Source organism: Schistocerca nitens, chromosome 3 (assembly GCF_023898315.1).
Source record: "Schistocerca nitens isolate TAMUIC-IGC-003100 chromosome 3, iqSchNite1.1, whole genome shotgun sequence".
In the NCBI taxonomy this organism is placed as follows: Eukaryota; Metazoa; Arthropoda; class Insecta; order Orthoptera; family Acrididae; genus Schistocerca; species Schistocerca nitens.
In genome coordinates, this window is record NC_064616.1 from 637,094,811 (window position 1) to 637,166,899 (window position 72,089).

Below are 72,089 nucleotides of genomic sequence, written 5' to 3' on the forward strand. Positions count from 1 at the left end.
AAGAATTACGCCCTCGCTGTCCCAGAACATGGACACCATCATTTTTTCAGCACTGGCGGTTACCCGAAATTTTTTTGGTGGCGTTGAATCTTTGTGCTTCCATTGAGCTGACTGGCGCTTTGTTTCTGGATTGAAAAATGGCATCCACGTCTCACCCATTGTCACAACCGACGAAAAGAAAGTCCCATTCATGCTGTCGTTGTGCATCAACATTGCTTGGCAACACAACACGCCACACGGGCAGCCACGTGGTCGTCCGTCAGCATTCGTGGCACCCACCTGGGTGACACATTTCGCATTTTCAGGTCGTCATGCAGGATTGTGTGCACAGAACCCACAGAAATGCCAACTCTGGAGGCGATCTGTTCAACAGTCATTCGGCGATCCCCCAAAACAATTCTCTCCACTTTCTCGATCATGTCGTCAGACCGGCTTGTGCGAGCCCGAGGTTGTTTCGGTTTGTTGTCACACGATGTTCTGCCTTCATTAAACTGTCGCACCCATGAACGCACTTTCGACACATCCATAACTCCATCACCACATGTCTCCTTCAACTGTCAATGAATTTCAATTGGTTTCACACCACGCAAATTCAGAAAACGAATGATTGCACGCTGTTCAAGTAAGGAAAACGTCGCCATTTTAAGTATTTAAAACAGTTCTCGTTGTCGCCGCTGGCGGTAAAATTCCATCTGCCATCTCTGGGACGTATTGACAATGAACGCGGCGTCATTTTAAAACAATGCGCATGTTTCTATCTCTTTCCAGTCCGGAGAAAAAAAATCGGATGCCTTAGAACTTGAATGCACCTCGTATACCAAGTGAACATTGACTTTCTTTCCAGCACTGAATGTTATTTCTCTAAGAGGCTCCATAACGTGCCTAACGTTGGAACTCCTGCACGCGTGTGCTGCTCAGACCCTGCTAAAGTAGTCGCCGCCTACCCATTCGGAGGGCGAATGTGCGAGATCGATTGATTAACTTCAGTAACCGTCGTCGCTATGGCATCGTGATCACTAATCCCTGCCTCTGTAGTCTATGCTGACACCGTCAAGAAGCCCACAGAAAGACACAGCAAGGTGAGAAACAATTTTTTTCCGATTTTATGGGGACGCATTTCAAAAGGAAATCGCCTGACAAAAAAACACAGTCCATTTCCCTAAGCTCACTATCGTTAAAGAATACGTGAGTTCTGAAGAATTCATTGTGGCCTTCAAAGAATTTCAAGGATAGTTTACTAAACGTTTTGAAGAGGCTGCCAATCTTGCATCTGTTTTCAAACTGTTTACGAGACCATTTGCATTGCAGCTGAAAACTCGCCTATGCATTTGCTAGTGGCACCGACTGATCTGCAGCGTCATTCCTGATTAAAAGACCAATTATTCCACCAAATTGAAGAAAGGACAGCACTCTGTCGCAAAATCCGTAATTTATTGCAGATATAGATTTCGGCTATAACATAACCATCAGGGTGTTAACAAAGTGTGATGTAGGTCCCAACGTGTCAGAGTGTAACATATAACAAAATGACACCAGCATTTACATGGCAGACACATGTAATGGCTAGTGTCATTTTGGCATATGTTGGGACCTATATGACTCTTTGGCAATGTACAGATGAAGACTATGTTATAGTCGAAATCCATACCTTATATAAATTACGGATTTTACGACTGACTACTGTCCTTTCTTCAATCTGATCATTCAAAGGTCGCTGTGCACGCAGGCAAATTCTTTTACGTTGAAACTGTCCAGGACATCTGCATTGTTTTCCTCGTGAAGACTAATGAGGTTGCAAAAATGATAAAATATTTCAGTCAACGTATGTGTGTATCAAAGGCTTTCTTTAGATTATGAAACTAATAAGACACAATCACGTGGTGCCCTGAGTGCGAAAATGTCGCTTAATTCATTACAAGCAGCGCATTATGGTCGCGATCAGAAACAGAGGTGTTCAATTTGTTCTATTTTGTGTAGCAAGTACTCCGTTGATCACGAAAGTAGCAAAGTTGCGTAGATATCGAAAAATGTAAGTTTGTAAACTTTTGCGAGAGGGTGAAATGAGGGATGGTTCGGCACTGATGAGTGATTTGCAGCTGCAACCATAGCGAAAACTTCACTCACATGTCAACTGACTATTTTCACCCATTCTTGCTGCAGATGACCTGATGATTTCAAAGCAAGACACAAATTATCGACGAGCCATATCAGCAGGAAAGAGACTAGCACTTATACTCCATTCTTAGCAACTAGTAACAGTAACGCTACCCTCAAGCGTCTATTTCGTATATTACCGGCATCTATTTAGAAGATAATTCTCGAAGAAGGGTGTTAGTGCCATATAAGAAGCATTCATGGATTTTATTAAGAGATAAGTGAGAGATATAATGTCAATAAAATGAAGTGATGTAATGTGAAAACATACAAGCCTTATAGGCTATTTGATGACTATTGCTTAATTTGTCGGATAGCCAATCTGTAATGCACAGTGAGTCTTTGGCGAGATGCGTAGGTACCTGAAGAGATCACTGGGTCAGTTCATATGGAGTATCTTTGTTTTGGTTTAATATGTTTTGAAATCGAGGGTGGGTGGGTTGTTTACAAATTTATCGACAGTTGTGCCAGAAGAAACTTTTTCGAAATGTCAGCTGTAAACAGAAAAGGCATTAGCATTATTTTCAATCAGTTTCGTTTGTTCGGGAAAGTTACGAACTCTGATGTAGGAACTAGTGCTAGATTTAAATCTGTCAAGGCAGCAGTTCTTCGTGAATTCAAGGAAAATTTGGATATTAAGGAGATACCGCTGAAAAAATTGCGCAAGAACGAGGTACTTCGTATAGTTTAGTTACTGTTTGTGTGTTTCACACGTATTCACGATAAACGTTCTGATGAGGACTGTGTCAATTGAACAAAAGTTACACGCCCGACTTTAAAGACGTATTTATGTCGCTACTTATGACTGTTTGCAGGTTTGTAACAACATACTTGGTTGTATTCAACATTTCTTTTGGGGCATACGTGTTGTCAAGAAGAAATAATTGTAATAATAACTTATATTTGAGAATACTTCTGCTGTCAGACACACGCTTCACATTCTTGGACACATTGTTTGGAAGTTTTATTCCTCCTTATTTCAGTCACTAACTAATCAACCTCATGTCAAAGTTAGATTTGTTACAGAATAGCGAAGATCATTATTCTTCTTAATACTGCGTTTTTGAATGCGGCATCTCTCTTACTCGCAACCTCAAACGAATTGTTGAAACTGTTGGTTCGTGTTCCAATGACCAATATAGGGTCCTCCATGATCTATAGATATCACAAACAATTCTAGTTTTATTTTATTTCGGTTTGAGTAACCCTTTTGTAGGGTTCGACAAATCAACATTGTTTCTGTTTCATATGTTGTCATATGTAGTTTCCTTCTCATCTTTCGCGCACTTTCTCCCGGTTCTTCCTTTTTGCTGTCCTGAAAGCAACTCTTTTTCTATTGGTTCTTTAAAAAACGTTCTGTTTGTTATTTTGTCCAAGTTAACTCTTTCACTTTCGATATCTCTTCCTACTTCTCTCGGCCATGTGATTTTGAATTTTTAATCTTCATTTTCTCATTACATCAGTTACCGTTCTGTATTAGACCTTAATCTGTATTGTGATTCACTGCTGTGTTTTTGTCGTGGTATTTTTCTTCGTTATTTAACGAATATTTTTTACCTATCTGTCCAGTTAGCACTAAATATTACTTTCATAAATTAATTAAAATAGGTTGACACGCTCATTTCTGATACCACAAACTAGAAAATTATTATTGTTATGCAAAAGTAATCTAACCTAAACGTTTTAACTGTTCAACTCTGTAGTTTTTCCCTTTTATGCCTAAGTTTTCATAAGTATGTAGACCTACAGTCAAACATTTATGAACAGTCTACCTTGTATATTCCTGTTGCTGCATGGAGTGTGATTCTTTTTTTTTTGGGGGGGGGGGGGGGGGACAGTACAAAACAGGATGACTCTTTTTCTTTCGCCTCCCACCCCTGTCCTGTTTGTGCCAAAACTGCAAATAATTGATAATTGTGACCTTGATTTCGATGGGATGTTAAAACCTAATGTTCCTTCCTTCCACATAATTTAAGTAGGACATAAAATTGGCAGGTGCTAGACAGTATTCCCCTTAAAATGTAAACTCTTCAATAGAATCTAATGATTACCTTCAGTAAGCTGTAGAAGATTCCAGCTATAGGTTTTTATTGAATACTCAGCGGTACGTAAATTATAAATACACTAAGTACCACTAGAATATCAATATGTAAAGACTGCATTTAACAAATGTCAAGTCGGTATGAAATGTGCCACATGCTTGGACATGCAAATGATTAGCATTTCATGACAACCACACAAAATAGGTAGAAGTAATGCCATTTACATTCTGTATATAAGGAAACATTACACATTGAGTTTCTAGGCCTAATTCAGAATCACATTCAAATGGTGTTTCTCAGGAAGATTGTGTAGTGCTTCTTGCAAGAAGGAGAAACATCTACTGGCACGTTATAATTACACAACTGTATAATCTTGGCATATCAAAAGTTCTTTTATTGTTCTGTGATGCAGTTAAGTTGGTTGGAGTCCTACAACTGTCGGACCAATATGGAATGGACAGGTTCAGGAGGGCCATACTCAATGCTAAGTAACATCTTAACAGGTACACATGCCTAGCTCCTGAAAGGACAGGAATATTCTTCACTTGCCATGCATAATCGTACACCCTCTACACATACTTTAAGCCTGGAAATGGGTTTGTTTGCAGCAAGACACTTATTTACGTGGTCACTGCTATGACATCTGGAGCACTGCAGACTGTCAGCACAACTTCCATTGTTGCAGCTAATCTTGATGTAGCAACACTGGAGACGGGAGTGGCACCATAGCTTTTCAGATGATTCCCATGATACATCATCATGATGGACATATCAATGTGCAGGAGCACCAAAGAAAACTGATGTTGCCAGACTACATTCATCATCAGTATGTCGATCTAATACCTGGTGTTATGGTATGGGGTGTCGTTGGGTACAAAACACAATGAACGCTGGTTCAGATATCCAGTAATTTGGGGGCAAGTGTTACGATACACACCAGCACTTATGGCTGTACTCTATCTTTCAGGCCTCTATGATATTACCTTTCAACAATATAACAGAAGATCATATGTTGCCCATCTACATTCATACACCTGGTCAGCCCATATCTCTGATCCCTCACCCATTGAAAACATATGTTCATTGTCTACTGAGACACTCCCAGGCCACCACTTGGCAGCCATTATGATTAATGAAGTCTGACATATAGTGCAAGCACCATGGAACGATGTACATGTATCTGTATTCGAATATCTGTCATCAAAGGTCAGCTCAACATGATGCCCAGCCGAACTAGAGCTGTTGTTGCTTCCAGAGGTTGCAGCTCAGTGTACTAAATGTCACACTTTATAGTATATAGGCTACCCCCAAACTCCCAGAAATTTAATTATGTTACCTTCCTACTACAGTATGTTGTATACACACAAGTAAAATTTAGTTATTTGCTATCCTTCCTTGTATTGCAATTCTAATGGCCAGTAGTTTTACTGTCTCAGTATATTGTGCTGTTAGTGCTTTTTGCAGTTTTCTAATCACTCTCTTGCAAATGACACCATCAGCTTCCTGTGTAAAGTGCGACACCAAGAAAATTATTGTCATGTAGTAAGTGCACAGGATCTCCGGACTTTTTCTGTGTGACAGAATGTATCAACTGCACAACTGATTCTTGCTCGTTTTAGTACCCTCTCCACCATGATTTCATGGACTAAGCAAATGAAGAGATGTAGCATGTTTAAGCATAAAAAGTAGGACAGGAGAGGGATTGCACGGAATGAATGCGGGTCAACAGAGGCGTCCCATCCCACCTGTCTGCTTTGACCCGTGACATCATTACTGCGCGAGGTTTAGTTTATGAGTTGGTTGTATTTGTAGATGTCATCTTGTGGTTGATTGTGTCATCTGGATTGTGTGTGTGTGTGTGTGTGTGTGTGTGTGTGTGTGTGTGTGTGTGTGTGTGTGTGTGTGTGAGATAGAGAGAGAGAGAGAGAGAGAGAGAGAGAGAGAGAGAGAGAGATATATATATTGGGGTGGCTAACCTAGTGCGTAGTGCCAGAATTTTTTGTGGTAAATAGTCGTTTTTTGGGTCTATTGTTCGCAAGTTGTGATGTTTTATGGGGATTTTGATGTGTTGTGGGTTTGGTTTTATTTATCTGAGCTGTAGATTTTTGTTTTTCGGTATCGTCAACTGTGGTTGACCTGTATAGGTTAAGGGAAGTGTCCGGTTCCAATTTTTGTTGTTTTAGGTATTGGTTTTGTGGTATCGATAGTTGCAATCCGATTCTAATATTTGTAGTTGTAGGTTTTTATTTTGTGGTATCCACAATTGCTGTTGAGCTATGTAGGTGAAGGGAAGTGACTGATTCCTGTGGATTTTGTAAGTATAGTGGAAAGTAGGAATTTTGAGTTGTTTTCCGTGGTTTTTTTTTGTTGTCATTTTGTGTGGTTTGGGATCATGGTGTGCGTATTTATGTTTATATTTAGCTCGTCCGCACCCTAAAACCCCTAATTTCCCTCACTTGTCCTGTTAGTTTGACTATATTTTTGGAGGTAGATGTTATTGGTGTATTTCTATGTATTTTCTTGTTTGTTGTCGTGTTTATGTGGTGACGTTATAGGTGCCTTATTGGAGACGCTGAGAATGGTTATTTTCACCATATTGATGATGTCATGGGTCAAAGCAGATGGGTGGAATTGGATGCTTCTGTAATCCCATGAATGGTCCCATGACTTGTCAAACAAATAACAACATGTGTTCATTGTCTTTGCTGTGATTTTTAGGTGCCACTGAAACTTAAAGGTTTGTTTACTTTGCTTACTTTCACTGTGTTATGTCCTGTGGTATCATATTTTTGGGGGAACTCTGTACTCTCATTGAGAAGATTCTTATCCCACAAAAGAATGGTCAGCTAGACGTGCAGTGTCAATTAGCACTCTTCAAGTAGGCCGTTGTTCTGGCATCATGGAATCCTAACTTTGTTATCCCTGTACATATACTCCATCATGAGATATGTCGTTGCCAGTGTTGGCTCACACAGAACAAGCTGCAGTATTCATTTCATGAACACCAAATGGAAAAACGATTTTCACCTGGATAACACTTTCTTCAGTATTGTACAGTATGCACTAGTCAACAGCTTTGGCTCAACTTTAAAATGAGCTGACAGCCCTTTGTAAAGTTTTACCACAGGTTTCATTTTCAGTATGCTTCCAGCACAACTGGGGGGGGGGGGGGGGGAATCAGTCAGAAGACTTAAGTTGGAAGATTTCCTTATTTCCTTGTGGCACACTCCTATTTTGTAAGGGCTTCCTCACAGTAGTTGAAAAATTCTTTCTGTAAGGTTTCATTTATTCTTATGCTCTGTCACAATGTTGTTTGTCTTTTAGTAATACTTTTTTATAAATTTTTCAATGAACATTCTGTAAACTATGAAGCAGATTGGCTTGCATGGACCCGCAGAACTTGCTAAATAAATAAAATAAAATTAATTTGAATGGCACAGAAATATATAATGATTGCCTCTTCTGAAAGTATGCAACATGTCTTCACTGTTTCTGTTATGGCTTCCAGTTGTCATTAGCTTCACTTGACCCCTTGATGTATAGAAATTATTCAAAGAAGATACAACTTTTCTAGTTGTTCAAATGAATTCACAATTGTGAATGAGGACTACCATCAGCTGTAGAATGGAATGACAACAATGAAAATCTGTGCTGGACTGGGACTTCAACCCAGATTTCCCACTTATCACGAGCGGTCGCCCTACCATTTGTCTATCCGTGCACGACTCACATCCAGACCCAAACCTCCGTATGTCGTCAGCCGTGGGCTACGCAGTAGTTGGTATCTGGGTTGATAGTGAAATATCGGACACAAACATACTTCATTGGAGACAATAGAAAAATGACAATTTTTCATTTAGAAATCTGTGTTCACAATTAAATAATTGCATATTTTGGTCCTACCCTAACACCATCGGACTCAAACCGGCACTAACTACAAAGAATAGGAGAAAAAGGTATTTGTTTGTCAGAAATTTTGTTGTGCCATATAATCATGGCATTTGTTCCATGCAGTAATTAGCTTTGTTGTCATGAATTCGACAATAGACCAGGTTTTGAATTATTCTTTAGAAAATAATACATTCACTCCATATAGTCCTAGAAACTGTGAATCAACTCAAAAACTTCTGCAGTAGTTTCTACTTCTGTTTGAGGCATAAAACTTAACCAAATATCACCATAAAAGATGTAGGTAGGATTCATGTCATTTTAATGTATGAGCTAAGATGCTGAACTCTCATTGATTGCATGTGCTTATGAAGTGTTTTAACTATGCTGTCCAGTCACATTAATGTGACTACCCTTTTAAAAGACTAAGTTACCACCTTTTACAGCACTAATAACTGAGATGTGCAGGAAGAGAGCCAATGAGGTTCTGCAGGGTACTAACAGGGATGTGGAGCCATGCCGACTCTTACACCATGGCCAGCTGCAGTAGCTCATTTGATGATCCGTGATGCGTACAGCCCGATCAAGGTGGCCTCACAATTTCTCGATTGGGCTTAAATCTAGGAAGTTTGATTACTGGGGGAGTATGGTAAACTCATCCTGGTGCTCTTCAAACCACATACGTAGACTGAGAGCTGTGATATGATACATTGTCCTGCTGGTAAACGCCATCGTGCTGAGGAAACACAAACTGCATGTAGGGGTGGAATGGTCCTCAAGGAAAGGGGCATAATTCTGTTGATCCATTGTGCCTTGCAGAATCATGGGATCACCCTGGGAATGATCCAAAAACATTCCCCAGACCATAATGCTCCCTTCTCCAGATTGGACCCTTCCGTTGATTGTTGCAGGGTGTTTGCTTTAAGATATTTCATGCAGTACACGCCTATGGCCATCTGTCCGATGGAGCGTAAAATATAGTTCATCTGAAAAGGCCACTTGTTGCACTCAGTGGACATCTAGTTGGATTATTGGCTTGCAAATTACAGAGTTTGTCACCGATGAACAGCAGTCAGCATGGGTGCATGAACCAGGCATCAGTCATTGAGGAGACACTTTTGGTATCTGCTAGATTCATCAGGGCAATCAGTTGCACATCTATTCACCTGTAGACATCTCCACAGTTGTCTTGGTGCCAGTTTTGAATAATGCCATTTTGCCACGCATGGTATACTTTAACCACGGAGTCACAGGAACAGTATAAGAACTTAGCTATTTTGGAAATGCTTCCATTCAACACCCAAAAGATAATGATAATGTCCTCTTGGACATAAGATAAATCTCTCCATTTCCACATTACGACAACAGGTGCACTGTTTTCTGCATCCCCAAACAATCATTATGTAAACTCCACTGCTAGTGCTGCCAGCAGCCGTCTGTGAGTGGTTGTTGCACATTGACTTCAAACATAGGCACTAGTCACATTAATAAGACTGGACCATGTATATCTTTATCTATAATCCACATATCACATGGTGTAGTGTATTTCCACGACTACTGTCACTCCTTACCCCTCTTGTTCCAATTGCAAATTGTGTACAAGAAGGGCTGTTGGTAAGCTCTCATATGAACTTAAATCTTTCCAATTTTACCCTCATGGTCTTTTTATTTGGTGTATATAAGAGGAAACAATATGTTGGCTGACTCCTCTATTAACATATGTGTGAATCGATTGTTGCGATACCAGCCCTCAGCTTTGATCCCTAATTTACTGTGTTGTATTTTGTGATGTCATTCAAGTGCAGCATCTTTGAAATGGATCTTCTTTGCAGAAGGCTTGTTGGAGGCACTGGTGGCACACTGTCATGCTGGATGTTTATGTTTATAATTTCTTTGTGGGTGATGTTTGTGTGGCATTGAGTATTTTACTGTGTAGTATTTGGTGTTTTTGATGGTGGTGGTTGTTGTTGTTGTTGGCTTGTCAGTGAGCTATTTTAATCTCATTAGTTATTGGCTACCAATTTGTCTTTGTTTTGGAGCTGTTAGATCATCATTTGAAATTTGTTCATTTGAGGAATTTAATTTTTCGTGTTTGTCGTTTGTTGATAGGTACGGATCTGACAATTAAATTTAACAGTTATTTGTTACTGGCTGCAATGGTTGAGGATATGGCTGCAACTGTAAAATTTCTACAGTTATCAGGCCTCTTCGTGGGGTGTATGAGATGTCATCAGTGTGGTGAATTTATGACGTTGACAAAAGTTGCTGCTTCTCGAACCAGGTACCAGTACATGTTGTGGTGCTGTTGTGATTACATTTGGAGGTCAATTATGAGGGGTTCTTGGGTTGAGCAATCTAGGCTGTCCATACAGTATATTGTTAGTATATTGTTTTGCTAATGTATCATTGGTGTTATTGTCTGTCTGTCTGGTTATGTGCGCATAAGACTGGTGTGAGTGGTAGGTATGTCTTAGGTTGGTATTCTGGGAGGATAGGGGTTGGCTATCAGTTGGTGGATGGGCAGTGTTTAGGGAAGGTGTTGTTAGTGTGGTGCGGTTTTTAAAAATAGTTATTTGTGTGTGTGTGTGTGAGAGAGAGAGAGAGAGAGAGAGAGAGAGAGAGAGAGATGGGGGGGGGGGGGTTATGAGCAGCCTAGACTAATTTGGCAGCTGACTGAGGCAAAAGTACATTCTCATATTGTTTTTGGTCTTTGTTGTAAGGCTGTAGTGGGTCTGTTTACGTGCGTAATTGTTTTTTTGAGATGTGAGTATCGTAATTTATGTTGGACTAGTTTATAATTTTGAGGTTTGGGTTGGTAGTTGAACTTCATAATTATGAGGGTTGGAACTTAAATAGTGGCAACTATTTATTCACAACCCATACAAAAGAGTTACATGTTTGCACCTGTCGCTGTCCTTCAAAGTAGTCACCAGCCTTGTTTAGAACCCGTTGCCAGCGATGTAGAAGGTGTAGTATACCATTAGCAGAGCCTGTTCTGTTGATGGTGCGAATGGAGCAGTCTACTGCCTGTCAAATCTCTGGAGCAGTTCTGAAGCGAATGCCACAATGTGGTTCCTTCATCTTCGGAATCAAATCAAAGTCACAAGGACTTAAGTCTAGGGAGTATGGTGGATGGTACAGTAGTTCCTAGTCCCATCGACCGAACAGAGCAGCCACAGCTTGCGCTGTATGTGCCCACACATTGTAGTGCAAAATGATGGGTGGGTTGTACAGAAAGTGTCGCCACTTCTTTCGCAAAGCTGGTCACAGGTGATGCTCCAAAAGTGAACAGTAATGCTTTGCATTGACGGTCTGCCGTGGAGGAACGTAATGCGTTAGGATAATACCATCACCGTTGTACACGAGAATGGCCATAACTTTAGACCGCTCCATTCACACTATCAACAGAACAGGCTCTGCTAACGGTATACTACACCTTCCATATCACTGGCAACGGGTTCTACACAATGCTGCTGACTTCTTTGAAGGACAGTAACGGGTGCAAACATGTAACTCTTTTGTATTGGTTGTGAATAAATAGTTGCCACTATTTAAGTTCCAACCCTCGTGTTAGCTTATATTGGTGAGTATCGTGAATTGTGGTCTGGTCTTATAGGTATGTGGGGGTTGGTAGTATAGTGAATTTTTGTTGAGCTGTATAGGTTAAGTGAATTTTCCATTACTGCTATTTTTGTAGGTTTTTTTTGGTCATGGTATTGTTTGCTTTATTTGAGCTATATAGATGATGTGAAATTTGCAGTATTGGGTTTCAGAATTGTGTAGGTTCATCGTATAATAGACTTCATTTGAGCTGCATAGGTCAAGCAAAGTTTTCAGTGCTCATTTTTGTGTTTTCAACTTTTGGTTGCTGTGGTTTTTGTCTGGTTGATTTTTGCATTAGTGTTTCTTTTGGTATGTCTTCAATATTGAGATTGTCATATACATTGATCAGCCAGAACATAATGGCCACCTACCTAATAGCCAGTATGACTGCCTCTGGCATGGATAACAGTGGCTACACATCATGGCATGGAAGCATTAAAGCCTTGGTAGGTCGCTGGAGGGAGTTAGCATCACATTTGCACACACAAGTCATCTAATTCCTGTGAATTCCGGGAAGAGGGCGAGGAGCTCTGGTGCCATGTTCAATCACATCCCAGATGTGGTTGATCAGATTCAGATCTGGAAAGTTCACGGGCCAGCACATCAACTCGAACTCACCATTGTGTTGTCAAACCACTCCATCACACTCCTGGTCTTGTGACGTGATGCATTATCTTCTCGAAAAATGCCATTGCTGTTGGGAAACATGATCATCATGAAGGGGTTGCGTGATTTACAATCAGAGCACGATACTCCTTGGCCATCATGGTGCCTTGCACAAGCCCCACTGGATCCATGGATGCCCAAGTGAATGTTCCCTAGAGTATAATGGTGCCACCGCCAGCTTGCCTCCGTCTCGCAACACAAGTGTCAAGGAGCTGTTCCCCTAGAAGTGGATGGATTCTTGCCCTCCCATTGGCATGATGAACGAGGTTTTGGGATTCATCAGACCATGCTACAACTGCTTTGCCAACATCCAGTGCCAGTGGTCAGGTGCCCATTTCAGTTGTATTTGCCAGTGTCATTGTGTAACGTTGGGACAGATATTGTTCATTGGCTGTGGAGGCCCATCGTTAGGAGTGTTTGGTGTACTGTGTTTTCGGACACACTTGTGCTTTGCCCAGCATTAAAGTCTGATGTTAATTCCACCGCAGTTCACTGCCTGTCCTGTTTTACCAGTCTGCCTAGCCTATGATGTCAGACATCCGTAATGAGGTGTGGCCACCTAACCACACAATGTCTGGACGTCGTTTCGCCATGTGTTGAAGACACTTACCACAGTACTCCTTCAACACCCGACATGTCATGCAGTTTCCAAAATACTCGTGCCAAGCCTCTGGGTCATCACAATCTGCCCTCAGTCAAACTCAGATAGGGCATGTGCCTTTCCCATTCTACACATGGACAACACTCTTACTAATATTACATTCACTGTGCATGTGTCCGACTAGCAGTCATTCCTCACCAGGTGACACAGCTATCACCTGGAAAGGTTTATATCGACATTGTGTCGGTGGTCATAGTGTTCTTGCTGATCAGTATATTTTGTTTGCTCCCACCCATAACCCTCAATTCTTCCACTTACCCGATTTGTTTCATGTTATTTCTGTAGTTAAATGCTTTTCATGTAGTTTCTGTCTGTTCGTGTGTGTAATGTGTGACGTTGTGGTCAGCGTATTGTGTAAGCTTTAAGTACGGTATCTGCCATCTTGCTGACATCATGAGTCATAGCCAACCACCCTTTAGTGAGCAACACTTCTCCTTTAATCATTATCATTGGTTTTGAATGAACATCACCATGATGCTTTGGTGCTCACTAAACAAACCTGTCGTGAAATGTGGTGCAGTTTTTTTTTTATCTTGTCTGTTTCCTCAGACACTCCTACTGGATGAGCTACCAGACTGAGAAACAATACTCCAATAAGAATTGAATGAAGATTTTGTGGGTGAATAACACTTTCTGGAGATTCTTCCAGTGACTGGCTAACATCTGCCTTTCTTATGATTATTTTTATGTAATCATTCCGCTTTACATCTGTCCATACGCTTACACCCAGATATTTAATCGATGCTTGGCAATCATATTATCAGGCAGTAAGTTTTTTGCTTGTTTAGTTCTCTGCAGTTATTCCTCCATTTTGCAACTATTTTCTTGCATTGTAACTTCTCTATGTACAACAGCCTCATGGGATTCCAGAATTATCCATTATGTCATTTATGTATATTGTGAACAGTAATTGCTCTATAATACTTCCTTTGAGTGTGCCCAAAACTGTTTCTACATTTGAAGGCTTGTCTCCATTAAGAATGGCGTTAGAAGACATTGTGGAAAGACACTGAGAAGCGAAAGAAACTGGTACACCTGTGTAATATCGTGTAGAGCCCTTGCAAGCATGCACAAGTGCCGCAACACAACAGGGAATGGGCTCGACTAATGTCTGAAGTAATGCTGGATGGAATTGACACCATGAATCCTTCGGGGCTGTCCACAAATCCGTAAGAGTGCAAGGAAGTGGAGCTCTGTTCTGAACAATACGTTGCAAGGCCTCCCATGATATGCTCAATAATGTTCATGTCTGGGGAGTTTGGTGGCCAGTGGAAGTGTTTCAACTCAGATGAGTGTTCCTGGAGCCACTCTGTTGCAATTCTGGATGTGTGGGGTGTCACATTGTCCTGCTGGAATTGTGCAACTCCATTGGAATGCACAATGGGTATGAATGGATGCAGGTGATCAGACAGGATGCTTATATACGTGTCACCTGTCAGTCATATCTAGACATATCATGGGTCCCATATCACTCCAGCAGCACAGAAACCACACCATTACAGAGCCTCCACCAGCTTGAACAGTCCCCTGCTGACATGCAGGGTCCATGGATTCTTGAGGTTGCCTCCATACCCGTACACTTCCATCTGCTCGATACAATTTAAAATCAGACTCGTCCGACCAGCAACATGTTTCCAGTCATCAACAGTCCAATATCTGTGTTAACAGGCCCAGGCGAGGTATAAAGCTTTGTGTTGTGCAGTCATCAAGGGTACACAAGTGGGCCTTCAGCTCCGAAACCCCATATCAATAATGTTTCATTGAATGGTTCACACATTGACGTTTGTTGATCTCCCAGTATTGAAATCTGCAGCAATTTGCGGAAGGGTTGCACTTCTGTCATGTGGAATGATTCTCTTCAGTCGTCGTTGGTCCTATTCTTGAAGGATCTTTTTCCAGTCACAGTGATGTGGAAGATTTGATGATTTACTGGATCCCTCATATTCATAGTACACTCGTGAAATGGCTGTATGAGAAAATCCCCACTTCATCGCTAACTCGGAGATGTTGTGTCCCATCACTCATGTGCCAGGACCGTTCCTTCCAATCCGATCCGGACATTACTCCCCTCTCCGGACATTATGCCCCTTGACATTTTTTTCTGGGGCCATATCAGCGACAGAGTCTTCGTCACACCAGTTGCTGACATCAACGAACTGAAGGCTGGGATACAAGCTGCCGTGGGTGCTGTGACAGAATACATTTTACGAATCATCTGGCGGGAACTGGAATACCTCCTCGACATGCTCTGAGCTACCAAGGGAGCACACGTTGAGGTTTACTAACATAAGAAGTCTTAAAAAGAAACTAGTAACACTAACCTGTGTAACGGCATCAAATGTAAATTATTATGTCAAATGGTTATTCTGTAATAAATTGTTATAATTAAGGCCAGACATTGTGCTCACTCTGTATAATGAAACTATATGGATACAAAAACCTCTTCAAGTCTGAAACATCTAGGATGTATATGTGCAGACTGAAATGATGAATATAAAGGTTTCTAGAACCACATAGATTAATTTAATTAAAAGTGCTATTCCAATACAGTTGGAGACCATCTGCAATGCTTTTTGAGCAGCCTCAGGCCTGAGTAGGAATTTGGGTTGAAGAAGGAGGCTTGCTAGTGTAGTTCCATGCAGTTGTGCAAAGCCACTGTGCCTAGGTGGTTTAGTGGTTAGTTCATCTGCCTAGTGAGCAGGAGACCCTGGTTTGAACCCCAGCCTTGTTACAGATTTTCATTCGTTGCTTCCGTCTACATATGAGGTGCTATCCAAAATTTTTGGGGCTGGCGCTGCAATCTGTTGAAAACCTTATCTTTGGATTAATGGTCACCATCACCCTCAAAGTAGTTCCCATCCTCACATACACACCAGTCCCAGCGCTTCTGCCATTGGCCAAACGTTTTCTGGAACTCCTGTTCTTTGAGGGTGTTTATCACTGCCAGCAATGCTTCTTGAATCCTCTCTCAAGTGTTGAACTGATGGCCTTTCAACCTGAGTTTCAATTTTGGACATAGCACAAAGTCACAAGGTGCCAAATCTGACAAGTACGGTGGGTGGGGTACAACCGCCATGTTGGTTTTTTGCCAAAAAGGTCCTGGTGAGCAAGGACGTGTGACAGGGCATGTTGTCGTGATGCAGCAGCCAGTTCCCTTGACGCCAAAGTTTGGGCCGTCGTTGCCACACGTTTTTGCACAATTCCTTTGGTATAAAAAAAAAGGAAAAAAAAGCAATGATCATGCTCTTCACTTTGCTCTTCACCTGTCTCGCTTTTTTGGGTCTTGGAGAGCCCTGGCTCTTCCACTGGGACAACTGTTGCTTTGTCTCTGGGTCATAACCATAAATCCAGCTCTCGTCGCCGGTGATAACCCATGACAAGTAGGTTGGATCATCAGATGCGGTCTGACGAAGGTCCGTGCACACTTCAACATGCTGTGCCTTCTGATTGGTAGTCAAGATCCTTGGCACATATTTTGCGGCGACATGATGCATGCCCAATTCATCAGTCAACATTTGTTGACATGTCCCATAACCAATACCCACTTCATCCCCAAGGTCTTGAATGGTTTGACGTAATCCACATGAACCAATTGTTGAAGTTTGGCAACAGTGTCTGCTGTTGTGCGGCTAATGGGCCTTCCTGTGTGAGCATCACCTTAGACGTCTGTTCGGCCGGCCTTGAACTGAGCATGCCACTCAAACACATGCGTACGGCTCATGCTATGTCCCCCAAACACTTGTTGAATCATTGCAAGGGTCTCCACAGCACATTTACCAAGATTTGCACAGAATATGATACACATGTGTGTTCTGTTCACGGATCCATCGTAAAATCGCCACACACCAAACACAGAGTATTACAGAAATCACTGTGGACACGCAACATGTCCTCCCAGCTGAATTCCACTCCGCACACTGACTCATCTGATATGAAGCTCTCGCCACCTAGTGGTGCAAAGATCTACTACTCCTACTTTCCAGATGGCAGCACCAGTCCCGAAAATTTTGGATTCCATCTCGAATATACTTCAGTGATATCTACTGCCTTATGGGTCTTATGGATGAACTGAGTCAGTTGGGTTTTGCAAGACTGTTGTTTTTAGAATCCATGTTGATTTCTACAGAGGAAGCATAGGCATTTCTTACTTGATTATCTATCACTTGAGATTGAGATTCAGAAAACTTTTATAAAAATCAGTAACATGTTGCAGGTGACTACATACAAAGCTAGAATGGAAACAGGTAAAGTAATAACTTCAAACCATCATTACTGGCCTCAACCATCTGAAAAACTCCCTCGAGGCCACCAAGATAAGTGGACTACGTGGAATGCCCACAACTGCTTAATTTGTATTGTTGAAAGATCCACGTGAAATCTGCAAGCTAATCTCCAAGAATTTCGATTTCCACCTATAATTTCCTACTGTAAATGTGGAGAAGCACACACCCTGAAGCACATGCTCTGGTGCAGGCTCTGTCCCATGGCTTGTGCTAGGAAGGTTTACTTCGGGGGAGCTGCAAATGCTTTTGAACGTGCCTGCATTCGGTCATCCATTTTGCAATCCCGCATGTCCTTATGTGTTTACTCTATGTAATATGCTTTATGTATTCTGCAATATTTTTGGTTCTTTGTAGTGATGCATCTGACATATATAAAAAAATACTTTAAAAGATTTGAATGGATTGTCAATGACATGTATTTTTGTTTTGTTAGCCATTTCAGAACCAATTATCATGAAATAAACAACAGAAGCCATGAATCTTTTCAATAAGTGTCATTTCTGTGTGAGAGATCTGATTCTTTTTTTTTTTTTTTTTGAAAAAAGGAAACTAATGGTTCATTGCTCATATCTGTCATTTTATAATGTGAGCTCTGCATGCATGGCACCCAGCACTTATAGGCTAATGTCGATCTGAACTGCCATGCATTATTGGATAGTGTTGACGTTTGAACTATCAGTGTTATAGTCTGCATTGTGCACAGTTATCCTCGTATTTGTGTTCCCTGAGACCTCTTAAGACTGCGTTCAGTGCTCTTTGTCTCTTCCCCCACCCCCCACCCCCTGCCCCCCTCGGCCTCTCCCCCCTCCCTCCCCCCGCACAGAGCTCAAGATCTAGAGTTTCATCATAGAGAGCATGCAAGCAAGGTATATCTTGGCATTCTGGTCTAAGTAACTACCTAACTAACTGTACAGCTGATAAGAGTATGTCGGCATATGTATTGACATAGTTAATGGTTTGTGTAAGGTAGACGTTAGTGCTGTTCTGTCAGTCTTTTGACTCAGAAAATTACAAGACATTTCACTGTCAATAGCTTGCACAGGATAGAGTAGCATGGAGAGCTGCATCAAACCAGTCTCAGGACTGAAGACCACAACAACAACAACATCTGCAGAAGAAATTAATTGGTTACAGTTGTATTTTAAAAGCTTCATTGAATATAAATACAACAACCTCTTATAAATGATTGTTATGCAACTGTGTACTCACTGAGAAACTGTGTCATTTTTGTAAATAAGTGGACATATTCCATATTGTCAGTGTGATCTGTATCACTATTTTTAGTATTTGTACTACTTGTCATAAATTGTTAATACTATGTATTTGATTGCAGGTTAGAATTAAAGTTAGCTATTGCAGTTTGAATCAATCAGACTTATTGATGTGTAAAGGAGAATATGATTTCATACCAAAACTGCCATTTGTTCCTGGTCATGAAATTTCAGGGGAGATAATTGAAGTTGGATCTGAAGCAACAAAAGAAGGTTTTACCAATGGTCAGAAAGTGATAGGCCTTAGCAAGGATGACTATGGAGGTTTAGCACAACAAATCACATTATCAGCAACAGTAAGTTTTTTATAGCATTTTATTAGTAGCGTGATATCTTGCATTCAACTCTTATAACCACTCATTATTACTCTTCAAGGATTCATTTTCGTGTACACTGACATTCTGTATCACAATAATCCATACTGGACAACTTTATTGATATTTTGGCAGAAACGAAGATTGTGGTACCATATGTCAGCTTTGACCTGTGACATCATCAACACAGCCGACACCCCATTTCAAATGTAAACAATATGGCAACCATGATGTTACTCACTACACCTGCAAACAGACATAAATAATATGCAGAGTACTTAATTACATCAGTACAAATAAACTATCAGCCCAACTGTGTGAATTAGGGGGTCTTTGGCGGAGTCAAACAAAATACTTAACAATTCAAATAATGGAGACATACCAAAAGCAATATTAACATAAAAATGAAGCAAATGAAATTCTCAGCAATAGATAAAACCAACACGAGGTGGGGGATTTATTACTGGAAATGTCACCTGATATATACATCTGAAACAAAGTCCACAATGCCACAAACCCACACACAACTCCAAAACCAGTACCTGAGATGTCATTTGACCTATATTGCTCAGACGTAATCAGCAGTACTATAAACCCACACATTACTCCAAAATCCAACCCTGCAGATGTCACTTGACCTATATAGTGCGAACAAACACCGAGATACCGTCAACCCACAGTAAACTCCAAAACATAGTACTGCTGTACATAACACTTACCACACATACTATAGTAACAATCAAATAAAACTACCAAAAATTACTAATCAAAGCTGCTGAGAGACCAAATCTAGGATAGGCAACCACATACATAACCATATGCAGCCACTCGCATGCACAACTGGGAAAAAAAGTATAACTTGTTTCTTCAAAATGTTAATGTGTATGCCACAAATTTGTAGTTTTGTGACAAAGCTTGTGCGGCCAAATCTTGTGACAGTACGACATATATATATAAAGGGTGGTTATAATTAAACTTTTGCTGTTTGGAAAGGCTCCCATGAAAAATGAGTGATTGTAGAACAACTAAATTTGTGGAAATATTTGTAAGGGCATGCAGAAGAGAAATAACAAATAAACCTTTGAAATAAACACATTTTAATTTACGTATGAGAGAGTAACTTTTTGTTACTTGTGTACCATGTTACAAATGTTGCTCAATGTAATGACCTTCTGCTTCTGTAGCAGTCTGGAACGACACTAGAGATTGCTCTACTGCTGCCTGAAACAATGGTGGACCATGAAAAGTTCAGCTGTTGCGACACAGCTCATGCACTGTTTGAAGGTCGCACATTGTGTCCCATATTCTCACCATGGCAACAGTGACTACTCCAACAATTTGCGGTACAGTTGTCAATCGGCCTCTCCCAGGAGCAATTCCCAAACTTCCAGCTAATTCAAACTTCTGAATCATGTTCTTCATCCCCGATATGGAAAGTGGACCTTTCTGTATTCCTTTAATGTATTGACACTTGCATAGAGCAGCAGCACTTATCGCTGTTGCTGTGTTAAAAACAGCTTTATGAGGAAAGCCCTGCTCATCTCCAGACCAATTTTGACTGTCTGCGAGTGTAATGCTTAAGTATGCTTGTACTTCAACCCTACATCACTGTACCAGTACCGGCGCCTAATGACAAGTCATGACACTAATATTACTAATAACACAAATCCTGCAATGAACAATCTGAACACCATTCCTGTAAGTTGGGTGCCCATACAGTAAATAGTTTTCCATCTGCACTGGCTCAAGCAGCAAAAGTTTAATCAAAGTTATATGTATCTAATGACACAATACGTGTATTATATTGCATTTACTCAGATCTGAAGATGGCCATTAACTGAAATCTATAACCTGACTGATAAATAGTTGTGGCCCTGATGTCCCAGGTTAAATTTTGGTCTGTCCCAGATGTCCTATAATGTGAGAATATAAGACATTGTTCATGGTGACAGTTCTTTTGGATGGTAAGATTAAGTATGTACAAGCAACCCTTAAGTGATGTGAGATGAATGAGCTATAATCCAACACCAGAATTTACCCTCCCTCTATTAAAACACAACATTACAGTCTACACATAATCATCAGAGTCACCTACTCTGTATATTAATACACAACACACAACATTCTAACATTACAGAAATGCTTTTTAAAACTGGATGTGGAACTACCATTAAGAGTGAACATGTCTCTGCTTGCAGTACTACATTTTTATTGAATTTGATGTTCATTTCTCAAAGTATTCAGAATAACTTTACCGAACTTATATTAATATCTTGCTGAGTTTCTCCTGAAGAGTAATTTAATGTTGCAGGATGTATGGTTACTTCCACAATCCATAAAGCTACGCAAGGGCTGTGTTCTTGCTGATGCATATGCTACAGCTTTACTTGGGCTTACACGACGAGGCCGGCTGAAAGAGAAACAGTCTGTTCTAGTCACTGCTGCTTCTGGTGGGCTGGGATTGGCTGCTGTGGATGTTGCAGCTAATGTTTATCGAGCTAAGGTAATTTATATTCAAATTGTGTATGTAACTTTTTTAATGAGATGGGAAGCTGAAACATTGCGAAAAATAAATAGGGATAATATGTGGTAAATGTCACAATAAATGTGTTTGTTAAGAGTAATACATGATAAATACAGTATATCTTGGTGATACTGTAATTAGAGTATCCAGATGTGATGTTAGTAAGCTGTTTGAGTAGGAGGAGACTAGATATAATGCTTATAGTCATAATGGAAAAAGTAAATGTTATTAAGTCCTAGTGGAAGAAGTAAATGTTGGAAGTTTTAATCAATATAAAAAGGCAGAATTATGACTGGAATACATGTCCAAGGCATAAACCAGCTGCAGTAACACAAAAGTGCCATCAGACACAACAACCATCAAAAGCCCACAGTTAGAAATTTGTGGATAAGTACGTGCATATAGTGAGAGACTTAACAGATCATCTTGTTGTGCTATATACTGAAAACAAATGAGAGAAATTTTGATTTGGTAGCACAACTGGAAATATGCCTCCATATGATGAAATTCAGTGTCCAGACTTTCACAGCTACAACTAATTCAGTAGTGTTTGTGAAATATTTTCATCTTAAGTCTCACATAATTAGTTACAGCAGTCAGTTCCTCTCATTTTTAAAAAAGCACAAACATTTCTCCATGTATATCCAAAGCATAATACAAATTGTGAATAATGTATCGTAGATGTGTGAAGTAAAATATTTTACTTATTTTGATAGTGTTACATGGATTATAAGCATACCAGTGATGAAATGTCACTGTGACACAATAGTTTGAACTGAAATTGAGACACCATCATCTGTTGGTCTGGTGTACTCGGGTGCTGTCACATTGTCTGCACCATATGTACCTGTTACTACTACTCCTGGTTCACAAAATGGATGACAATTGCCCCCCCCCCTCCCCCCCATTGACAGCAGGTGTCCACAGATGCTCTGACCAATCTCCACATCTGCCTGCAGCCAACTACCTCTCGTCATGCCCTGAAATGAAGAATGTCCTACCCACTATTTTTCCCACCCCTCCCACAATGGCATTCCACTGCCCACTGAATCTACACAACTTTCTTATCCATCCCTACAAAACCCCTGCTCTCAACCCCTTACCTCATGGCTCATATCCCTGTAATAGACCTAGATGCAAGACCTGTCCCACACATCCTCCCACAGGACAGGCAGGGTTGGGCAAACAGCTGACACGGGGCCAGTCGTGCAGCTGGGCTGCGACACAGCCGATTATAATGCACTGGCTGAGCTCAGGCAACCAGAGGTGGCCAAGCAGGTCATGCATTCGCAGAATACATGCAATTGTGCCATGTGACAGGTTGCTTGCACCACTTGCAGCCTGTGTGCACTAGCAGGACCGTGTGACCTATGAGGCAGCATTGGAACAACCTGCTGTAGAGGGTCCGTAACTGGGCTTGTAAATTAAGGTTCACTGCAAATGGCCATGAGTGTGTTGCAGATTTGCTTCTAATAGTGTTTTTTTTTTTTTTTAAAGGAAAAGCAATTTGACATTACTATGTATTTGGTCAGTTATGAGGACAGAGATGACTGGATTCACTATTCTCACCATCCACCCCGGCTGAAACCAATAATGACCCCAGTCAGAGTAGAAAAGAGTACCTCTGTGTACTTATGGTTTAATAAACAGTGCAGGTTTTAGAGATTTTTTTTTATTTTGTCCCTTCTCGTACTATTTTTTTCCCCAAAGAAGATTTTCATATTTCATGTACTTCACTCATTTTCTAAAAACAAGACATAAAACTTTTGCAGTTGGAAATGTGAGTGTCACAGTTCGCAATGTAAGGAAGGATTATGATGTGCCTAATACATACAGCAGTGGCTGCTAAATGGAAAATAAGTGTAGTTTTTTTCAAATGTTTCATTCTTTTTATTTTTGTATTCTTACATGTGCTTCCTTAAAATGAATTTCAAAATCATCTCAATAAACACTAGATGATACGAACAATGGTATGTTGTTTAGCAGTGTACTGGACTTTTCAATTACACTTTGAACATATTGAGAATCTGAAATTGCATTGTAACATGTGTGAAAATGTAACAAAGAAAGAGAGTGTAACACTTGTTAAATATTACAGGTAATTGCTGTGTGTGCAAGTGAGGAACAAGCGAGTTTACTTCGTGAAAGAGGAGCATGGGCTGCCCTCACCTATGACCCAAAAGAAGTGATTAAGAAAGTAGATGAAGTTACTGATGGTAGAGGTGTTGATTTGGTGTTTGACGCAGTTGGTGGAAAAGTTTTTGAACATGTTACTAAATGGTGAGTGTTTGTAAAACTTTAAATAGAGATGATTGGGAGATTTTATTTGCACTGAGTCATTTTGAGTATAGCAAACTTCAGTGGTAAGGAAAGTCGGGTAACTTACTGTGAATGAATACCAGTGAATTACTGGCTGTAATTCGAAAAATAGGCTTCACTGCTTCAATTTCCAAAATATTTGATGTATATGTTTAAATTGGAAACATAAATATTAGTGAGGTACACAACAATAGAATAGTCTAGTATCTCTAGCAATTTAGGTTTCCATTTGGGTCGAAATGTTCTTACATGTTTCCATGTTCTTGCAAATACTAATTCTTCCGACAAAATACAATACACAAACTCAGTGTGGCACATTTGTAACGTCAAAGATTATTTAAGAATATTGGAGAACTTGGACTAAGACAGGTGAGATGGGGACTGATGGTGACAATTTGAAGGGTATGTACTCAAACAAATCTCTGAGCAGTGAAACTGGTTTCTTTCTATAAGAACTGCCAGTTTTTTGATATATAGCAAGAAAAAGGAGACAAACATTTTCAGTTCAAGTAAATGCCCATGTTCACATGTTTGTTTGAGCTTCACCTCTAAATATTAATACTTCAAATTTCAGTTTAGATTTTGCGATCTGATGTACTGATTTTAATAAGAGCTTTTATCCTCCTCTGTATTTGTAAGAGCCTTGGATTTTGCAGGCATACTTGTGTTAACAATGAGAACAGTTATTGAAATAGATGTTTGTTGTTTAACATTAAATCGGCATTTAAGAATATCTCATGAATGTTATGCTAGGCACAGCTGATGGCTCTGAGCAGGCCAGCCATTTACCAGCACTTAGTTGTTATGAAACAACCTCTTTTCAAAACAGTGCTCTATTAAGTAATTATACACAATTTTCATTTGTGAATTGGTTTTCTGTTTTGTGCAGCAAGTTAGCAGTAAAAGTGCCCTTGTAGTGATATATGAAGGAACTGCTATATTCAGTGAGTAAAGTTGAAGTATTTTAGTCCCTTAGAATTGGTCACTCATTCTCCCACGCTTCCTTGTTACATCTGCAGACACTATTCATGTTTTACACACATGACATAAGTCACAGTGAGTTTAACACATGGTGTGGCAACTATACACTTTTGATCACTCGAGTTCCTTATGTTTCCTTAAATCAATTGAGGCAAATGGTGGTTGGTTCTTTCAGGAAGGCCATGGCCTGATTTCCCCCCTCCTTCTCTGATACATCTGTATTAAAGTTACATATTTAATGAATTCAGTGATAAGATGCAAAACATTAAAGTTTCGTACAGTTGATTATGTCGTGTATATTGATTGTTTCTTATCACTTACGGATCTTTTCCAGTAAAGAAAAACTCCAAAATAAAGCAGCCATCTTCTCACAGTACTGACTGTAAAATGACAAAGTTTGAGAAGATTGTTGGTAAACCTTTTACCATCAGCTGGAAACTACATCAAAAGGCTGTTTTCTTGTCTTATCCATATGAGGCAATCCTCATTACAAGATGACCAGGATTCTGTGATAAATTCAAAGAAATGATAGATCCTACAAATATTTCTGAAGAAATCCATGTCTCCAAATCATTTATCCTCGCTGGAAAGTTTCCAGGTAGCTCTACAGAATATATGGAGATAAGCTGCCTACATAGGACATAATCTACATGGCCAATAAATCTATTTTTTGAGTTGTTATTTCACCAGTGACTATTCTCAGCTATCATTTCTTTTGTAAATGAAATATATTGCTACTGCTAGCTGCTCTCTTCTTTGTTAACTGCAAAAGTGCCAAACAGCTCATACTTAACACATCAACTTTTCGTATTCTGGCAAAGTAAAAACTTTTTAACCCTCGAGCGGGCGCGCAATTTTTCATAACACGAGCGGCCGCGCAGCGCACTTTGTACACATGTATAGAATAGCTTCATTTATGTCACCAAGGTGAATCATGTATGACCAAAATCACAGTTTAATCTTAGTTTATTTAAACAACAAGAAAATAAACTTACATAATATGAGCTACACCATTGTTTTATTAAACAATAATGAAATAAATTTTCAGTACAACATCCTGTAGCCAAGGACAGGTGTTACAGAGACAGTAACGAGCAAATTGAAGCATTAAGCAGTGCAGTAGCATCAGATCCCGTCCAGCTGCTTAATCGATCACTAATTATCTCATAGACAACTGACTCATTGTGGCGTTAGGCTGCTAGCTCATAATCAGGGTAATTTTTTTTAATTAATTAATTAATTAATTTTTTTTTTTTTTTGCACAGATCATATTTTTTCTGCCTAGCTCGCTTTGTATTTTATGTTCCTGCTGCTCACTTGGACGTATGACAACACAAATTATCATTGTGTTACCTGAAGCATTAATGAAGGAATAGGTACGGGTCTGCAGTTGTGAAACAAAAATGGAACCATGCAAAATCATTTTATTTTTTATTGCCACACTTTGTACACAGGCATGTCCACCTGAGGGTTAATACGACCATTAGAGCTAAGCAGATTTTATATCCTTGAGTCCAAATATTATAGCATATTACGGCAGAAGTGGCTTTTGCTTTGTGTTTGAATGTGTGGGGATTTTCAGTTTCCTGGCTGTCTACTGGTGATGCGTTATAAAGTTTTGCACCAAAATGTAAAACTCCATTCTGAACCTTGACAGGGATGCATACTCTACATGGAAATCATTTTTACTTCTAGTATTGTGGTTGTGAATTTCACAGTTCATCCTAAAGTCCCATTTATTATTAACCAGGAATACTATTTGGGAGTAAATGTATTGCCATGTAAGTATGAGTCCCTAGGTCCCTGAACAGGTTTTTGCAGGATGCTCAGTTATCAGTTTGTTTTTGCAGGATGCTCAGTTATCAATTTTTCATAACTTTCTTACTGGGCATTTTTGCAGAATAAATACTATTTTAACCTTAGATGTCCAGAAGATTATGCCACAAGACAGTATCGAGTGAAAGTACTCGATTTATGCTAGCAACCTCATCTGCAAATAAACACAATGAGAGATATTTCCAAGTGCAAAGCAGGCACGACTGAGCTTTTTGGTTAAGTTATTCCTGTGCTGGTGACATCTTAGTTTATTATCCATCTGGATGCCTAGGAACATAATGCAAGGAGCATTATCCAATCTATGCGTGGCCTCTGCTTGTACCTGTAAATCATTTTTATTTGTCTTGTAAGATTAACCTTTAATGTCTTTGTTGTGAAACAATTATTGTGTGTGTGTGTGTGTGTGTGTGTGTGTGTGTGTGCGTGTGTGCGTGCGCGCGCATTCCCCCCCCCCCCCCCCCCCTCCTTCTTTATTCACTGTGTCAGGTCCAGTTATCAGTATACTTGTGTCATCAACAAACCTTACAGTTTTTGAAGATTCCTCCAATGCGCGGACAAATATGTACATAGGTCAAGGACTGGAATGCAATAAGCACCAAATCTTTAAGAGACCACATTTAACATTTATCCATTCTAAATTTAGTCTTATTCCTGTGGTATCATTTGTTAATGTGATCCCTCCATTTTATATAGGTAACACATTAAAGAAAAGCAACATAGCTCGTACTACGTCGCACAGATTTACTCCAAAGAGACGATCAATGTAGGAGCTATGTCGACCATTTCTCAGTTTGTAAATGTATCCCAACATTTGTTTTACATTTGTCATTCATTCTGTTATGCTTGTGCTACTATGTAAAAATACAGTTGGCAGCACTTGGCACTCATGTTGGCGGGAAAGAAATGTTACCTGGTTTGCAGCGTGCTGATTCATCTTGGCATCATGTGCAGTGCGTATGAGTCACGTGCGGAGCATAGTGCCTTGATTTTTGTCTGTGTTGTCAGTTTTATGCGTTGTGTTTGTCTTCAAGATGGCCCTGCATGATGCTGAGATAGAGTTTTTATTGAACAGTAGTGATTGTGAGCTTGATGAATGAATTTCTAGTTTCAAAAGCAGTTACAGTAAGCTATTTGTTTTGTCGCATCTTTTCTGTAAGTGTATATATTGTCTACTGTACACAAGAAAGCTAATTTTTATTATTTATGCCATACAAGAAGAAGGCATTTCTGATGGTGAAGAGTCAGTGAGCCGTCACAATGAAGCACCTGATGCCGATGCTGCATCAGAGATTCCTCTTTCTCGAACTATCAGTATGCCTCTTTCAGCTGGGCTGTGGGCAGATGATAACACTACTGCTGCACAGCTTCTAGGTTTTCAAGAATCAAGCAGAAATCAAATTCAAACTGACTGGAACTCTTCTGTGTTTGATTGTTTCACCTACTGCTTTTGATTAAGAACTTCTGGAGATGGTTAAAAGAGAGAACAACTGTTGACAAGCTAAATGCAACTGGGAACCTGAAGCCACACTCAGTTTGGTGTAAGTGGAGTACTGCAAAATCCAGTGAACAAAATATATTTTTTTGGTGTGGTTGTGCGTATGTGTCTTGTTAGAAAACCAAAATTGACCAACTCTTGGTCTACAGATTCCATACTGCGGACCTCCTGTGCAGGAAAGTATTTACCAAGAGAGAGTTTTTTTTTCGTTTTTGCCCTTTCTTTCCATTTCTGTGAATGTTACATTTCATAGATAATGTGACTTTTATTTCAAAAAATCAAGAAGGGCATGATCCTGTTCACAAGGCAAGACCCACCTTTGATACATTTGTGACCAAAAGTGAGAGAGCTTACAAACCAGAAGCAAATGTGGCTATAGAAAAAGGAATTTACCCCTTTTTGTGGCAGATGTAGTTTCAAGATGTACTTGAAAAATAAGCCTAATAAATATAGCATAATTTTTTATGTTATGTCAAAGTGAAAGTGAATACATTTTGAAATGTGAAATCTATTCTGGTAGTGAGGCAAATGATACCAACAGCATTTTGCATGTAGTAAACAGACTGTGTGAAAGTTTCTATGATAGGGACTGTACTCTATATATGGATGATTTTTACACTAGCCCTGAACTAATCGATCACTTATAGAGAAACAAAACCAAGGCAGTTGGTACAGCAGTGAAAAATAGAAAAGGGCTAGCTAAAGACATAGTAACAGAGAGACTGAAAAAAATTGAACTTCCTTTTCACAGATAAGACCATTTACTGTTTGTGAAATGGGAATAACTAGGGATATACTTACTTTGACAACAAAACACAAAATGACAGCATCTAATGTCAGTGTCAGAATGAAGCTAGGAATCATAGAGAAGATGGAACCTGATTGTGTCTTGGATTACAATAGAGTCGAGGCTGGTGTGGACCACTGTGTTCATCTAAACTAACCATCTGAGAGGGAAGACAATGTTTTCCCCATGTTGATCATCATAATTTTGTGTGTTCTATATAAAAAGTAGAGACCTACTAATAAACATCTTGTTGAGTTTATTACTGAATTGGCAGAGGCTTTTATAAACAAAGATGGCCTCATTGAATTAGATTAAACCCAAAAAGTTCACCTGTAAACAGACTCAAGACATTTTTTTAAATAAATTCCAGCTTCAGAAAAGTCAAAAATGGCCCCAGAGAAGATGAAAAGTTTGTGCAGAAAAAAAGCAAGACAAGATCTGGCAAAGTGGCAACGAGATGCCAGGTACTATTGCAAAGAATGTGAAATAGGACTTTGTTTTCAAATGTAACTAGATAATTTTAAATAAAGAAAACCACATTTTGAAGCAGTTTTACTTTTAGTACCAATGAATTCTAATCTTATCCCTGTTGTATCCTGCCTAGTTGTCAAAGATAGGTGTCTAGGAAACCTGCTTTTTGGATCGCTGGACAACAAATCAAGCAAATCATATTAAAGAGTTTTATTATGAAATGACTCAATGACTATACTTAACTTTGAGAAATACACATATGTGTCACAAGCAAAGGGCGACATGCTATATAATCGATGCCCTTCAGTAGGGCCTATAACGATTCCAGTACAAGTGAAGTAATACAGTGGATGCTTCTATACAGGTTACTGGTCTTGATGCTTCTGTAGAACTCAAAGAAGTGCACCACTATCAGTTGGTGTGGCAATTATGTCCTCTTCACTTAGAGGCTGCTGCCAGTGTTGTCGTCCTAGAGAGGCGTCAGTCAGCGTGCAATTGGCTGACACTGTCTCACAGCCCTCTCTGTTCTAACATTTCCAGCTGGCTTGCTGGTGCTTGACTTTATACCAGAACATTCCTCCCCCCCACCCCCAAAGCAACAGACCATCATTGGATAAGGAGCTCGATAATGGGAGGGGATGCAGGATCATGGACACTGCTCTGAACCAGGTGTGGCTGCAGTGGACGTCAGGCTTGCTGAAACATCCCCCGGAAAACGACCAGAATGGTACGTGTCCACCTCCTGAGGCCCATAGCAAGATGTAGAAGGCATTGGCTGCAGCAGCGTGGTAAGGTCCAGCTCCATCAGTAGGACGAGAGGACACGAAGGCTCAGTCTCCATGGGGTCGACCCGCAGTGTCGTGATGACACTCACTGGCGGCTGCTGTGGCCGTGCTGTCCTTGGGATCTGTGAATCTGGGGGAAAAAGACACAGAAGGACCACTGTGCACATGACAGTGTCAAATTTGATCGTGATGTCAGCACTGCAGTTCGTCTGGGTCTGAAATGAGCTACGTGCATGCACCTATTCGATAAAGGATCTCGCCTTGCACTCACAGTCTGCTGCCCCTAAAAATCCTAAAAAACACAATATCGTGCAGTTTGTAGCGATACTTCTGGCCTTCCTTTGGCGCCGGATGCTGAGAAGGGTGGATCAGGTGGAGCTGTGTCCAGTGGCAGTGGCCTTGAAGTAGTTCCACCTGTGATGGTCCAGCTTGTGGATGCAAATGATAGGAGATGAGAAAACAGTTGCAATGCTTGATCCCTGGTGTGTGCATTATAAAGCTTAGCCATGTGCTGGGAGGTTCTGACAAAACATTCTACTTTGCCATTTGACTGTGGATGGAACGGTGCTCTAGTTAGATGCTGCATGCCATTGCATTCACAGAATGTTTCAAATTCATTTGATGTGAACTGAGGGTCATTGTCTGACACTATGACTTCAGGCAAACCTTCGAGGCAAAATATAGAGGATATCACCTAAATTGTGCTACGTGATGTTGTTGAATTCATTGGCATGGCGAAAGGAAACTTGCTATAAGAGTCGACCACAATCAACCAATGAGTGTTCCAAAAAGGTTCTGCAAAGTCTATGTGAACACATTGCCAAGCTGATTGTGACACATGCCAAGCAGAGGACTTTTGTGGTGGAGTGGACTGATTTTCTGCACATGCGTGACACTGTGATGTCATCTGTTCTATTTGGGTGTCCATATCCTACCAGGTACAGTATCAACATGCTGTTTCGTACAAACAGTCGCCCAGTGTCCTTGGTGAAGTAACTGCAACACTTCTTTTTGCAAAGCTTTGGGAATCAACACACATGACTGCCCACTGTCATTTTGAACAAGAATCACACCTTGCTGTATAGTGAGATTATGCCGACGTGCAAAGTATTGGCATACTACACTATGCAATGAGCGAGGCCAAGATGTGCAAATGTATTTTAGCAAAATGTTCAAATCGGAATCAGCTTCCATGGCCTGTGCAATTTTCCTATATTTCAGAGGAAAGGGTTGAAGTAATTCAGAGTCCTGAGCATTGATGTGACAACAAGGTGCAGCAGAAGCGTCAAAGTCCGTATCAGGGCCAATTGGAAGATGTGAAAATACGTCCACATTACCATGTTGAGCTGTCAGATGATATACAATCTCGTACTGGTATTGAGATAACAACAAAGCCCATCTTTGCAATTTTTGGGCAGTTCATACAAGAACCGGCTTCATTGGATGAAACAAGGACTGCAGTGGCTTGTGATCCGTTACTAAGTAGAATTTTCTAGCATACAAATAGTGGTGGAATTTGGTGACACCATACACAATAGCCAACACCTTTTTCTCTATTTGTGAATAGTTACACTGAGCTTTGGACAACACTTTGATCGAAACCAATAGGCCTGGCTTTATCACCAATTCTGTGTGAAAGCACTGCACCGATTCCATAAGAGGAAGCGTCAGCTTGCAACACAACTGGTTTGGCACGATCAAAGTGAACCAAGCATCGATCACTGAGCAATGCACCTTAAAGTTTTTGAGAAACTTCTTGGCACTCATCTGTTCAAACAAAGGGGACATTGTGGCGATGCAATGGAGCTGCAATTTGAGCAGTATATAATAGTTCATTTTCCCTAAGACTGACTGCAATATGGTGACATTGTGAGGAACTGGCAGTTCACATATGGCTAACAAATGTGAATGAAGAGGATTTATACCTTGACTGCTTATGACATGACCAAGATACTGCAATTCAGGTTTTAAAAAAATCACACTTGTCCAGTCTACACGTTAGTCTTGCATCAGGTAACACACGAAACAAAGCACGCAAATTTGCGATGTGTTCTTCAGGTGTACGACCTGCTATGACAGTATCGTCCAAACAGTTTGAACAGTTTGGTATATGAACAGTCAGCTATTCCAAATACCATTGGAAAATGGCAGGTGCAGAAGCACTGCCAAAAGGCAAACACAAATATTCAAACAAGCCCAAATGAGTTCACAACACACACTTTTTGAGATTCTTCATCTTGTGGTATTTGAAGATAAGAGTCGCGCAAATCAATTTTTGAAAAGTAATGACCAGTACTTAATCTGTCCGTAAGATCCTCTGGGTGTGGCAAAGGATAAGAATCAATCACAGTTTGTGGGTCGACTGTAGACCTAAAGTCAACACAGGTGCGAATGCGACCTGAAGGTTTGGGGAGCAAAACCAGTGGGCTTGTCCATTGACTAGCTTGTATGGGTACAATAGCTCTGCTGTCTTGCAATTCTTTAAGTTCAGCAGCGATTTTGTCTCATAATGCAATGGGAGCAGTTCTGGCCCAGCCAAATTTCGGCTGAGCATTGTCTTTCATAGTGATATGTGAAACAAAATTGTTAGCATTGCCTAAACCTTTAGAAGAAAGTTCAAGGAATTCTTTCAGCAAGTGAACTACATTGTATTTTGCATTGAATGCAGTCACAGACAGCATATGGTCATGAATGTGGAAACCAAACAAATCAAGCCCAAATATGTTCTCACAATTACAGGCAGGCAAAGTGCATTTTCCAAGAACAGGAATGTCTTGTCCGTTGTAAGTATTCAGGTGCGTGCTAGTCTTAGACAGGCATGGGGAGCCTAACAGTTCATATGTGTTACAATTCAGCAATGTAACTGAGGTACCCGTGTCAAACTGAAATTTCACACGGTTTCCACAAATATGCAAATGAACAAAAAGTTTGTTGGACTGGCGTAGCACTGAAGAAACTGTTTGCTTCATAATTTTGCTAATGCCAGCAGCACACTTTGAGTACATGGCATTGATTACGTGGCTAGATTTCTCTGAGTTGGCAGCATTCTTATGTTTGTTCCACTGCAAACATACGGATTGTACATGTCCTTTCTTGCCACAAGCGTAACACTGTGCTTGTTGGGATGGGCAATCTTGGTGTTAATGTCATTAATAGTACAGAGGGCATGACTTCATTCTGTTTGCCTGTGTAGCCGCCTGGTTAGAGAACTGTTCACACAGCATGGAAACTGTTTATGCAGCATGGTGCATGCAAGTGTCCGCTGCCTACTGGGCCAGTCGCGAACAAGGGACGACTCAACCCAACAAATTGGTGGCTGCTCATATTTATCGGCTGACACAGCTCCTGAATTGTACTGATCTACTATGTGCACTACATGCTGAAATGATGAATGTGACTGTTTCAAAATTTGTATTCTAAATCTGACATCAGGTACATTGTACACAATCGCATCATGCAACATAACATCTGAAAACATAACATCTTAATATGAAGCACCATAAGCACATTGAACCCTGCAAATCTGTTACCCACTCACAATAAGTTTGTTCTGACCTTTTCTTGCAAGTAAACAATTGGTACCTAGCTGCTAACACATTCACTTTTTGGTCATAATAGTTAGTTAGCGAATCTACAACCTGATCATAGGAAAGTTCACTCAGAGTGCCGTTTGGGAATAATTTCTGAGTGAGGCGAAACACTGCACTTCCTACCGCTGGCAAAAAATAGTGGAGCTTCACAGTACCTGGTACATTGTGAGCAATTACGTGGGCTTTGAACTGTTGCAACCACGCGAGACATTCCTCTTGTTCATTAAACTGGCGAAAAGGTGGTATGGCACTCTGGGCTACTGTAGGTGCCTGCTGCATTGTACTGGTGGCTTGAGCGGTGAGTAGCTGCTGTACATTACTTAGTAGAGTTGTGATTTGTTGACTCTGAAACTGAAACATCTGTGTTAGGTGTGTTGCATCTATCACTTGCAGCTGAGGCGCCTGAACAGGGGGTGGGATAGGTGGGTTGTTCATTGTGAGAGAGACAAATGCAATAAACAGACAAGGCAAGCAATAAAAATAAGTACAAAAGCAAAGAAAATTTCCGCAACACCCACTTGAAAACACTGATTAGCAAAAACACTATAAGAGACACTATTAAAGCAAGTATACACACCCCTGAAAAGAAAAGCCAATGTAGAATTATGGTGCCAGCAAAACACACAAGCGGCTAGGCTCTAGGTTCTTCACAATACTAATTGGCAATGTTGTATCCTGCCTAGTTGTCAAAGATGGGGTGTCTAGGAGACCTGCCTCTCAGATCGCTAGACAAAAATTCAAGCAAATGATGTTAAAGTGTTTTATCATGAAATGAATCAATAACAACTATGAGAAATACATATATGTGTCAGAGTATTCTATTATAAGCCGTCTTACTCATAACTTATTCAAGTATTGCACAGTGATTTTTCCTACTTACTTGAGTCTCCACATGCTGTCAAGTCGTGAAAACTTGGCAGCCACAGGATGACAGTTCTTGATTGTACAACTTGTTGCCTCTATGAATGCTCTGCCTGCAATCCAAATTGAGCTATCCTTGGTATGCTAACCTTTGAGAGTTGCTCTGACAGCAATGTGACAATTACTCCACTTAATTTATTATTCACATAGTAGCTGTGGTAATTGTAAGTAGCAACCCTTCTTCCTGATTCAAACAGCTATCTCTTTCCAGACAACTCAATCAATTTTCATTCGAAATGTGCGTCAATCAGCACCGCAGCAAAGTCAGCATGTGTTCTTATCGTAAAATTTGTTTAACATAACATACTGTGTCTGTGTAGAATGACTTCAAAGAGTACACAGCTGTAAATTCCCCGTTTAAATTTAGTAGTCAGCTATTAGCTACATTCTTGTGGCACATAAATTTCACAAACATTTGCCAGCTGTGGCTAAAAAGTAAATAAAAAATGAAAATATTTGTCATATGAAAAAATCTGAGTTACATTTATCAGCATATGTTCAGTCATTAAATAAATTAATCATAAGTTGTATTTCTGTACACACATATTCATATCAACATTTCTTAACAAATAAATAAAACTAAAAAATTGTGTTATAAATCAATCATTATTTGAGAATCATTATATTCATAGGAGAATAAAAGTAAGAAAATAGTAAACATTCTTCAGCATTATTTGTCCAACAGTGGTCTTTTTCTTGCGGAAATCATCATTCATTTTTAGTACCTTGGACCATTATACAGGGTGGTCATTATTCAACTTTCAGTAATTGAGCCAGTGTAGATGAAAACTATTTACCATATGGGTACCCAGTTTTATGGGAATGGTGTTGAGACTTTGCACTGTGAGATTTATATTGTTAGTAGGTTATGTCATGACTTGCAGTTAGGCTCCAGTACAGATATGAATGACATTGGGTTGAAACACAAGCATCTGTGTGCCTTATGGTTGCAGACACTCAATATGGATCTGGACAAGGTGAGCAGGGCTTTACTCGTAAAGCTGTTTTATCAAAACAACAGCAATAGGGCTATGCTCTTCGCAAGTATTGATGCATTAAAGGAATACAGAGAGGTCTTCTTTCCACAGTGGGGTTGAAGGACATGATTCAGAAGTTTGAATTAACTGACAATTTGAGGGGTGCTCCTGGGAGAGGCCGACAGCCAGTTGCGCCACAAATTGTTGAAGAAGTTACTGTTCCATGGCTGGGAATGCTGGATGCACTGTCTGATTTTCAAGCAGTGCATGAGATCGGTCATGACAACTAAACATTCCAAGTTACACTGCTCAAAATGTGTTGCGAACAACTGTGAAATATGAGGGCAAATCAGAAAGTCTTTGGTCCTATTTTTTTAATATCCAAAGTAAGGAACATACAGGTAGTGACAAATATACATCCTATTCTACGTACTTTATGCTATTTTTCCACATAGTCCCCACTCTAGTTCACACATTTGTCCCATTGCAGCACTAAGTTTGAGATGCCCCTGCAGCAGAATTCATCTGGCTGACTATGGAACCGCCGTCAGACTGCTGTTGTGGCTTCGTTGTTACTTGTGAGTTGCTGTCCTGCCAGTAACTTTTTCATTGGTCCAAAAACATGGAACTCACTAGGGGCAAGGTCTGGACTATATGGTGAGTCGTCCAGGATCTCCCAGTGAAATACCCAGAACTTTCCGGCAGTTCTGATTGCCACAGGTGGTCTTACATTGTTGTGGAGCAGAATCACGTTATCCATATTTAGGATCCCTCAGCGCCTTCATCTGGTGACAGCCCTCAGACAAGACAGTGTGGAACAATAACTATCGGCATTGATGGTTGCACGTTTCAGCAGGAGCGGTCCACAGCTATCTCAGAAGGCTTTTAACATCACTTTCCCAACAGATGGTGCTGAACAGAATTTTTTTTGTCACTGGCAAACCTGGACGTTTCCACAACATGCTCTGCTGCTTGGATTCTGGCGTGAATTGCAGTATCCACATTTCATCGCCAGTAACAATACAGCCCAGGAAACCTGCACCCTCCTTGAAGTACCATTCCATATGATTCACTGAAGACAGCATTTGCTTGCCTTTCATTGTGTTATCTGACTGCTTAGGCACCCACCAACATGAAACCTTCTGGTACCCTAAGGACCCGTGACAGATGTCGTAAGCACTCCCATACAATATGCCAAGCTCCTGGGAAACAACCATGATGTGCACATGCTGATCTGCTTTCACCATTGCATCCACGCAGGAAATGTTGTCATCAATCAGTGACGAATATGGCCTCCCCAACCGTTCATTGTAATGCAAGACTTCATGGCATTTGTCAAACTGACAACACTACCACCTCACAGCTCTCAAAGCGAGACCGCTTTCCCCTTATGTGGGCTGCATTTCCATCTAGAGCTCAGTGTGTGTTTGTCCCTTGCTCCATAGAAAATGAATCACACTTTGCGGTTCTAATACTGTGGACATGTTAAGCACAACTGCCATCTTTAACAACTGACAGCAGCACCGTGCGGTGGAGCTACTGCCAAATAAGGCCGGTGTAAACTAAGAAAGGTCCAATGCTGGGAATGGGTATGTTGACTTTGGATTTATAGCCATAATTTGGCTAAAAAAAAGTAAGAGCAAAGATTTTCTGATTTGCCCTTGTAGTATCTGAACAAATGTCCAGGCTGTCAAGGTTACAGATGGTCATGACACTGAGCAATGTTTGTAACCTGGACCATAAACAGTACATAATTGACAAATCATACTCTTTCGTGTTGAAATTAAAATGTGTTTATTTCAGTGGTTTATTTGTTATTTCTCTTCTACATCTCCTTTCAAATGTTTCCACTAAGTTTCATTGTCCTATGATCACTCATTTTTCATGGGAGCCCTCTCAAGTGCAAAAGTTTAATTATAATCATCCTGTATATATAGCCTTTTTTGCTGTACTGATTAATGCCATTCACTACAATAGTGCTGCCATCCCCATCTGATAATTTGTCTATATTAACCCTCTCGGTCGTGAATTATGTTTTTCCTGGGGTGGGGAGGGGGGGGGGGGAAGGCTTTGCTATCCAGTTCTTCGAATTAAATTATGATTTTTCAAATGTATAAAATATTCCAAGGTGCCCCCCAAGGGGGGATACAACATGTCCCCAAATGAGGACATAGTGTTCAAGTGGGTGCAGTATAAGTCGGAAAGTCAAAGTATTTTATTTGATTTTATTTCACGAAAATACATAAATTACACAAAGCTTACTTATTGATTATATACATAAACTATGGTTTTACACTTGTGAAGAATGATAATCAAAGAAACATTTTTTTTTTCTATTGAGACATAAGTGAATGTTACATTTTACACAATAAAATGTGGTTTTGCCGTTGCAACACGGTTTCTTGCACCTGTCGAATGATTTTTGTCACTGTCCACTAGAAGATGCACAACGTTGTCCAAAGGAACATCAGTTCTCGATGAACTTCCTCGTTGGCTCGTTTTGAAGTTCTTGAAGATAGCGTTGGACTCTCACAAGTGGGACGCTCCCTTTTTCTGGCAGCTGGCTTATCTAATTGCATGAGCAAACATCCGAAGCATCCACTTTCGTGATCTGATGAATGTGCAATGAATTGTGATCAGAAAATCTATCTTGTCAACCCCTCCCATATGTTGATTGTAAACTTTAATAATATCTGGCCAGTTGATTTCAACATTTTTCTCCAGACCCTGTAATAAAAAATGCTGTTACGAAAAGAAAACCTCATAAAAAACATATATCTGAGTAACCCAGGTGAAATAGCCATTAAATTAATTTTGTATCGATTTTGAGGTGGGCACATGGCTGTATAGATTTTTTCAGTGCCTAAGTGATGGAGTATGTTCCAGGTTGCACAACTAGGTACAAACCGTCGAAAAATGGCTGTCGAAAATCTTGTTCGGTTTCAAAAGGAGATAACTGCTGTCTTCGGGTGTAAAGCCCGCTAAATGCCCAGTAGGCATGGCTATCACCCTGCCATGTCCGGATGCAAAGCACGTGAACAGACATAAGACTTACCAATCTGGAAATTCAAAGCTACCTTTCATTCTGTTATGATTAGAATGGATATTTTTCTTATTCAGCTATAAGTTGGCTGCACTGTAACAAATTCATATGCAACAATAGCTTTCTCGCAGCCAATGAAAAGTCGTTTGGATGGGACAAGTGTTTCGTGATTATCTCAGTGTCACTTGCCATGCAGTTAGTAGGCTTTGCATTTAGGCTACTCAGCTTACAATATACAGAATGATACAACATGTCTAACATTGCATCCATCATTATCCTCTTGTTCAAAATTATTGCCAGGATCTTCAGATACATTGTCAATTTCAGATGAATTAAGGAGCTCTATAACTTCTTCTTCTGTAAGTGGTCTTCATCTATCTTGGACTCAGGACATTGTGAAATCACTCTAAATTTCTATGCTATTACAACCTTTCAAGCACAATGTCCTCATTTGGAGACATGTATAAAGGTATAAATATGTCACTTACCATTCATTCTGAAAGACACCTTTAGTTTTCATCTTCAGGACTGCACCTTTCCACACATAAATAATTTTTTTTACCTAAACTCAGAAGATGTTAACTGGCTGATGGGAGATACAAAGATTACTGGGAAGTGCCCATGTGTCTGTACACATTCCGTTTTGTTTTGTGGTACCACAGATTGACAGGAGATGTCTACAGTGTTATCAAATAGACTCTCTGCTTGTGATAATATGAGGACAACAATCAAAAATGGTAAAATTGAATGAATTTTAATATACTAAGCATTTATTTAGTATGTCCTTATATGAGGTCACAATGACTGAAAGGGTTAAGAAAAATAAACAGGCCTGTTGCACTTTCTGCTGGCATATCTGATGTTATTTTACTTCATGTTGAACATTCACTATGCAGTATAGCATGCTTAGTTGTATAAGTAAAAAATTCTTTGATAGATTGAGATAGTTGAGAATATAATCTGTACCATCACATCTTGTTTATCAGTCAGCAGAATGGTACAGTGCCAAACATTCACACAAAAAAGTCAATATGTGTTGGTCCACCTCTGGCCATTATGCAAGCAGTTGGTTTGACTGATAGTTGGTGTCTGTCCTCCTGACAGGTATTGTGCCATCTTCTGTTCAGTGGGTGCCTTAGATCATCAAAATCCTGACCTGGTTGGAAGGCCCTGCCCATAATGCTCCAAACATTCTCAGTTGGAGAGAGATCTGGTGACCTCACTGGCCAAGGCAGGGTTTGGCAAGCATGAAAACAAGAGATCCAGTGACCCTGCTGGCCATCATAGCGTTTGACAAGCAGAAGAAACTCTCACTGTGAGCTGGTGGGCATTGTCTTGGTGAAAAGTAGTCCCAGAATGACTTGCCATGAAGGGAAACAAGACAAGGCATAGAATGTAGTCAGTTTACTGCTGTACTGTGTTGTGGGTGCCACAAATTAACAACCAAAGAGAGCCCCAATGACAAGCAAAGATGTGTCTGGAGATGCCCCGAACAGTGGTGGGATACCAACCTGACTGTCACCTGCTATATGGGCCGACAACAAGCATTGATGGTTTGGGGTACCATTTCTTTTCATAGCAGGACTCCTTTGGTTGTCATTCTCAACATCCTTTCAGCACAGCAGTGCTTCGACAATATTCGATGCCCTGTTTCTTTTCTCCTTCGTGGCAAGCCAACCTGGGCTTGCATTTTCGAAAGATAATGCCCCCCTGCAGACGGTTAGAGTTTCCAATGTTTGTCTTCATGCTTGCCAAATCCTACCATGGCCATCAAGGTCGCCGCATATCTCTCCAATTGAGAACATTTGGTGCATTATGGCAGGGCCCTCCAACCAGACCTGGATTTTGATGATCTAAGTTGTCAGTTGGACAGAAGCTGGCATGATATCCCTCAGGAGTACATCCAACAACTCTGTCAATCAATGTCAAGCCGAATAACTGCATGCATAGGGACCAGAGAGTGTATCTAAGAAATTTAGAAAGACAGAATCTGCCTGTTCACCAGCATACACTATTTGCATCTCTTTATAGACAGAAGTGAACTTTACAAGAGCTACTCATTAAATGTGAGCTAGGAAAGGGCCTAGTTTTGCAGTATTTTCAGTTTAAGCTATAAAGATATACTGTCCAAGCCTGATGCTTTGTGCCAAACTGTTGTTATGGTGTTCGTTTATTTTATTTATTTATTTATTTATTTATTACTAAACCTGACGAAATTAGTGCCCTAGGGCCCTCTAATTACAGCTGACCAGGAACAACACATACTAACGATATTGCAAAAACATTCACAGGAATAACGATGATGATGATGATGATGCAAATGATTAGCTTTTCAGAGCATTCACACAAGGTTGGTACCGATGGCAACACCTACAACGTGCTGACATGAGGAAAGTTTCCAACTGATTTCTCGTACACAAACAGCAGTTGACCGGCGTTGCCTGGTGAAACGTTGTTGTGATGCCTCGTGTAAGGAGGAGAAATGCGTACCATCACGTTTCCGACTTTCATAAAGGTCGGATTGTAGCCTATCATGATTGCGGTTTATTGTATTTCGACATTGCTGCTCGTGTTGGTCGAGATCCAATGACTGTTAGCAGAATATGGAATCAGTGCGTTCAGGAAGGTAATACAGAACGCCGTGCTGGATCCCAACGGCCTCGTATCAGTAGCAGTTGAGATGACAGGCATGTTATTCGCATGGCTGTAATATATCGTGCAGCCATGTCTCAATCCCTGAGTCAACAGATGGGGACGTTTGCAAAACAACAACCATCTGCATGAACAGTTCGATGACGTTTGCAGCAGCATGGACTATCAGCTCAGAGACCATGGCTGCGGTTACCCTTGGCACTGCATCACAGACAGGAGCGCCTGCGATGGTGTACTCACCGACGAACCTGGGTGCAAGAATGGCAAAACGTCATTTTTTTTTGGATGAATCCAGGTTCTGTTTACAGCATCATGGTAGTCGCATCCGTGTTTGGCGACATCGCGGTGAACGCACATTGGAAGCATGTATTCGTCATCGCCATACTGGTGTATTACCTGGTGTGTTGGAATGGGGTGCCACTGGTTACACGTCTTGGTCACCTCTTGTTCGCACTGACGGCACTTTGAACAGTGGACGTTACATTTCAGATGTGTTACCACCCGTGGCTCTACCCTTCATTCGATCCCTGTGAAAGCCTACATTTTAGCAGGATAATGCACGACCGCGTGTTGCAGGTCCTGTACGGGCCTTACTGGATACAGAAAATGTTCGTCTGCTGCCCTGGCCAGCACATTCTCCAGATCTCTCACCAATTGAAAACATCTGGTCAATGGTGGCCGAGCAACTGGCTCGTCACAGTACGCCAGTCACTACTCTTGATGAACTGTGGTATCATGTTGAAGCTGCACGGGCAGCTGTACCTGTATACGCCATCCAAGCTCTGTTTGACTCAATTCCCAGGCGTATCAGGGCCGTTATTACGGCCAGAGGTGGTTGTTCTGGGTACTGATTTCTCAGGATCTATGCAGCCAAATTGCATGAAAATGTAATCACATGTGAGTTCTAGTGTAATATATTTGTCCAATGAATACCCATTTGTCATCTGCATTTCTTCTTGGTGTAGCAATTTTAATGGCCAGTAGTGTATATAGCACATTTGAATACCTGTGTAGTATTATAGAAGCTGAAGGGCTAAAGAACAGGGAGAAGATTGCAATGGCAATGACAGTGGCTGTTAAGAAAGAACAGAATTTAAATAAAGAACTTTACCAGCCGTATCTGGGAGGGATGGGTATTGTGATAGAAGGTGGGCCTTTAACCGTCTTTTGAAGTTTGGAAGGCATTTAATTTATCTGATTTTTTTTTTTTTTTTTTTTTTTTTTTTTTTTTTTTTTTTTTTGTGTGTGTAAGACTATCCATTTTGAGTGTTTTTGTTGAATTTTACATTGAGATTAGTCTAATGTATTTTTATGTATCACTTTTCACCTCTTTCATATCTGGCAATGTTTGTTATTGTGAAAAATGCAGAGTTGCACTGTGGTTCATAATCCATGTAAAACTGGCTGGATAAGTCAGTTCAAAGGCAGGATGAAGGCAACAATATACCACTTCTAATAGGTCCATGCTGAGTAAAGCACTGTGGTATTTGGGTTAATAACAGCTGTACCTTTTTATAGTCTGATGTAATTAATAATGCAAAAATACTGCAGATGACAAATTGTATAAAAACATCCATTTAAACTAAAGAAGACAGATGGCAATATGGATAATCATATGTGCTGCAAATTAAAATTAAAATAAACTTACTGATGATAATGTAACGATAGTGAAATATACAGGGTGATTCAAAAAGAATGCCACAACTTTAGGAATTTAAAACTCTGCAACGACAAAAGGCAGAGCTAAGCACTATCTGTCGGCGAATTAAGGGAGCTATAAAGTTTCATTTAGTTGTACATTTGTTCACTTGAGGCGCTGTTGACTAGGCGTCAGCGTCAGTTGATGCTAAGATGGAAACAGATGAATCTTTCGTTTCAAAGATTGTGTTTAGTGATGAAGCAACTTTCCACACTAACGGGAAAGTCAACCGTCACAATGTCTGTATATGGGGCACTGAGAATCCATGGGAAACAACTCAGTATGAACGTGACTCGCCTAAGGTGAACGTTTTCTGTGCCATTTCAGCCAATAAAGTTTTTGGTCCCTTTTTCCTTCGAAGGTGCTACTGTAACTGGGCTACAGTATCTGGAGATGTTAGAGAATTGGCTATTCCCTCAGCTCGAACAAGAAGCACAACAATTCATATTTCAGCAGGATGGAGCGCCACCACATTGCCACTTATCTGTCCGTAACTACCTGAACGTCAACTACCTGAGGCGATGGATCGGCCGCCAGGCAGCCCGTGACAGAGCACTTCATCACTGGCCTCCAAGAAGCCCTGATCTTACCCCCTGTGATTTTTTCTTATGGGGGTATGTTAAGGATATGGTGTTTCGGCCACCTCTCCCAGCCACCATTGATGATTTGAAACGAGAAATAACAGCAGCTATCCAAACTGTTACGCCTGATATGCTACAGAGAGTGTGGAACGAGTTGGAGTATCGGGTTGATATTGCTCGAGTGTCTGGAGGGGGCCATATTGAACATCTCTGAACTTGTTTTTGAGTGAAAAAAAACCTTTTTAAATACTCTTTGTAATGATGTATAACAGAAGGTTATATTATGTTTCTTTCATTAAATACACATTTTTAAAGTTGTGGTATTCTTTTTGAATCACCCTGTATATGGTAAAAGAGCAATATACAGAATTTTTGTTTTGCTGAAGACAGAACTCTCTAAAATGTATTTATTTTAGTCTTTACATCATTTTAAATCAAATGTAATGGGATACATTTATAGACAACTAAATGCTTCAACAGAATACTTTGTCATTGTGGGAGCTCCTGTAGTCAAGTACATTTGAGTACAACTGAAATCACACTTATTCATCACTGGTCCTGTCCGAAAACTTACTGAAGTGGAATGCTACCCTTAGCCACAAGTAAAGTGTTGTAGTTCTCATCTTAGATACACCTGTGACACAAAGTGTTATGAAAAAAATTTGCAATTGTTCATGTATTTCATAACAGTTGTATTCATCACAGTGCCTGTTCCTTTGGACACGCAAGCATGTCCAAAGGAACTTTGCATCATAATCAGACTAACACAGGCACTGCAATACTGCATAAAGTTTTATTACTTCTGTTGGAAACTTTCATAATTTGTAGAAAGATTAACAAGTGACTTTACTGATGATTTTTATCAGTGTTTAGCTTGTTGTAACACAGCTCTTTCTGCATATTTTCAGTGTAGCCCATGAAGGTACAGTCATCCTGGCAGGTTTTGCATCCAGAACTGTGCAACAAGTTGCTACTGGTATTCTTTTACCATGTTCTATGAGTCTTGTTGGAATCTCTCTGGGATCATACCGGAAAGCAGATTTAGAAATTTATAGGTATGTACATTGTGTAACATGCTTAAAAAAACAAACTAGCTCAGCTACGCCTCAAAATTCAACAGAAACCAACTACTTTTCTTAGTTAGATGACAATTTATTAAGGTCTGTGCTATATAAAAGAGGAGATGACAGAACAACTTGCTGGTTTTTTTTTTAATTTCATTGTTTGAACATCTTGGATATGCTTCTTCAGTTACTACTTGTACACAAGACTACGTAAAATACGTAACTTATAGTTGGCAAATCCTTTATGATAAATAGGAGAAACAAACTGTAAAATTACTTAACAGGAAAGTGGACACAGTGAAAATGGAGAAGTTCTAAATCTACAATATTTTCTGGAATATTTAGAGATGCATTACATTTGTTATTGCTGGCAAGATTTAGTTTATTCAAAGTTTTTGACACTACTGTGTCATGGATGGTTGGAGAGAGAACACACAGGTGGCCTGTGTATCAGAATGGTATGAATATTTGTGTTGTTTAAAACAACCTAAATAAGGAAAATAAAAGTAGAATGTTTCTATTAACACAGAGGTATCCAGAGAATGGAGTATGTAAGTTGGAAGAAATCACAGTGGAGCACAAAGCACATGTCTGTGTGTGTGTGTGTGTGTGTGTGTAAATACAAAATGAGGTTGTTGGGTGTGGGGAGGAAATTGAAAAAAATAAATAAACAAAATAAAAAATACACATTCCAGACAATCTGTATGTGTAGTTGTTGGATGTGTTTGAAGATAACAGCTTGCCTTTTGCTGTTGAGAGTAGCTGGAGGAGACATATCTGTTGTTTGTTTTGTCTGCAATCTTTTACACACACACACACACACACACACACACACACACATACATACAGACACTCTCTTCCCCCTGATTATTTCTTGTACTCTTGTGCTACCTTATGTCTGTGCACGAACAGTATGAGAGTAACTCAGTTCAAGTTATTTGATGCCACTTTGTCACCCTTCCTTTTTCATGTTTTAAAAATGTAGTTATCTACTTAAATATGTTATATAATTATATATAATTATATTTAGTTCTATTTTAATTTGAAACATTCTGCATTTTCTAATTGTCTTTCAGAACAACTGTCCAAGATGCCATAGACATGTGTGAGCAGGGCTTAACAGCACCTGCAATTTCCAAAATATTTCCCTTAGCAGATGTCAATTCAGCATTTGAATATATGGAGGGGCATGAAACAACAGGCAAAGTGGTGGTGCAGTTAAAAGATGAAGATTGAGGTGCTGTCTCACAACTGTAATGAGAGATCTGTCTATGTGATCTGTGCTGTTTTTCTTGTAAATAGTAAAAAGCCTACTATCGTTTTGTAGAAATGTTTCAGTTGCCTTTTTTTTATTATTAAAAACCCTGTACTCTTCTCTTGGCACTTATTTGTGAATTTCCAGAAGACCTCTGAAAGACAGAGGATGTCTCAAATTACAGAAAGTGTGAGCACTGAGCATGAATGTTTAATATTACAAAACATTGGTACAATTGTATAAAGAGTGCATTAAAAATATGTGTTGTTGGTAGGTAGGGAGGAGGAATATGAAGGAAGTGAATGCATTCAACAGGGTAAATGTATTGGTTTTACATGGAACAAAAGTGGCAGTCATACAAAAGTGAAGTACAAGTGGAGAAAACAACTGTATTGACCCGAAAATAAGCCGCATGTTTTATCCAAATTTCACCCATGAAAAGTTAGAGTGCAGCTTATATCTGCTACCTTTTGTTTTATAAACCATTGCTGTACGAAAATTAAGCCCACGTGCAACAATACAGCTAGTGTTTATAACCAAACTTGCTGACAAGGCATTTTATTATGCAGCAATGCAAACTTTTGCCAGTTTTATTGGTGTTGACACAGTGTAGGTCTACCAGTATTATTTCATTAAATCGGTTTCAGTTGGATACTGAGAAGAAAATCTGATTTATGATGATATGAACAACCATTTAGAGTGAAAAGCATCATCAGACCAAGGAATTTGACATAGTTACTATGCAAGCTTTAAACTTACAGTTGTGCATTATGCGAAAACCACCAACAAAGAGGCTGGAGGAAAGTATGGATTGGATGAATCTAATGGGCAACATTAGATTGCTTCAGAAGAAAAATGTAAAAAGGCAGTTTCAATTAGAAAATCGTACAGGGACCAAAATCTGACAAGTATCCAGAACTTGAAGCTAAGGTTTTTTCCAGTGTGCAAGATAAGAGGAAAGATGGGATGTCTGTATCATAAGAAATTTCCCAACTGAAGGCCTTGGAAGTCTCAGAAGTCTTAAATGTTGCACAATGAGAATTCCGTGTGAGTAGTAGTTGGTGTTGTTGGTTTATGCAGAGAAATGATCTTGCTTTCCGATGAAGTACTACACTAGCACAGCAAATTTCGAGGAGAAGCTGGTCAACTTCCAGCATAACATCATCCAGTTACAAAAGTGTCACTCATTCATCGGATTGGCAATGTTGACAAAATGCCAGTCTCTTATGATATGCTGAGCAATAGAATTGTAGACATGAAAGGAACAGAAGTATCTCATTAAGAGGAACTGGGAATGAAAATGTAAAATAACTGTGATGTTAGTTGTTGCAGCTGCTATGTCATTCTGAATAGAAAAACCATGCCAAAAGAAAACTTTCGTATGGGCTTAGTGATTTGCTGCCAAGAAAAGGGCTGGATGAAAATGCAGGTGATGGTTGACTGATTGTCTGCTGTTTGTAATCGCAGACATGAGGCACTGCTTGCTAAGACAGCCATGGTAGTTCTGGATACTTTTAAAGGACATCTGACTTCTGAAGTAAAAGATAACTTGCTGCACAAAAGACAGATCTTGTCATAATGCCTGGAGGAATGCCTTCAGAACTACAGGTACTAGATGTGGCCATGGACAAACCATTCAAAGACAACCTCCGAAAAATGTATTCAGATTGACTTCTGGAAGAAGATCATGTCCTTACACTGTCTGGTAAGATTAAGAATCCACCCATCACACTTTTGTGCAAGTGGATTCTTGCTTCGCCAGGATCTATCACCAAGGGCTCAAAAAATGCTGCATATCAAATGTGCTAGATGGCAGTGAGGATGATATACTGTGGGAAGAGAATGAAAAAAATGATATGAGTGAGAGTGATGAAATGAATACTGGTACTGATTGTTATGGGAGTAAGAAAGACAAAATACATGAAACCCCGATTTTACACTTTTCAAGGGACTCCAAACAAAGTATAAAATGTGGGAAATAATATTTTAAACTTTAAAAGTTATGTACCATCAAACGGGGTGATTTCGGACGGTTTTGTCGTTATTTTGATTGTAACTTTCATATATATTGTTAGGTTAAATTGATTGTTATGGAAGTGGTAGGGTATATGTGTAAAAAATAAAATATCCCAGAACCAGAAAGTGTATGTGTAGGTATATTTATCTGAGGCAGTTAAATAAAGTGTCCGAAGTCACCCCATGGATTGGGGTGATTTCGGACACGTGTTTTTTAAACCTCTGTCCAAATATAGAGGGCGAATTCGGACAGTTACTGCCTTTTTTTTTAAAATTCTACATGCTTTTTATTTGCTTGACTGAGAGTGTTGGTCAATTATTCACCTAGGGAAACAATTGGTGCAAAATAAAAGTTGTGGAAAGCGATAAATGCAATCTTGCACTTAAATAACTGGCACACAGATGTTAAAATAAGCAACTCTTTGTTTCTATGCAGTAACAAAGAACAAATAAGCCATAGTGTCCAAATTCGCCCAGGTGTCCAAAATCACCCCGTTTGACGGTATATGTTACCCCCTTACATTTTTGCACTTTATGTATGATATATGTACATAAAAGGCATCAAAATACTCATTGGGGAATTGTTTATTGTCTGATGAAGGTTTATTCATTAATAAAAATCACTGATGTAACTGGAACCAATAATTGTCTGGAAAGTAAAAACGTTTTCAATTTCATATTTCATAGTCAAAGTTTTTGGGAACCTGCAGCTATCGTTCATTATTTAAATAATGAAACACTGCATCAGTTATGTATTTTTTCATGCTCAGTATGACACGTTCTGAGAATTTTTTTCTTGCTCTAGAGTGCAAATATTTACATATGTATTTTGTGTGGTGTTTGCATATGTGGTGTTCTGGGTCCCTCGCACTGTTGTTGTCTTTTTGAGGTTATCAAGTACTGTGCCTCCTCAGTTATATAGAAACCGAGCGAGGTGGCGCAGTGGTTAGCACACTGGACTCGCATTCAGGAGGACGACGGTTCAATCCCGTCTCCGGCCATCCTGATTTAGGTTTTCCGTGATTTCCCTAAATCGCTACAGGCAAATGCCGGGATGGTTCCTTTAAAAGGGCACAGCCGATTTCCTTCCCCGTCCTTTCCTCGCCCGAGCTTGCGCTCCGTCTCTAATGACCTCGTTGTCGACGGGACGTTAAACACTAATCTCCTCCTTCCTCAGTTATATAGAAAACCACACACACGCAAACTATCACTTACATTGTGTGTGTAACATCACAAAAAAATACATACATAAATACTGCAAGTGACAACGAGACTAAATACTCGAAACACATTTTCCTCAACATGAAGAAATAAGTAATTGGGGCTGTATTTAAACAAAAAACATTTGAACAGTACAAAGTGAGCGAAGGTGTCAGCTAGCACTACAAGTGGCCAAATGACAAAACATGCTACATATGGTTTGACACAGGTGTCACGACAATCCAAATCACGAAACTGCACATGCACAGTAGAGCACAGAGTAGAGCTTGGTAGCGGTAGGAGATACAGCATGAATAGTTCCAGTTTTTACATGTTTACTAGTCCAAACCCGCTGAATAAAGCACCCTGGTGTCAAGAAACTTAACCGCGTAATGTTTGTAAATGCTACTTGATGGCCAACATCATGCCAGCTATTTTATGTCAGTGTTTTCTCCATGACATTTTTTCATAAAACGTAAATCGCGGGAAAATTATAAATATGTTGACACAGAATCGGTTGAAATTCACCATATAGCCCACTATAACTTGGCGAAAACCGCACCTCAATACATTTATTCATTCTGTGTGTATTTGGTATGGTGTGTCTTAGCTGTCTCACCCTGTATAGACATGTACAACCTCCTACGTTGTTGTGGCAGTGGTGGGGACAGATACCATCCAGTAATGCTCTAAATTCTTTATGGTAGTGGTGATGTTGGTAACTGTTTAAACATTGAATGTGGCTGACCATTTGCACTCATGAGAGCAATCCTTCACAGAAGTGCCCATCTTGGATGGCTGAGGGAAGAGTAGGGAAAATCCTTTGTCTGTCTCAGAAACTGCAGAACCTGGTTGTGACATTGAGGGTGGAGAGAGGATTGGGGAAATCCGTTCTCTGTCTTAGAGTCAGACATCTTGGATTGGGGGTATTTATCTGTCCCAGAACTCTAGTATGGCTGAGGAGGAGGGGGTGATCTTGGCCTTGGCCTTGGCCTTGACCTTGAGGTGAGGGGGATGGGGAGGAAATTCATTGCCTGTCCATGAACTGCCCTAGCTGCCTTACTCACTACTATTTCGCTGGCAAGTGGAGGAGAAGTGATGGCGTCTAGTTCCTGAGCACCAAACTTCGTGCCAGTAACGTGTATTTATTACCAAACCTCTTCACAGTGTCTGATGAAATAGGGGTGTTTATTACTGTTGATGACAATCTGGTCTCTTGGATGATGACCTCAAACTCAATGCCATTTGAGAGGAATAGGCTGCTTTCCAGTTGCTGGTGGCATGTTTCATCCTGTTTCCTTCATCCAAACAACAGGAATATCACACTATATACACAGTTGCTCACACTCAGCCATACACATAGACTCTTGACACTTAATAACAGGCCTGAGGAAGGCTACCTTCACCAGGACCTCAACCAGGATGACTATGCTGTATTCCCTCATCTGCCCCAACACTCATTTACTGAGGGTTAGACAGACTTCGACTTTTGGTTTTAAGAAGCTTACAGTTTAACATTCCATCTACATCAAATCTGTAGGATTGCACATATATGAGTAGAGAGTCAGGGTGGGTAGAGGCACTGATGAACATAGAGTGATGTATCACTCAAAATACGATAAAGTAAGATAAGATAATGGTGTAACTTGGTAATGCCTGCTGGGTGCTTGTGTGAGGTAGTTTGAAGGTCATCCCCTTCCACTGCTCATGCCTCTCAGGCAGTTGCTTGATGTAAAAATGGAGGTGCCAGTTCTAGTTCAGGTAATGATGTGAGATGAAGCCACCTTTCCCCTTCCCCCTCCCTTTACTCCTTGTCTCTCTAGCCCAATAGGAAGGCTTCAAAAAAGTGGGTAATCTGCACCATCCCCATCTTCTCCTAAAACTATTCCAGTCTCATCATTTGAGGTCTGTTCACCATAGTGGTGGGAGAATCATCATCAGCAGAGTTATTCTCCTTAAAAAAAATAGCAGTAAATGTTGCCATAACTAATGAGGTAAGAAATTTTGGTGTTACAGTGTGTGACTAGTGTGTGGCTGAATTGCTATAATTTAATGACATCTTAGCATAATCTACAAAATGGTGCGAAATACTAACAAAATTTATAATGTAAGACACTTTGAAGTTACAGTTATGGCTGAATTACTATAAATTAATGATGATAAGCCATTTTCTGTAATCACTCCATTGTATGACCACCTTCCATTGCAATTTATAATTTCTGACCAATATTCTCCAAATATCCACATTTAAATTCTAAAATATTTATAAATACACAATCCTAAATGCTTCACAATTATTGCAGAACATTATTATTTTTTTCAAAATATGCCAATAGCCCAAGGTAGACAAGTTCCACATTGCACTATGAACAGCAAATATGCCCATGCTGAGAATTTAAATATTAAACAGCACAGAGTGTTATTTAAACAAACTCTTGTTATGTACCAATTGTACATCATTGCTACATTACATGATGTCATGGCATTTTCTGTAAACACTCCAAAGCATGACCGCCACCCAGTATCCCAGGAAAACACACACATAAATATGATATGCTTGAATGTTTAACAATTTCTATGATGCATTTTTTAGTAACAAATAAACTCTTCCTAAGAGGGAAACTCTGTATCGCACCACCCTCAGATTTAGTGGTAAGAAGGCCCAGTGAACATCCCATCAAAAACTGAACACAGATCAAGCATGAAAACAGGAAGACGGTGTGCTGGACTGTGGGGAAAAAAAAAAAGCAAAATAGAAACAGTGAACAGTCCAAGAACAAGAAGTGCAATATAGAGCAACCAGCAAAAGAAATGGCATCGTGGTTATGGTGATGGACTGCCAAACAGGCGAGCCGTGTTCAGACCTCCCTCATACAAATTTTTTTCCACTGTTTGCTTTATTCAAATTTTTATGTGCGTCATGATGTAATGCCTGTTTGCAACAGCGAGATGTAAGGTAGGGACCTATATTGACAGTTGATTCTCCGCAACTATTCTATTAGCAACCGAAAGGAAGTGACTTTTGAATGGGACCCTCAAAAGTTTTATGACAAGGTGACAAGTCAATAGAATCTGCCACTGGAAAACATGTCTGGTGTTTCGTACATGGCATTGGTGACAGTATTTGTGTCATATGCCAGAATCTCTTGTTGACTCACCTAACTTGTGTATTTGGTGAGTGAGTGAGATATGCCTTCTTGTCCAATATAGGTGTTCATATGGACACAAATGTGATCACTCCCAAGGACATGATGAAAACATAATAGTTTGCACATAAGCAGCAACAAATGAATGCAACAGTTTCACAGCGCTATGTCAAAACATATGTTTTTAATATTTTTGAAGTTGCATTCTCTTTTGGAAAGCATCACTCTAGAATTCCGTTGTTGTAACATAGTTCACACCCGTTTATTTGTTGTTTTTCATTTCCGTGAGACATTTATTTGATATCTCGCCTGTTCTCACTATTCATCACATTTACTTGCGACGGTAACATAGTCTTACCACATGACTCATATTCGACAACCAATGTATAGTATGACAACTGCCAAGACTACACAAAGAGAACAAACATTTCAATGAACAGATGGACAGTTCATAATGTTGTGGGGGGAGAAAAAAAATAAGTAAATGGTGTGAGGGAGTTTTGAACACAGGTCACCCGCTTGACAGTCCAACACCATGACCAATTACCCATGACACCGTTGCTGTTGTTGTTGGCTGTTTTTTTATTGCACTTTTTGTTCTTGGACAGTTCACTGTCTCTAATTTGCTTTTTTTCAGTTTTTGACAGGCTATCCATTGGGCCACCTTACCACTAAATCTGAGGGGGTTGTGATGGATAGTTTCCTGTGTAACTATCAAGTCTATGTTGTACCTGCATTAGTAGTCTGTGACTGTAAGTGTGCCCATTTGAGACTTGTAAATAGTAGTGAAAAAAGTCTGCTCACAACACATTACAAAATTTACTATGTAAACAATTTTCCCATCACAGGGATAGGATGAGAATAAATAGGTAAGCACTTTATATAAAAAACCTAATTAAAAATGTGTGGTGGAGTCCCACGTATAATCATACAGGTGCAACTTTTGAGGTAGCTGGCTGCAAGTTCAAGCACCCCAACAGGTACCTCCCACCCACAAGAAGCTCCAGTCACCACAGGATACTTCCAGAACTAATTAATATACTACTCCCACTAGTAAAGTTGTGCCCCCCTGCAGGCTCAGGGTCGAGAATAGACCCACGGTATTCTTGTCTGTTGTAAGAGGCAACTAAAAGGAGTCTCCTACCTCTTGGCTTAATGAGTTACGGTCCCTGTTTTGGGTTTGACCTCCATCTTTTCAAATTCTGCAGAAGTGTGGGACCGAGCGAGGTGGCGCAGTGGTAAGACACTGGACTCGCATTCGGGAGGACGACGGTTCAATCCCGCGTCCGGCCATACTGATTTAGGTTTTCCGTGAATTCCCTAAATCACTCCAGGCAAATGCCGGGATGGTTCCTCTGAAAGGGCACGGCCGACTTCCTTCCCTAATCCGATGAGACCGATGACCACGCTGTCTGGTCTCCTTCCCCAAAACCAACCAACCAACCAACCAACCAGAAGTGTGGACCATTTGAGGAAGAATGCCTTACGTGGTACGTCATGTATCTATCGTGCCCTGAGACCATCTGCACCTATTATTGTTATGGAAATTTAATTGCACCCATTATCCAGCCTTTTGGGCAAGGACATCTTATGGGGTGCACAGTTTATATCCATTGTGTGCTGTCATTTCCAGCACGCATGGTGATAATGGATCTTTTTGCACCCAATATCCAGTGTGGTAACCGGTCTGTCGTGAGGGGTTCATCATGTACCCTCTTGGTTGTAGCCCCCTGACAACACAGGGATTGCACTGCTGTTGTCTGAGCTGCAAACTCCCATGTATGCCAAGGAGTAGATGCTCGTAATCTTGGGACATCAGGACTCTCAGCAATGGCCATCTCATCAGGTGACCTTTTCTGTGGCTGGGTGGCGCTCGTGGGGAGAGCCTCAGATCAGAGTGGGTGGCATCAGGGCAGGTGATCTGCACTGAAGCGAATGAAGTTGTCCAACGTTGGTGGTTGAACAGCTACAGCAGTCTCTAAGGGAGGTAAGATGCAATATAATGCTGCGATACAACCTCAAATCTTTTCCCTCCCTGGCTACATCGTGGGAGATATGTAGGGCCAAAGGTCAAGGAGAGACACATTCTCCTTAATACTTAGTTTGTGCAGGGTTTGATGGGGAATCCTTTATGAAAACAAAGCCTCTGCTTTTCATCGAAGACAAGTTTGGGGAAGTGGCCAGAATATTCAAAATGCAGAACAGGTCAGTCCTGGTAAGAACAGAATCCCCTGCCCAGTCCCATGCATTGCTCACCTGTGCCAAGCTGGATGATGTCCCGTTCTCCATCACCCCCCATGAGAGCTTAAACATGGTCCAGGGGATTATATTCCATAGAGTTCTCTTTTTGCAGTCTAATGCAGTGTTGCCCACCAAGGTGTACACTTCATCAGGCATGTGTATAGAGGACCTAAGGACAACAGGATTGCCATCACTGCCTTCATCTTCATCTTTGAGAGTGATATGTTACCTGAAAAAGTTAAGGTGATGGTCTGCCAGTGTGGCGTTAAACCCTATGTGCCTCCCCCTATGTATAGCTTCAAATGCTGGAAATTTGGGCATATGTCCTCTCAATGTAACGCCAGCTCCACATGTCAGGAATGCAGACATCCATTACACATGAACATTCCTCATGCCTGTCCTCCATTTGTGTCAACTGTGGAGAACACCATTCCCCCTGTTCGCCGGACTGCACCGTTTATCAGAAAGAGAGAAAGATAATGGAATATAAGCCCTGGATAGGCTGACCTACACAGAGGCAAAAAAGAAATTAGACTGTCTTAACACTGTACACATGACATCCTCATATGCTAAGGCTACGACAACATCGTCCTTTATGAAAATGGCAGCCCCATCAGCTACGCCTCTTAAAGCGTGCCCCCAGCGCCACCAGACTGTGCCTGTCCTCTTTATGGTTGCTCCATGGGAGCAACAGCCCCCAGCTGTTGGGGACATCGATCCCCACCCCTCAACGAGAGAAGCAACAGCCTTCTCCAGCTCCTCTTGCAAGGAAGGAGTCCCTCAGGACACTGCCTTCCAATGCTTCTGCTAATGTGAAGCTGGACACCAGCCAGTGGCTGAAGGAACCACAAGCTGCTAGTCATAGGTCTTCACAATCATCGTAAGTTCCTGAGACAAACTCAGAGAAGCCCTCCCAGTCAGAGAAACCGAAAGGGAAGCTAGAGGACAGGAGAAAGAAACGACAAAGAAGAAAGAGATCCCAGTGGCCCCCACACCACCTCTTCCTGCAAGTTCCAATTCTGAGGATGAGGTGGAGCTCTTAGAGTCCCCTGAGGACCTAGATCTCATCAGAACCAATGGACACAGTGACCATAAGCCTCAACAGGTGACCCTGAGGTGTAAATTGCCTCCTTGGTTCTTTCACGCCTACCCAGACTACAGAAAGCATCATCCTTCAGTGGAAATACGGTGGTTTCTTTCCCCCACGTGGCTGAGCTATAACAGCTCTTAAACATTGCACCCACTTTCTGCATTGCCTTCCAGGAAACCTGGTTTCCAGCAATGCGGATCGCTGCCCTTCGTGGCTATCGGCGGTATTACAAAAATCGTAATGATTGTAGCATGGTTTCAGGCGGATAATGTATATATGTCCTTATCTCTGTCTATAGAAGACTGTGCCCCTTCATACACCTTTAGAAGCTGTAGGTGTCAGGGTGAGGACAATGCAGGCAATTACCATCTGCAACGTTTACCTCCCTCCAGACAGTGAAGTACCACAAAATAGTTCCAGGGCCTACTGAAAAATAGCAGGAACTGAGCCACTTCTGAATGGCGGTCTTTGAAATTGGAGCAAACCTAGGCGAGTGTTTATCATAAAATATTGCTTGGAGTGCTAGCCTAGCGGCAACTGTAAGTATGCCTCATGCAAATCAATCTTGGAAAAGAATCTTTCCGGTCCCAGTCTATCCATTCATTTCTCCAGTCGTGAGAGATGAAAAGAAGCCATGGCAGTTTGTGCATTTACTGTTGCTTTAAAATAAGCACAGAGACGCAGACCTCCTGATGGCTTTTTGAGAATTACCAAGGGCGATGCCCACTGACTTGCAGAGACAGGTTGGATAACTCCATTGTCTTTCCATCTCTGCAACTCCTGAGCAACCTGCTCCCATAGGGGACAGGCCATGTGCGAAAAATATTGCGGTTGCGCATTGTCTTAAACAGTAATTAGCGTTTCAAAATCTTTAGCCCTTCCTAAACATAGTTGAATCAGTTCCTTGTACTTATTACACAAGTCATAGTGTGAGGCACTGAAACACTGATTTGTAGCACATTGTCTCGCATGCATAGGTTGAGCAAATCAAAGAAGTCTAAACTAGGATCTAGAACTAGTACATTAAATATTACACATTTCGTAACTCCACACAAAATTGCTGGCAAACTGCACACCCCAGATACTGGAATTTCGTGTCCGTTGTATGCAGACAAAACAGAAGTAGGCTGCTGTAGCTGTGGGTTACCGATCCCTTCGTATGTGTCTTTATTAGTAAGGGAAGCAGATGCACCAGTGTCCAACTGCAATTTAATTGTCCTTTGAGCCACTCCTAATCGAACAAAAAGTTTGTTCTCCTGTCTACATACTCCACAAGGCGGAAGTGCAAGCCGTTGCTTGTGCTGGCGTTAATGGCCTTGCCGTGAACGCACTTGTTGACAGCTATGCTGCAGCAGTGCGCCCGCACGTCGGCCGTTGCTCGAGTCTGGGTCTTCTTGTAAACACTTTAAATATGACCTTGTTTTCCACACTTGGAACACTTTGCGTCACAAGTTAGTACAAGCTTTCCGGTCATGATTCGGAAAGCGTGAGGTCAGGACTTCCTCACAATGTTCTGTAGCACATGTCGTTTACCACGACAGTGAAAGTTTTGACGCCTATACTTGCTGTTTGTGTAAGTCCTATTTCTAACACTTTAACACTAGCATTAATAATAGACTGCGTGCCATATGTACTCTGAACAACAGAAACACACACAGCCTCAAAATCAACCGCTATTGTGTCCATAATAGTTTGAGATTCCACAATAGGCGTTTTCAGATCAGGATCTGGCTAGCAATTTGAGAATGGGATGCATCACGTAACATGACATTACTATGTCTGAGTACACACGCACACTTAAACCTATAATGGCTTGTGAGCCCTCTGAGAATGGCGAACCACTGTTTCAAAGTTTATGCTGACTGCTGCTTGATTTGAAAAATTTTAAACTTTGCTGCTGCGACATTCACCTAACTGTCATGTTAGTTGAGCAGTCAAACCAGTTTGTCTTATCTATAGTCTCTGAACGAGAGTTGGGACACAGTTTTAAACACATACAGTACATGTCAGCTCCAACTGTTGAAGAAAACGTGCTTTGCGCCGTACTTGTAATGTTGTATGTGAGAAAGTGAGCCTCCAACTCAGTATTCGGACTATTCCTTTTCCGTACCACTGAATGGGCGAAATATAAGTGCAGCAACTGCCAGGGGAGCTGCTAGCTGGGAGGGGTGGGTTGTCATCTGCTGTACTTCGAGCAGCAGTCGTCCAATCTGCTACGCCTGAAACTGAACAACTTCGTTTAGAGACATTTCCTGTGGTGGCTCAGATATGGTTAAACACTCAATATAACACAAAGAAATACTCAAAAGACAAACCAAGGTTAATTAGCACACTGTAACATTTTGCAGACAGGTGAGTCAAGTCTATAGAAACAACCAGACTAGGCGTCATTTGTTGTACTGGACGAAAATACACTCATTGACACAATATTGAGTTCTTTACTTTGCTGTGGGAGGAGATCGAATGGATACTATAACGGATAAAATACACTGAAGCGCCAAAGAAACAGTTAAAGGTATGTGTATTCAAATACAGAGATATGTAAACAGGCAGAATACAGCGCGGCGGTAGGCGATGCCTATATAAGACGACAAATGTCTGGCGCAATTGTTAGATTGGTTACTGCTGCTACAACGGCAGGTTATCAAGATTTAAGAGAGTTTGAACATGGTATTACAGTCGGCGCACATATGATGGTTCAATTGGCTCTGAGCACTATGGGACTTAACTTCTGAGGTCATCAGTCCCCTAGAACTTAGAACTACTTCAACCTAACTAACCTAAGGGCTTCACACACATCCATGCCCGAAGCAGGATTCGAATCTGCGACCGTAGCAGTCGCGCGGTTCCAGAATGAAGCGCCTAGAACCGCTCGGCCACCGCGGCCGGCGCACACATGATGAGCACAGCATCTCCGAGGTAGCGATGAGTGGGGATTTTCCTGTACAACCATTTCACGAGTGTACCGTGAATATCAGGAATCTGGTGAAACATGAAATCTCTGACATCACTGCAGCCAGAAAAAGATCCTGCAAGAACGAGACCAACAACGACTGAAGAGAATCGTTCAACGTGACAGAAGTGCAACCCTTCCACGTACTGCTGCAGATTTCAATGCTGGGCCATCAACAAGTGTCAGCGTAGGAACCATTTAACGAAACATCATCGATATGGGCTTTCGGAGCCGAAGGTCCACCCGTGTACCCTTGATGACTCCCCGCCTCGCCTGGGCCTGTCAACACAGACATTTGACTGTTGATGACTGGAAACATTTTGCCTGGTCGGACGAGTATCGTTTCAAATTGTATCGAGCAGATGGACATGTACGGGTATGGAGATAACCTCATGAATCCATGAACCCTGCATGGCAGCAGGACTGGTGGAGGCCCTGTAATAGTGTGGGGTGTGTGCAGTTGGAGTGATATGGAATCTCTGGTACGTCTAGATACGGCTCCGACAAGTGACATGTACACAAGCATTTTGTCTGATTACCTGCACCCATTCACGTCCATTGTGCATTCTGACGGACTTGGGCAATTCCAGCAGAGCAATGCGACACCTCACGTCCAGAATTGCTACAGAGTTGCTTTTCTGAGTATAAACACTTCCGCTGGCTACCAAATTCCCCAAACATGAACATTATTGAACATATCTAGGAGGTCTTGCAACGTGCTGTTCAGAAGAGAGCTTCACCCCCTTGTACTCTTACGGATTTATGGACAGTGCTGCAGGAGTCATGGTGTCAGTCCCCTCCAGCACTACTTCAGACATTAGTCGAGTCCATTCCATGTCGTGTTGCGGCACTTCTGTGTGCTCGCAGGAGCCCTACACGCTATTAGGTCGGTGTACCAGTTTCTTTGGCTCTTCAGTGTATTAGTTCACATCATATATAAGAAGAATTGCTTAACTTCTACAATCCATTTCCACAGGAATGTCACAAGTATTTACAGCTGTCTTTGAACATTGTCATATCACTTGAGGCAGACAAAATTAAGTGTCCCACTCAGAGTAAATTTAATAATAACTTTCATGTATCGTTCTGCCTAATACATTGAACACATAACTGAACTACTAGGAGACGATGCTGTCATCTTATTTGACGATCCCAAACTGGGGCTGAGCAATACTGTGCACGGCAGTATGAAGCAGAGTGGTTGTGGTTGCATAGCGAAACGTTTCTGGGCATGTTTACGCCAGCATCGCCCATTCGTCGATGCGGCTTACAGCGATTATCTTCTCTTGTGGTTTCATTGCGAGGTACCAACCTTGCTTTGGCACCTCGCCTTTCGGACGATACCTACTCATTCTTCATAGTGAACGAATCTTGGATATATACATATGTATCTAAATTGTCATGAATCAAGAACACTTTGATCTCTTGTGTAAAATGACATGAATATTACTAATCATATTGCCCTTTGTTGGGCGTCAAAAATGTTGTAAACCCTTCGAACCCCTATGTGATATTACATAGAACCGAGCGAGGTGGCGCAGTGGTTAGACACTGGACTCGCATTCGGGAGGACGACGGTTCAATCCCGCGTCCGGCCATCCTGATTTAGGTTTTCCGTGATTTCCCTAAATCGCTCCAGGCAGATGCCGGGATGGTTCCTTTCAAAGGGCACGGCCGACTTCCTTCCCTGTCCTTCCCTAATCCGATGAGACCGATGACCTCGCTGTCTGGTCTCCTTCCCCAACACAACCAACCAACTATTACATAGAATGCAAATTGCTAATGAGATCGCCCATATTGGGAGCCAATAGTTAAGCGACATCAATAATTTAGTGAACTCAAAAATCACAAGGTTATGAGATTGGAACAGATTGATAAGATTATCACACCATAAAATGATTGCATTTATTTCAGCACCTTTTACACACACACACACACACACACACAAACACACAAATTACAAATCTCACGCCTGCTTTGACTGGGCATGGACACGACTCAGCTATTAAGACGAAAGAGGGGGGAATGAATCATTTCATCATTCTTCGTGGTCATTCGTCATGTGATGACGTCAGCAGCAGGTATTGGATCGGTACGGCGCAAGGCCTCGGATCTGTGCGGCGAGCATCAGTTGCCATCCCTTCTGTCCCGTGGCTGTGCAGGTGGGTGTTAGTAAGAAATAGCAATACTCAGTCGAGTACTTCATTTGGAAGCATCGGAAGGTAAGGATTCGTCCGCTTAACACAGAACAGGAAAATAATAAGTCACAAAGTGACGATGAACATTAGAATGGGAGCCAGGATCGGATTCAAAGTGAACATGTGAAGTCCTCTTGCTTTCGTGCTGTCACACCAACGCCTCTTCACTTCTCATCAATCTGCTAAGCTCACAGACTCTTCGAATATTTCCTCTCTCGGCGCTGTCATTGACGAACTAAATTTACAATGCCACCCAATGTCTGATCGCTATTTTTTGAACAAGCCTCCCAGTGCAGGGTGGGAATTTTCTGTCTTACGAGGGCTAGTATATGACTCGGGTATTGGCGTGTTTCTCACATATACACTGTGAAGTCTATTCTCAGCATTGATCACACATTGTTCTGATGCTTTCCTGGATTACTTAGTTGCTGTAAAAGCAGCCACCCACTACTTTTTTAACGACTATCTCTAGGTGAGACTTGGTCAGTCTCATGTTTGTACTTTATGTAAGAATCTGCTGGCGTTCATGATTTATAAGCAACATTCTTATCACCTAGAAAACATTTTTTAGCAGGTTGACATCTTTTGCAGTTATTTAGTATGACAAGCCTTCCTGCACGAATTTTTAGCGCTTTGTGTATACGCTACAGGGGTCCATCAGATATCCGCATGTGTCTCGCTTTTTAGAGCAGGCGAAAATGACTGCTGCTAACCAGAAGTTTCACATGCCTCCAGGTGTGCATTCCTGTTGAATTTCTATGTTCTGTCTTAGTGCCTGCAAGGGTCTAATATTCACTCTTCTAATTGCCTCCCAGGCTCTTAGCTAGGTGCCTATTCTTAAGGAAGGCGAGGGCATCCGCCAGGCTACCTCCTGCAGAATGCATCATTGGCATTCGTATTGTGGGCTCTGACTTTCACCTCTTTCTTTGCCGCTGGCACTGTGTGTCAGCAAAAGTGGCCCTTAGACAAGGTATTAAAACTATGTCATGGAGAGGAGTATACATGTAAAAACTGGAGGAAGACAGAGAATTCCCCCTGTAGACAAATTTGCAGAATGGCGATCGACACATTGGTTCATTTAAATAGTATTCATCTGAATATAGAATTTCAATGTGTAGAATATCACTTTAACAAGGTTCTGTACTGAGAAAAAAAAATGTTTTCCCAGCTCTAATGTAACACCTATGTCGTCTTCGTTGGAGTGTGTATTTATAAATATCATATACACTACAGGTATCTTTTTTAAGTAGGTCTCTATGTATGATAGAGCATCCTGCCATTACGGAATGTTCCACTGAAACTATAGATACACATACCATAATGATTTTGAAAAGAAATTTGCTTACAAAGAATAACCTGCACTATAGCAAAGCAATGGAATGAGATTCGTAACAAAGATTTCTACCAAGACAGAGTGTACAATACGTCTGTCACTTCCATTTTTTAGTAGAATAATGCTGTGTGCGCTGCTGCCTCCTGCCATTACCAAAAATGTTCCATTAAAAGCCACAGTCGTCTATGGCATACACACACCCAGCTGAAATATAAGCCTGTTGTGTAATATGTATATCATCTATGTTACTATCTCCTCCTAGGTTATATCCATAACTAATTAAAACTGTATGCAGACAGAGCATAGTTTATAACCTTGATTCACCATCATAATTGTCTGGAAAGTGTACTTCTACACCCGTCGCATTTATGTGCTCTTACTACCACAGAATTACATTTGAAGTACATATATTTTTTATATTTAAAAAGAGCTAATCCTTCGCTAGTTCCACTTCATTTGTTGCATTGTGCTGACTGTTCAACATTAAAACCATAATACATAGAAAGACACTCGCTGGCTGGCAGATAGCTAGTACTGCCAGTGTCTCTGACGATTTAGCCAAGGCACTCCTGACCTACCACATAGCAATTGACATGAGCGCTATTTGCAAGGGCTGAATCTTTTAATGTCTAAGAGGAATTAACTTTAGAATCTGCAGATGTGTATAAGTCAGTTTCACTTCAAAAATCGGTGTATACATCGACAGCAGTGAATTTCCCAGCAATGATACTGCTGGAGAGAACAATCGAAAAAAATGCCGAAAATAATGATAATTGAATTAAAACTAGGCAAACGAAGAAAATAGTATTAGTTGCTAAACTAAGTCATAGAGGTGGTTGTAGACAAAATGCTTGCAATCATTATAACATAACTGGTCAGGAGGAGGATAACCTAATTTTTGTATGAATTGATTTGAATCTATACTGAAAAAAAAATCGTGTACTCTTTTACAGGTTTCCAGTTCATTGAAGATTTATTGTTGCAACAGTACATATTGAGTACACGAAATAATTACATCAACAGATCAGTGGCACAAGTGGTTCTGAGGTACCAGATACCGACCCATGCTGAAACACTCGTATTAGTACTTGGTGTAGCCTCCAGAGGCAGCAATGCAGGCACTGACTCTGACATCCAGTCAGTCATACAGATGGTGAAGATTGTCCTTGGATACGCTATTCCATGCTTGCTCGACCTTTTCACATAGTTCTATAAAAGTAGTTGGTTGGTAAGTCACACAAATCACTTCTCGTCCCATCATATACCACATGTGCAATATTGGAGAGAAATCCAGAGATTGCACTAGCAAGGAGAGTTGCTGCATGTCTTGCAGAGCACTTTGAGTTTCACGGGCAGTGTGTCAAAGAGCAGTGTTCTGCTGGAACAACACATCACCCCCTCCCCCCCCCCCCCCACCTACTGTTGCAATAATGGGAAATGAACTGGTTTAATAATATTCTGCATGTGTGGGGGTGCCGGTTACTGTCCCTTCCAGAAACACCAAAGCTCAATAAGAGTTGTAGCTTATCACAGCCCTGACCGTAAGGCCTCATGTGGGGCCAGTGTGTCTTGGATAAAGCACTCTATGAAACAGCACTCACCAGGTCTATGTCGTATGTGTAAATGACAATCAGTTGCATGCAGGCAGAATCTACTTTCATCACTAAAGACCATGGCACACCATTCCATCCTCCAAGTGATCCTCTGACGGCACTGGTAGAGCCATGCACATCTATGGTGTGGCATGAGCGGAAGATGGGCAAGAGGTGTGTGTGCCTGTAGTCCCACTGCTAATAACCGGTTCACAACAGTTCATGTTGACAGGTCTGGGCTCACAAGCCCTCTGGCCTGTGGTGTGGTAGCTGTAAGATCGGCCACTGCTACCTTTACAAAACACTGATTCTGTCGGGCGTCTGGTTGTGTGTACATCTAGAACTTCATCCATAGGTCTGAGAATGTTCACATGACCACTGATACCAGCATCGTTGCACAACTGACGCAGCACGTCCTACTTGCGTGGCAATTCTCAGAAAGGGCCGTTCTGCCACTCGGAAGACCACAACTTTGCCCCTTCCAAAATCATTCATTTGGCAGTAGGAAGCATGAGTACATCTCGGTGACATGGCCGCTTGCTTCATAAATCTACACCACACTGAGCCTTCTGGCCGTGAGCACTCCCTGGTAGCTAATCCATTATGCTATCTGTGAGTGTTCAGTGTTTAAACTATTATCGGTACATGTACTATCCTCCAGGTAGTATATTCCATCATCGGATCAAAATCGATGTCGTCTTTCCAAGCGTACTAACTTTTTTCTGGCAGTGTATTGCTATCACTGTGATATTGTAATGAAGTAACCTATATTTCTGCTGTGTAATCTAGAACCATATGAGCTGAGCTATAACTTCCACACATCTTTATAGCCCTTATGGATTGTGAATAACATAATCACTCCCCTGGTAGTCTTCCTCTAGCACACAGAAGTCAGGTTTTCATGTTAGGTAGTTACACATCTCCATTTTTTGCTGAAATACCAGCTAAGTCCTCCATTGTGTCCACAAATCTTATGCAATAGTTCGAGCACTTGATCCTTTAGGATATCATTTTAACGTCACCTAACTCTGCTTTATATGACACAGCCTCAAAATGGCTTCTAGCATTTCCCTCTCTGACGCAGAGAGTCTACCCCAGGAATTGGAACATCTGACAACTGTATTTCGAAAAAATGGGTACTCAGAGTGGCAGATTCAACGTGCTCTCCGCCCAACCACTACAGCACAACCTGTGGAGATGGATGAAATCACGAGGGAGGAGGTAGGCACTGCGTTTATCCCATATACAGGCGCACTCTCGGGGAAAATCGCCCGCAATTTGAAGAAACACCGGGTCGGAACTGTGTTTTGTCCTCCGAATAAAACTCGTGCACTGGTGGGGAGCGCCAAAGATGACCTCGGTTTGAGGAAGGCCGGCGTGTACCAGATTCCGTGTCAATGTGGCAAGTCGTATATTGGTCAGACGATGCGTACCGTCGAGGATCGATGCCGTGAACACCAGAGGCACACTCGACTGATGTATCCGAGCAAGTCGGCGGTCGCTGAACATTATTTGTCGGAAAATCACGCTATGGAGTATGAACGCACGAGGATTCTGGTACAGACGTCGAGATACTGGGACAGCGTTGTTAGAGAGGCCATCGAAATTCGCACCAATGACGACCTCATAAACCGTGACTGTGGCTATAATCTTAGCAAGGCTTGGGAACCAGCGATTGGGTTAATCAAGAGTAAATCGAGCAAATGTATAGTTGTGACGACCACGGCGGACAGAGCCATCACACCGACGTCATCTCAGACGCCGTCGCAATCTGTTCCACCGCGCGACCTCGGCGCGGGGCGCGGACGGCGGAGTGAGCGCGCCGCGGGCGGAGGGTATTTAAATCGGCCGCCACCGCGACCGAACCCAGTTCCCCCTGAGCAGCCATAGTGTACGGATCTCCGTGCCGGCACGTTCACAGGAGCTCAGTCCGTCAGTTCACCTGATGATGGCGACATGTATGATCGCCGAAATATTGTGCCCGTTGGACACGGTAGACCGGCAGTACACCCGTGGATATTTTGATTATCAAATACGCCGGGAGAAACTCAAGAATCACAATGTGTTTACTGTTTCTTTTCCATATATTTCACTCATCCAAAATGTATGTGGTAAATTATTTAGAAACTTTATTTACTAAGTTATGCTTCTATGATTGTTGATAATGATATTGAATTTACTTATTAGCCTGTGTTATATCAACTTTTTCATTGTAATTGTAATTGTTGCCTACTTCCTCCTCACCATTAATTGCCATTAACCTATCAATCTGGCGTTACACTGTGGTGTACCTAGTACTGAAACATTTGTCAAGCTAGTCAAAGCATCCATATGCGATGGAGTGAGGTGACACATAAAATTACTGGCTAGCGATCTTTTAAAGTTGTTAAATCAAGATCAAAGATAAGAGGATTGCAGAATGGCAGGAGACCTGCAAATATTAAAGCAAAGTTTATGTCAGAGCGAACCCAGTGCAGTTTCTTAACTACTGGCATGAGAGAAATCAAGATCGTGGAAGACTCATAAACCTGTAATGCACCTCACATTTAACCGCAGCTATTATAGGAAGCATCCACATTGTGTTCATCTGATCACATACCCCATCGTGTGAATGTGGTGAAAAAGAAAATATTAGTTACATATTTTTTCTGCATGAACAGACACAATGCTACAGGGCACCTCCTACGTCTAGTCACCACTGGGTTCTCTTTGCTGACATGTATCACTTCTAGCGTTTTTGCTGGAAGAGCAGTTCAACTTCAAATATTCACCAAACATATTCAACAAGTTTGTCATTGTACTTTTTGATAAAATCTTTTCTTGTGAATCCTTCGTATTCTTTTATATAGTCTTAGTTTAGTTTCAAATGTACATCTATTTTGCACCTGACTAGTTCTTATACTATTGGTGTTTGAGTAAAACTTTTTATAAATTAAATTTGTGTTGTTAACCATTTCCTTACAATTTTGAAAAGCATCTTGAGTATACATGACAACTAATTCATTTTTACTCTTCTTTATTAATAATATCAGTAAAACATATGTATCACTTATTTCGCGCCATAACATCTTCTATTCTGATATCAGCTTCCAAATTTCCAATATTGTTTTGATAACCTACTAGTCTTAGGCCAAATGTCTTATCTTTTGATTCTAGTTCTGATAATATTGTTTTCAGTGGCCTTCTTGATGAAGAGGGATTGAATCATTGGGTTATACAAATAAAAAAGAGAACATCCTCTGAAGAAGATTCTCAGAACAAAACAACATTCTGTGAGAATGTTCTCAATTTCGTATGAATAAAAATTTCGAAGCATATTCTCTGACATGGGAGTTACTTCTCAGTACCTCCCTACCTTCTTGAGAAGGTTCTCAGTGTGTGTTGTTTGCCATGGCTGGCACAGAATGCAGGTGAAATTTTACATTTCACTCAACTCGCTCAAATAGACAAAATCTTCAGTGACCAAATATGGAACTGACATCAGTGTGTTCTGGAAGAACTACATTTCGATTTTACTTTTATATCCAGTAACAAATTATTAAGACGACTACAGACAGTTTACAAAAATGCATTTTCGTGCGATGTTACCGAATTTTCAATATGCGGAAACCTTTTTTGTTATTAAAGTTAAGTGAGTACACTATATAAACGAAATCTTAAGATTACATGACATTTTCATCGACTCCAAAGCGGAACTTTTCCACACATTCAATAATTTTGGTTAAATACGTTTCATAATTCTCTGCTACATGTCAAGTACATAAGTGGTTGCCCGTGGAGTTCGTTACGAGAAAGAGATTGCTACTTATTAATTTTTCTGATCCCCCTAGTTATTTCTAACATATCAAAATATAAGATTTGTGCAGAGAGATGGCATGTTGACGAAGATCTGGAAATGTCAGTGACGCAGTTGTTTCACGTATACTGAAGTCTTCTCGTACATCCATCTGAAAACTTGGGTCTGCTAAATAGCAACAAAAATATTTCAATTTTCACGTCGTTTGAAACGTCACCCTCTCTTCTTTCATGATTTTCTGTAAGGAAGCTCGGCAGGCAAATATAGTTTTTAATGTTAAACCCATAAAAACTTCTACAGTTTGTCTCTCCATAATTTCTTCAGGCTACATTTTTTTTTTTTTACGTTCGAAGCAACATAAATTCCGCCATTACTACCAAAAAGTCATTAAAACTTAACCCCGAACGGAACTTACTCAGCTTAGAGTATGCTACACAGCTCACTACAAAAACACAGAATATTCTCCGCTTTACGCTTGCGAGAAGCTCCTCTAGTTTTGTTCGTACAAAATCAGAGAGTGTTCTTTGTTTTGAGCAACTTTCCCCGCCCTTTTACTCATGCTGAGAACGTTCTTGCATGAAAAATATTCTCCAACTTCCTTCATCCATGTAAACCTCAGATCGTTCTCCAAAATTGCGAGTATAAAGTATATTCTCGATTTTATTCAAATGATCCATACTCATATTCTGGAAACGAACCTATTTTATATACTGATTCAGCTGATGAACTAACTGAAAATAAATCGTGTTATTGCTGTTTATGGTAATATATCAGTTTCTTTCCAACTTCTCGAGTTTCGTCTATTGCCTTTATTACATTATCACCAACGTCTTCGGTCTCATTTTCTTTCATTCTATCAATAACAAGACAATCCTGTGTATGTGGTTGCTTTTTCCAAAGCTTAAATCTTTCTTGTTAACTCTTCAACATTTCTTCTGCTTCGTTTAGTATTATGCAAACATTTATATAACAGAAAATATATATATATATATATATATATATATATATATATATATATATATATATGTGTGTGTGTGTGTGTGTGTGTGTGTGTGTGTGTGTGTTACATGTTAATAAATGTATTTCGATATATCCCAACATGATCCATGTACTAAATCAACATTAATGAAACTAAAGTCATCAGTCTAGCAGCTTGTGCATAATTTTTTGTTACCACCAACCAACTCAGGGTAAAGGTGGTATGCATTTGTGTCATCTCATCCAAATATATTTAAAAACTGAAATTTTCTCTACCTAATTGCTTAGATATCTTTGAATATATTTGAGCTTAATAGAGGCAGTTTATTCAAGTATGTATACTACTAGTAAAATACTCTCGCAAAAATTATTGATTTTCCACTACATAGTTGTCAAATACCACTAATGAATTATCTTGATGTTCACCTAATGATAGTGTCATCATTGCTACTAATAAGTTAGGCTAACTAGTCACGTGTTACTTCCTCAATCCATTTATATTGCTTTATAAGCACTTAGCTACTTTGAGTGATCCAAGCTTTTAGAGTAAATGTATAAATTGTTTATTTCATTCCAGTTCACCCAATGTGGAGCTAAGAGATAGTTATCAATCAATATAGTTGTTTTTCGACCTCCACCTGGTCCTATTATTGCACACTAATGTGAGTTAAAATAACAAATGGTATTTTGATGAATAAACAATAATACTTCCTATTGGTCAATACACTTTGAAAGGTTTAGAAAAATTTATTCATACAGATAAACCTGACATAAATATGAAAGCAGGTGACTATATACAGGGTGAAGCGAAATTTGCGCACTCGGGCTTCACAGTACGACTCCTCACATGCCTGCAATAAAAAAAAAAAAAAAAAAAAATGCCTGTCCCCAAATTTCGTCCGGCTAGTACATCCAGCAGAAAAACGACATTAAAGAGTGGCAATCTGGCAACACTGTAACCACATGTATGGTAACTACCTCTGTCAGCACATATTAAATATGCTGTACAGTTGGTGCTGTGGATAGAGTTTTAGGTTAGTATGCAGGAGGTCGACGGTTCAATCATGGGTTGGGGGCATTTTTTTTTTAATTGCCAATTTCTTTCTGACATTTCGTACTGTAATACACGCCGTTTCTTAGGTCACATGTTTCCTAAATTTACAACATTTTGTCACGTTGTTTCGAGATGCTAAAGATGATAGCACAGTACAATAACACAACATCTACTTATCATTTCTGTTATATATAATATGAGTGCTCAGATGTTGCACATTAACAACCAGTGACAGTAATAATGTCCATATTAATGACTCCATCGCATCCATAACAGTACACGTTGTCCCCAGAACAACAGATGCTCAAAGCGACCTCCTTGCACGCCCAAATATAGCGCAACCTGCCGGATCATACAGCTCTGGACCATTTGGAGCAAAGCCGCATGAGCATGCCCAACCAATTCTTCCACGTTCGATATCCGCTGGCGAACATGAAGTGGAATATCTTTCAGCACATCAGGCAGATAGGTCGAGAGAAATGCACGATACCTTCGTGCAGTCAACCGGTCAGGCAATATGTAGGGGCCCAAACACCTGTCGCCCAATATTCCGGCCCAGACACTGATACCATAGTGAACTGGATATCCACAGTCGCAGGTGATGTGTGGGTTAACCTCACACCAATGGTGGGCATTGTGCATATTGAAGACCCCCTCACGAGTGAATGCTGCTTCATCCAGTCATATTACAGTGTTCACGAAGTCATTGTTGGCTTCCTGTTGATGTTAGAACCATCCACATAACTGCAACCACTGATGGCGATTCCCAGGATGAAGGTGTAGCATGAAAGCATAATGATAGGGGTGCAGCCCGTGCTCGTGCAGCACGTTAATGAACGTGCATTGCAAGACACGCAGCTGCCTTGCTACACTGTGTACTTCGCTGAGGTTCTTGGTGTATGACCTCCAGAATAACTTCCTCAGTAGCTGGAGCATGGCAAGTCCATGGACGACCTCTGTCACGCGATGGTGGAAGGAGAGAACCTGACTCATGAAGTCGCAGCTCCAGACGACGAAACACATTTTTATGTGGATGGTGTCAATGAGGATATCTAGCAGCGTATTCACGAACAGCAACGCCATCCCGTTTATCAGATGCACGAAGGACCAGAAGCATATCCGCATATTCATCGTTTGTGTACGCCATACGTCTGCCACACTGGTTTAGAGGCTTACAATGAGAAAATTCGATACGTGTCCGCATGTACGAGAGTCTGTCATGGGCGCGTTACTGTGCTCGCAACTAGTCCCTCTCTGGTGGGCAGTGTATACAGTATAAACACGCCGTCAAACCTGTGCAATGTTCCACATAATGCGCATTATCCCTCTGACAGATACTGTTCTGCATGTTCGGTTTAGAATTATACTGTTTCCCTAATGGTAATAGACGTGATGTTTCCACAATTCCATCGATACAATAATAATAATAATGCATTGACATACATACTAAACACCATGTGGTTACCAGAAACAATGTTGAAAGGCGTAATTAGTGGGACCATGGTGATAACACATTTAAATAGTAACCGAGTTTGGACATTATTCGCAAAGGGCGTTGCTAGTCCTGCTGGTAACTTAAGGCCCTAATGAAATGTACTGGACCTGAACGAGGCAAGAAAAAAAATAGTTGGTACTAATCTATGGGACCATTGGAGGGGGGTACAAAGAAAAAAGGTTTCGCATCTAGTAGATGAAGTGGTGCAAATAAATTCATGCCCATGACGTGGAAAGGGCTTCTTTCAAAGCTGACCAATCTTCCATTTCTACGATTGTAGTTTGTAAGTGCAAATGTTTTCTAGAGGACCCACCGCAATCCCTGTTGACGATTAAGATACCAGATACCGTACCACCTGGACTACATTTACCAAATAAAAAACATCTGCCCTGACCCAGGATCGAACCATTAACCTGCTGCATGATAATCCAACACTCTTTCCACTGCACCACCTGTGCAGCACAACTAATACCTGCATACAGAGGCAGTTACCATACATGTGGTTTCAGCGTCGCCAGATTTCTACTCTAACGTTCTTTTTCTGCCATATGTGCTCGGCCAGACGAAATTTTGTGAGAGACCCTTTTTTTTTTTTCACTGGCATGTGAGGAGTCGTGCTGCGAAGCCCAAGTGCACGAATTTCGCTTACCCTGTATAGAGTTATTAGTAAAAGTGGCATTCAGTTGTATATGGATAAAATGGATAATAGTGCATATGTGATACATTTCAGTAATCACTACTGCAGCAAACAATGAGACAATCGCTAATTATGTTTCTAAAATTATATCATTTGAACTTATCTTAATATAAATTATAATTTAGTTGATGGTTTGTTTGTAAAGCATACAGATCACTCAAATCTTCGAGTGTGAGTTATAGCGGTTTTATTTAAACTAAAGTCTTTCTTCAAAATTTACAAAACAATATTCGTGAGGTAGGACTGATCCTCCAAGCCTCCCAATAACTAAATCAGAGATTCTTCCAAACATAAACTGTCTGTAGTAACCATACAACTTCACCAAACCAAGCCCCGGGCGTCTCGTGAAGAACGGCGCGGAGTCCACGTTGCCGTCACCTGAGTCTGAGGACGAGTAGAGGCCCTGCGAGGATGGCTCCGGTACGCTGGCGGTGGTGG

The 72,089-nt window shown here is 40.8% G+C and overlaps 1 protein-coding gene across 1 annotated transcript; it reads left to right on the plus strand.

Annotated features, from left to right (window-relative positions):
• Nucleotides 1-2,558: 2,558 nt before the first annotated feature.
• Nucleotides 2,559-45,982, plus strand: LOC126248589 (quinone oxidoreductase-like protein 2 homolog). The gene is made up of 6 exons (XM_049949702.1): nt 2,559-2,827; nt 18,631-18,864; nt 21,194-21,385; nt 23,505-23,686; nt 44,452-44,598; nt 45,684-45,982. Exons 1-6 carry the CDS (start codon nt 2,642-2,644, stop codon nt 45,841-45,843), a joined length of 1,101 nt encoding a protein of 366 aa, XP_049805659.1. The 5' UTR covers nt 2,559-2,641; the 3' UTR covers nt 45,844-45,982.
• The last annotated feature ends 26,107 nt before the right edge of the window (nt 45,983-72,089 follow it).

What these genes read in the sequence shown, in the direction of transcription:
- LOC126248589 (XM_049949702.1), top strand. Translation starts at nt 2,642, where the DNA reads ATGTCAGCTGTAAACAGAAAAGGCATTAGCATTATTTTCAATCAGTTT. An exon ending in TTTGAACATGTTACTAAATG is followed by an intron (nt 23,687 to 44,451) that starts GTGAGTGTTTGT and finishes GCATATTTTCAG; the next exon opens with TGTAGCCCATGAAGGTACAG. An exon ending in GCAGATTTAGAAATTTATAG is followed by an intron (nt 44,599 to 45,683) that starts GTATGTACATTG and finishes ATTGTCTTTCAG; the next exon opens with AACAACTGTCCAAGATGCCA.